The sequence below is a fragment of the Capra hircus genome, chromosome 2 (assembly GCF_001704415.2).
Source record: "Capra hircus breed San Clemente chromosome 2, ASM170441v1, whole genome shotgun sequence".
Taxonomy (NCBI): domain Eukaryota; kingdom Metazoa; phylum Chordata; class Mammalia; order Artiodactyla; family Bovidae; genus Capra; species Capra hircus.
Genome location: NC_030809.1, coordinates 131,474,516 through 131,546,419, shown reverse-complemented (window position 1 = coordinate 131,546,419; position 71,904 = coordinate 131,474,516). Strand labels below are relative to the sequence as shown.

The 71,904-nt window shown below is 42.0% G+C and overlaps 1 protein-coding gene across 3 annotated transcripts; it reads left to right on the top strand.

Moving 5' to 3' along the window:
• IWS1 (IWS1, SUPT6H interacting protein) lies at positions 23,744-70,910 on the top strand. Of its 3 annotated transcripts, XM_018065837.1 has the most exons (15): positions 23,744-24,071; positions 26,043-26,158; positions 44,153-45,302; positions 46,318-46,507; positions 47,061-47,118; positions 52,424-52,521; positions 53,908-54,058; positions 55,912-55,994; positions 56,999-57,128; positions 58,023-58,140; positions 60,172-60,283; positions 61,108-61,164; positions 65,424-65,535; positions 66,035-66,192; positions 70,543-70,629. In XM_018065837.1, exons 1-14 carry the CDS (start codon positions 24,038-24,040, stop codon positions 66,161-66,163), a joined length of 2,538 nt encoding a protein of 845 aa, XP_017921326.1. In that variant the 5' UTR covers positions 23,744-24,037; the 3' UTR covers positions 66,164-66,192; positions 70,543-70,629. The 3 variants fall into 3 exon arrangements, with proteins under 3 accessions (XP_017921326.1, XP_017921327.1, XP_017921322.1); XM_018065838.1 differs by lacking the exon at positions 66,035-66,192 and having other exon boundaries at positions 46,321-46,507; positions 70,543-70,910; XM_018065833.1 differs by lacking the exon at positions 66,035-66,192 and having other exon boundaries at positions 23,745-24,071; positions 70,543-70,910.

Sequence of the window (71,904 nt, the reverse complement as noted above, 5' to 3'; positions counted from 1 at the left end):
TATTCATTCCATAAAGAATTCACAAAATGTTTGCTGAATGATGGATGGAGGGATGGATGGATGGGTAGATGTATGGATAAATGTGTGGGTGAGTGGATGGATGGATGGACGGGTGAATGGATGTATGGATAGATGTGTGAGTGGGTGGGTAGATGGATGGATGGGTGGGTGGATGGACGTGTGAGTGGATGGGTGGGTGGGTGGATGGGTAGGTGAGTGGGTGGGTGGATGGATGGGTGGGTGGGTGGATGGATGGTTGGGTGGGTGGATGGATGGGTAGATGAGTGGGTGGGTGGATGGATGGGTGGGTGGGTGGATGGATGGTTGGGTGGGTGGATGGATGGGTAGATGAGTGGGTGGGTGGGTGGATGGATGGATGGGTGGGTGGATGGATGGGTGGGTGGGTGGATGGGTAGATGAGTGGGTGGGTGGATGGATGGATGGGTGGGTGGATGGATGGGTGGGTGGGTGGATGGGTAGATGAGTGGGTGGGTGGATGGATGGATGGGTGGATGGATGGTTGGGTGGGTGGATGGATGGGTAGATGAGTGGGTGGGTGGGTGGATGGATGGATGGGTGGGTGGATGGATGGGTGGGTGGGTGGATGGGTAGATGAGTGGGTGGGTGGGTGGGTGGATGGATGGATGGGTGGATGCATGGGTGGGTGGGTGGATGGATGGGTAGATGAGTGGGTGGGTGGATGAGTAGCTACCAGGAGGATGGAAGCAGCCTGGCACCCATCCCAGGAAGGCAGGTAAGGGGTTGCCTACGAGGTGAAGCCCAGGAGTATTTGCAAGTCCCTGCCCCTTTGAAGTGAGATGTTTCTTCTTAGCTCAGGCCCCCTTGTCCTGCTCTGAGGCTGGTCAGTATGAGAATGTGGGGATCAGTGTCTGGCACTGGACCCAGAGTCTGCCTAATCTTAAGAATCAGAATGGAGATGACTATAACTTGAGGGTAGAAGGATAAGCTGCTGGTTCCCAAAGACCTCCTCAGAGCTTTTGGAAGTCTAAAGCCACACCATTCACACGCATTTCTGGGGGCATCACTGAAGTGGAGTGTCTGTAGCGGGAGTGGTAAGAAATGCTAAAAGGTGAGTGGGAAGGTAGATCTGGGGAGAAAATCAAAGTGCTGCAGGGACCAGAAAGGACCAGAGACTGTGTGCTAGGTGGTGTGGGCGGCATATTTCAGGAGATTGGGGTCTAAAAGGCAAAACCCAAATGGAGACTCTGGTCTATGAGCTGCCAGTCCAGAAGGAGCCCTCTCCTGGAGGACTAAAAAGCATTTCCCAAGGCAGGGATGTGAGCATTTGGGGGCAGAAAGGATTGGGTAACAGGATGAGAACCCTGGAAGGTATGCTATGCCACCAGCTAACTGCCTACTCTCCACTCCGCCCCACCAACCCCGAGCCTGAGGCCCCTAGCATGGAATCCATCACTCCAAGGAAAACAGAGCCTGCATGGGGTGGTGAAGGCAGAAAGGGCCACTGCTCTGGAAGTCAGAACCATCCAGCAGGTGATAAGGAGTCTGCGCTGGACCACCCTGTCCAGACGTCAGGAAAGTCAAACATTGGCAGTTTCATACAGTTCCATCTACATACATATTGATATGTGGCTATGTAATAAAAGCTAGCTATATTTTATACAATTATGCCATTTTTGCCATGGACTTCCCAGGTGGCTCAGTAGTAGAGTCCACCTGCAATGCAGGAGACGCAGGCAGCTTGGGTTCAGTCCCTGGATCGGGAAGATCCCCTGGAGGGGGAAATGGCCACCCACTCCAGTATCCTTGCCTGGAGAATCCCATGGACAGAGGAGCCTGGCGGGCTACAGTCCATGGCGTCGCAAAGAGTCAGACACGGCTGAGCATGAGCACAAGACTGCCATTTTTGTTTTAAAATATAAGATGTATTTTGGGGAGATACGTCCTTTTTAGAGGTAATTATGTTAAGCCATTGACAGTGGTTTTTCCTGGAAGGGGAATCGGGATAGGGAGCAGAGAGAGATGGGCTTTTCCATATCCAGAGATCGCTTTTATTATTTATTTCACTGTTCACAGGATTGTCCATGGGCCTGAAATCAGTTCCACCCCTTTCCCACAGTGATGACTACCTGCAAAGATCAGCCACCAAGCTCAGTGACAGAAGGGCATGGAGGAGCTGATGGCAGGACACCAGGAATACCTGTGACTGGCCACCCAGGAGGTGTACGGAGGTGCCTCGACCTGGAGATACGATACTCCTGGGTCCTTGTTAGGGCCCTTTCTCTTCTGCACAGGTAGCCCGGGGTGAGGATATAAAGTTTCAGGCCTCTTTCCCATCTTCCTCTAGTGGGCACAGGGGCTGGCCACCCCCACTGCCAAAGCCCTTGCAGTGTGAGACAATGCAGGAACTGGCTCCCCCAGGGCCTGGGTCCTGTGCCCTCCCAGGAAGTCAGAGATGGCAGGCTGACTCTGGTGAAGAGTTGCTCCCAGTGGAATCTCTCTTCCCAGCAGGGCTCTGCTCCCACTCTTGAGGGCCAATGCACTTGTAGGGAACTCGCCAAGCCTGCCAGTCCTCTACAAAGTCATGAGTAAGTGAATTAAACCACGTTTATCCCATCCCTTCTCACACCTGGGTTCAGGTGCTTTCTGGTTCCCTGCAGGCATAGGTGAAGTCCCTGCCTCTCCAGCCTCATCTCCAGCCCACTCTTCAGATCTGGCTTAAGAGTCCCCTTGCAGATAGTTAAGGGCTTTGGGAAGGTCATGTACATACTGCTATATTTAAAATGGCTAACCAACAAAAACCTATTGTATAGCGCAAGGAACTCTGCTCAAGGTGCCAGTTCTGTGCCTGGCTGGCAGGTAGTCTGGATGGTAGGGAGGTTTGGGGGGGTGAATGGATACATGTATATGTATGACTGAGTCCCTTCACCGTTTGCCTGAAACTATCACACTATTGTTAATTGACTATACCCCAAAACAAAATATTTTTGGTGTTAAAATAAAAATAATATTTAAAAAATAAGAGAGTCCCCTTGCAGCCTCCCTGACGCTGTGCTCAGCCACCCTAACTATTTATTATCTGTCCCTCTCTGGTCCCAGAAGACCCTGGCCAGCCCTCAGGAAGGGCATTCACCACCCTGAATTGAAACCCATCATTTATACCTGTCCAGAGAACATTTCTTTTCTTGAGATTCACTTTGGCAAGGTGCTGTCAGCCTGCCTGGAGAGATCTTAGCAGGGATGGCCCTTGAGAAGCCCTCCTGAATTTACTTTTTTTTTTTTTTGCCAATAGCATTTCCTTATTTGATATCCCCTTCCTGGTATCCCATCAGTGCTTCTTCTGAGAAATGGTCTTGTTCTTAATTTGAGGACGTTATTATTCTTGTCACTGCTTGTATTTTATTTTTGATCATCTGCCAGAAAACCCAGAATACCTTTGGTAGCTTTGTCTAGCAAATAGATGGGAACTTTTTATGAAACTTTTTCCAGCTGCATCATATTTACCTTAATTTTCCTTCATCTTGGTTTCTCATTTCAATTTTGATTCCTCTGTATTACAGGTATCTCTGTAAGCTATCTCAAAAGGCTCTTGTTTCCCTTTAGAATAAGGCAGGAGATGGATGAGAGAGAAGCTGACAGATACATCCACATGTATGCGCCAGTACCCCTCTGTGCCGTGGCCCCTCTCTGTACCCCCTCAGCACTCCATCCCTGGCCCCCAAAACAGAGTAGAGGCTCATAATATACTTACTTAGAGTTTTTAAATAGTAGTTCATTAGTTTAATCAGTATAGTAATGCGGCAAGGTAAGAGATATGGTTCCATCTGACAGTTGAAGAAACTGAGGCCTCAGGTACCACCCATGGTCAGTGGCCAAGTCAGGATTTGAACCCACGCTTGTTTGACTCTGTTTGTTTATTACACTTCACCTCTCTGCCAAGTCTGACATGCTCTGCTCTCTAGACCTGTGAGGTCCCATATGGTGGCCACTAGCCACCTGTGGTGCAGTGGTAAAGAATCTGTCTGCCAATGCAGAAGATGCAAGAGACGCGGGTTCTACCCCTAGGTTGAGAAGATCCCCTAGCATAGGAAATGGCAACCCACTCCAGTCTTCTTGCCTGGAGAGTCTCATGGACAGAGGAGCCTGGCTGGTACAGTGCATGGGATTGCAAAGAGTCAGACACTTTGAGCACAGCACAGCACACAGCCACATATGGCCATGGAAATTTAAATCAGTCTTAGTTAAAATTAAAAATTCCTCCTGCATGCTGGCTGCACTTTCAGGGCTCTGTAGCCCCGTGTGGCCAGCAGCTACTGTATTAGTACAGAAGAGAATGCATTCTCAGCACGGAAAGAGCATTTCCTGCCGCCTCCTTACACCTGCACTAGGGTCCTGCCAGGAGCCAGCAGTGCCCAGGCTGGACTTGTACTTTCTTTCCTCTGCATCTTTAGGGTGTTCTTTTCTCGGCCTGGGCATCCTAGCCCTCCAGCAGCAGCATCAAGCCATCCTTGCCTTCGCAGCCTGCTTCAATCCCTCCCCTTCCCCACCCGTCCTCGGCCCCAGACACCTCCACCTCTGACTCCCTGATGCCTGAGGTCTGTGCCCCCACGTGGGTGACTTTTCTTTGGCACAGCCTCACCTCACTCACCCAGCAGTGCAGAAAGGAGGTGCACGCTGCTTGATTGATTGAGGGGGAAGACAAGAGAGTGTGACGTGAAAATCTACTAGAAAACGTGACTTTGTCGCAACCTCTATTCCTGCCGCTCATGACCCCACTCCCCCATACAGCTCGCTGCCCAGGGCCCCCTCTCCTCCAGGCCGCGGGTGGGTGCAGGGGCCTGAGAAACTGTGAGCGGGTCCAACCTGTGCCCTCACGGCGCTCATATCCAGTGGCTTTGGGCGAAGGATTTTACCCTCCTTCATCTCAATGTCCTCTCTTGTGAAAAACGTCCTGTAATTCCTGCCGTTCTTCCCTGGAGGGCTTGTCACGGGGACTGAGAATGTAGAAGCCAGGGCCTTCATATGACATGAAAAGCACTCACTCACGAGAATGTAGCTGGGAAACTGGGAGATGTTCACCGCTGCCTGCTGTGCCACCCTTACATCGAGCTGTAACTCCCACCCCCAGCCGTTCTGAAGTGGGGGTGCAGCCAGGCCCAAGGCCCACGCGGACAGCTCCCCTGGGAGAAGGCAGCGGCGCCAGCGCTCAGCTCCCAGTGGGTTCAGAGAGACAGGGGCGCCACTGAACTGAGTGGCTCTAAACAAAGGTTCCCTGGGGGCTTGCGCCCCAGGCTGATAGCTGCACACAGAGTTTCGGTTTTCTTCTAAATAAAACCCTGAATGGAGTTCAGGTTGGAACAACGTGTAAGCCCAGAGTCAAAGAGTGGAGACTGAGGGGAAGGCCTGGCTGTGGGGTTCCCCCTGGCTGAGGGGAAGGCCTGGGGAGGCTCAGGACGGGCCCCACCCCAGCCTGTGTCTGTGTCAGGTTCCCTCCCGGGAGAACTGGGGACGGTGCCCAGCACCCTGACAGCTCGAGGGAGAGCCGGGGAGTGTTCCTCCTCTCAGAACGCCCTCCCGCCGCAGCCCAGCACCCCAGCCAGGGGAGGCTTTGAGGCCCGGCAGGCAGGGTCCTGCCTCACGCTGGGGCCCAAGCTGTTCAGAGGTGACGAACACGCTTGTCCACAATTGTCCAAGAAGGTAGGTGGTAACTCAGGTCAGCCCGGGCCTGGGCGTCAAGTCCCCCTTTGCTTCTTCCTGTGGGCACTTCATCTCTCCTGGACCTCAGTGTCCTCGTCCACGAAACAGAGGCAATAACACCCCAAGTGCGGGGAAACGAGCATATGACACGGCTGACATTGCCAGGTGCCCGGGCCTCGGGGCCGAGGCTTCACCCCTCCTGAGGCCCCCCTGAGGCCCCCCTTCTGGGGGAAGGCGGCCCCGCACTGCTGCCCCCTCTGCTCTTGCGCCTGCCTTCCTGGAGCAGAGGCCCAGCACACCCCCTCCTCCTGCTCGGGCCCCAGCAGCCCTGCGGCTGCTGGGATGGCTTTCTGGGCTGGAGTTCCAGGCTCCTGAAAGGGCTCTCGCGCTCCCGCCTCATCATCTTGTTCCCTGCAGTGCTTTCCCAAGGCTGTGACTCCCAACCCACCCCTGCCCAAAGACCCTCCTCCCACCCTCCCAGCTGGCAGAACATAGGCTCGGGGCAACCAGCCCACAGAGAAGGCCTCGGAAGTGCCCTTACCTTGTCAGGGTAGGGGTCTTGTAGTTTGCCTTCCCCTCCACCCAGGCCGTCTGAAAGGAGCCGGGCAGAAGGCAGTGCCAGGGCTCTGGGTGTGTCGGAGCGCACGAAAGGGTAGGAAGAGGCGGAAGGGCCCCAAGAGGAAATGGCTGAGTCCTCTGGGCCCACATAATTTATGACAGGACTTTGTCCTTGAGCTCCAGGCACACCCACTCCCACAGGGCTCCTGTGGCCCCAGCTAGCAGAGCCTCGGAGCAGGCCAATCTTTAACCCTGGCCTCTTGGTCAGAGAGTCTCCATGGGCAATGAGAGCTTGATTCTGTGCACCTGTTGCTACAGCCAGCCAGATCCCCTGGTGCCCAGCCATCCAGGGAGCTGAGCATCTTTCCAGGGATCACGGGAACGCCAAGGCTGCTTATGCAGGAATTCTACTCCCAAACCCCCTGTCTTAGTTGGGAGCACACACAGGAGAGGCCAGGGAGCCTTGCACCAGAGCTAAAGGCCACTGGGGCACCTAGATTCCCAGTACGGTCTCTGGGAGCAGAGGGGGTTGACTGGGGCTGGGACTTGAATAAAGGGGGGTTTTTGTGATGAGGCAAATACAGATCCTTCAGAAGGAAAGAGCCCGCAGCAGTGCACCCTGGGAGAGGCCAGGTTGGAGGGGACAGGCAGTCCCTGGAAGCGACAGTGAGGCCTTTGAAGGTGGATGGAAAATAAGTCCACGGGAGATGCCTGCTGACTGCAACATTTTGCCTGGGCGAGGAGAGGCCTTGGGGGTACTCCTCAGTGACCCAGCAGGAGCCCATCGGGTTCCCTCCCTTTCCCAGGACTTGGCAGGCAGAGGTGTAGGAACTAGCTGTCATATTTATCTGTTTATTTGGCTGCACTCAATCTTAGCTGTGGCACGTGGGATCCTTAGTTACAGCATGTGGGGTTTTTCGTTCTGGCATGCTAACTCTCAGTTGTGGCATATGGGATCCCTTGACCAGGGATGGAATCCGGGCCCCCTGCATTGGGAGCGCTGAGTCTTAGCCACTGGACCACCAACGAAGTCCCTATCATCTTCTAAACAGGACTGAGGCCACAGCAAGGTGACAACCCTGACCTTGAGCCTCTTTGAGAGATGGGAGCCAAATGCTGGTGGAAGGGAAAAGGATAAAGCTGAAGAGCCATGGGGGAGAGATCGCGTGGCCCTGGAGAGAGGCAGCGGCCACTGCTGTCTGAGCTTTCTGTGGGCCCTGCTGCGGGCTCCGCAGAAGCCCAGCTTCCTGCTGCTACACACTCCATTGTTGAGACAGCTGGAAGGAGTTTCTGTTCCTCGCGACCAACCAGCCCAGGACAAAGTTTCAGTCTCTCAGTCATGTCTGACGCTTTGCAGCCCCATGGGCTGAGGCATGCCAGGCTTCCCTGTTCTTCACCATCTTCTGGAGCTTGCTCAAACCCATGTCCATTGAGTCGGTGACGCCAGAGGTAGGAAAGTGAATTGGGAGGTGACTTAGAAAGGGCCAATTGGAGGAAGCACGGGCTCTGAGGCATCCAGTCAACTTCCTACCCACTCCCCAAAAGTGCTGTGCTCAAGTTCTGTCTGGCTCCAGATAGCTTCCTGGCCCCTAAAACCTCATCCAGTTTCTGGGTCAACACTTGCTTTGGGATGGTTTCACATGGCAGGTGGCTTTTCTGGTTTAGAAAAGAAACATTTCACTCCCAAAGGATGGGTTCTGCTAATCCTGGCAGCTCCTGGAAATGATGAACCCCCTATTTTGGGGCTCCTGAGACCAGACTGGGTCCTTTGTGGCCCTCATTCCACTGTCCTCTTCCAAAAAAATAGTGGGACAGAATATTTTTGTAGAACAAAATGATTCAGAAGACTTTTTTATTCCAGAGCCTGTCTTAAAATTTGATAGAAACACATTTTGGATACTTACAGACTTGTCTCCTGCTTTTTTTTTTTTTTAATAGTTTGACATTAAATCATAGGTATTTTCTTACACTATAGCAAATATTAACCATGAGTCTTCAAGTCAGCATAGTCAAAGACAAATATTGTATGATACCGCTTATACGTGGAATCTTAAAAAATGGTACAAATGAACCTATTTACAGAACAGAAATAGAGTCGCAGATTCAGAAAACAAAGTTATTAAGGGACAAATGAAAGTCAAAGTGTTAGTCGCTCAGTATTCGCTGTTTGTGACCCCGTGGACTGTAGCCCGCAAGGCTCCTCTGTCCATGGGATTCTCCAGGCGAGAATACTGGAGCGCGTTGTCATCCCCTTCTGCAAAGGATCTTCCCAGCCCAGGGATCAAACCCAGGTCTCCTGCACTGCAGGCTGATTGCTCACTGCCTGAGCCCCCAGGCAAAGGGAGGGGGCGTTAAGTTGGGAGATTGGAATTGACGGGCTCCATGGGTGCTAAGTCGCTTCAGTCATGTTCAACTCTTTTTGACCCTATGGTCTGTAGCGTGCCAGGCTCCCCTGTCCATGGGATTTCCCAGGCAAAAATACCAGAGTGGGTGGCCATTTTTGTCTCCAGGGGAACTTCCCCACCCAGGGATCACACTCACATCTCCTGCGTTGGCAGGTGGACTCTTCACCACTGAGCCACCTGGGAAGCCCCACTTCGCTGTATAGAAGAAACAATTACAGCATCTTACATTAACTACACTCCAATAAAAATTGATTTTTAAAAAAGGCAGCATGGTCCATGCTACAAGCGCGCCATCATTTGTGCAGCCATCATCCCTGGATGGACGAGGGGTGGCAGTCAGTCCATCACCACCACCCGCAACACTGCAGTGTACAAACCTGTGCTCGCAGCTGTGTTTGCAATATGTCATTACAGGGAAATTCCAAAAGGGAACTTACTGAAACAGGGGGCCTGAATGCTTAGTCACTAACCTTTCTCAAGCAGCACATCAAGTTGTCCCTCCCAGCAGACAGTGTCCAGGAAACTTCAAGGACCTGGCCTGACTGCTGTGTCAGCTGGTAGAGCCCAAAGGGAACTCCTGAGGGACAGTCCTCTGAGAGCCTCAGGTTTTCTGTTGCTGAGGGTACCCCAAGTCCTGGGAATCAAGGAAAGAGTCTGGGAACTCAGCCTGCCGCAGCCAACCTAAGAACTCTTATCATCACACATGTGGCCAGACTTGACTGTCCCACAGCCTAATGTTACTTCTACAATTCTCCTCAAGATGCAGAGTCTGCTAACCTTTAAAAATATGTTTCTGACTTGAACCAAAAGGCCTCCATGAGACAACCTGTGTTCCATTCCATTCTGTCCAAAGGTCAAGCCCACTGTAGTATCTGCAGAGCAACTAAAACAGAGCACAGTGAGCGTTGCTTTTTTTTTTTTTAATAAACTCTTTATTTTGTATTGGGGCACAGCTGATTAACAATCTTGTAATAGTTTTAGGTGAACAGTGAAGAGATTCAGCCATATGTATACATGTATCCAAACTCCCCTACCATCCACCTGTCATGTAACTCTGAGCAGATATGAGAGTTCCATGTACAGAGAGTATTTGATTTCAGCTCTGCCAAACCCATCATAGAGAGACCTGAAGCAGCTTGTTTCCCAGTGGCCCCGATATTCCCATCCAGCCTACCGAAGCTGAAGTTATCCATTAACACTATAAAATAGCACAGCTGTAAGCACAGACCTCCGTGACTGAGTTTCTGTTTACAGAGTTTTACATTTCTCTGTCTCAAAGAAAATGAGCATTTAATAACTGCTTTCAATGTAATGGGTTCATTGCACATGCCACTCATTCAACTTTCATCAAAATCCTACAGATTAGAGGTGCTCATCTGACTCTTTTCACAGTAAGGAAATTAAAACCAAAGAAGTTAAAAAACTTGCTTAAGTCACGTGGCTAAAAGTGGTGGCGGCAAGATTTGAATGGAGGTCTGCCTGCCTCCACGGCCAGGGCACACTGCGCTATATTACCCCTCACCAACCTCCAAACAAACCTGGACTCCCTCAAGTTTGAATCAGACATCCATTTTCAGAGATTTTCAGGGAAGGTGCTTCTCCAATTTGCTCATCCTAGCACAGGATCCAAAGAGAATTTCTCCTTTAACTTCTGTGATCACCAACGTCCTAGGACAAAATTATCTGGGAAGAAACCAGGCCTAAATGCTTCCCTGGAAACAGCTGTGTGAAGTATAGCAAACATTCTCTCTGTGTGGTCCAGACTTTCTTGACTTTGGCATTATTGACACTTCGAGCTACATTATTCTTTATGGGTGTGTTGGGAGGAGCTGTCCTGGGCACTGTAGCATTTTTTTTTAGCAGCATCCCTGGCCTCTACTCACTATGTGCTCTCCCCCAGGGGTGTAATTAATTGCTTCCAAGTATTTCCAGATGTCTCCTAGAGGGAAAAATCAGCTCCCGTTGAGAACCAATACATGGCTCAAAGGTTTGAGTACAATTAAGGCTGGGAGAAAGAGGAGGCCAGCAAGGGCTAGATGGAATGGCTTGGGAAGAAGTGATGCTGAAACTGGCCTCCTTGAGTGGCAAAAAGATCCAGCTCAGAAGATATGGGAGGTAGCAGGAAGAGGCTGGTGCTCCCTAGAGGACCTTTGTTCTGACACACCAAGAAAATGCCTTTATCGACAGAGAAGTCTTAGAGTGGCATCCTCCCTGGATCAGCACCATCACTAGACTGGGCAAAGCTTGGAACCCAAGTCCTGATGGGCTGGGGGTGGGTGGGGGGTGTCCACTACCCCTATCCAGGAGGAATGACTCATTCTGATTGGGCTTTATCATAACCCATCTGAAGGACCCACACAGAGGTTTGTCCAAAGGTTGGGGTTAGGGTTAGGCAACCGCAGGGGCACAATTGTGTTATAACCTGCTCTAAGGCCCACACTTGCCCGGCTTTAAGACCAAAGAAAGAGCTCAGAGTCAGCGACAGTGGTATCAATGGTTTAATGGATGACAGAGTCAGAGCGAGGTCCTTGAGCGACAGATGTGGCTAACAGCAGGCAGGACACGACAGCCAGTTATAGGGTGAAATTGACATCGGTTTGACTTATTAGTTACCAGGGAAACCAGCAGAGGGACACACCCCTCATTGCCTCTTTGATAAGAGCAATCACTAGCCAGGGCCTGTGGCGAATATGTGGGAAGGTCAGTCCTGTGAGTAGGATGTAGGTGAAGAAGACCCTGGTCCAGCAGGGGTGTACAGAGAGCAAGGAAACAGTCGTCTTGAGTAACCCGACCACAAGGGCACAAAATATGTCACTCTGGAAAGCCGTGGCAGTCCAGTGAATAAATCTCGGTCTTGGGCCCTGGCACTTTAAGTCCAGTTACTGGTCATAAACAGGGGGACCTCTGCCCCATGACCAGAGTCAATAGCCTCCCAGTGACTAATATGATTGCCCTGGGAAGTTGAAGTGGTGGAAGGAACAGCAAAACCTGATTACATGGCAACTCAATAAACCAGTTAAATGATGCTGATGATGGTGATCGTGATAATGATGATAACAGTTTGTCCAGCTCTTGGAAATGGTTAAGGGTGAAAGGTCCATTGTTAAAAGCTTTATTTCTAAACAAAAAAAAAGAAGAAGAAGAAGAAGCATTAGGATGGATTTCTTACCACTGACTGGAACGCTCTGTGTACACCAAGGTTAGTTTCTTTTCCTCCTGGTTCCACAGCCGCAATACTCTTTTCGGCCTCACTCATGATTAGGATCAACCACGGAATGAGGGTAAGTAATATGCTTCACTTCCCAGCCTGCCCCATTTAAACCTGCTGCACTAGCCTGCGCAGTCTCTCTTCTGCTCTCTGTTGGTGGCATGCGGAATATCCAAGAGTGGATTCTGAGGCCCTAAATGGTGGTGGAGCCACAATAAGGAAAAACCTTGGGGTCCTGAATGACTCTGGGGTGCAGAGTTCCACCACTGAGCCCAGTACCCATTTACAAGGACAAGAAATAAATTTTTCATTTCAAGTCACTGAAATTTGTTGTTGTTATAACAGTTAATCTACCATCTTTAAAACATGATCCTTCTGCCATCCAAATCTGCCTTTGTCTTTCAAACACCAGCGCAAGCACTCCTCCCAGGAACTTGGCCCTGATTGCCACTCTAGCCTTGCCCCCCTTTTCATTTCTAAGGCACTCATTACACACATCACATAGCTTACCTGTTGGCATGTATTTTTTTCAGAGTAGGACTTCCTGATGGATGGTAAGTTTCTCAAGGCAAGAATCATATGTTACAGGTTTTTTGTATCTTCACAATTCCTAATAAACACAATGATAATAATTAATATATATATTATGCCCCAGGAGTCATTATTTATACATAAACACATTTCATAACAACTCTATGAGATGAATATTGCTATTATTCCCAGCTTATAGATGATGTTTAAGCACAGAGAGGTTAAGCAATTTGTCCAAGGTCATCATAAGTTAGACGGTAACAGAGCTAGGATTCACACCTAGAAACCTGAGTACTGAGTGAGGGTCCAATAATTATACCATCTTAACCATAATTGTTAAAGGACTGTTAGCTTGTATGTCCAGTTAAATTGCACCCTGCTTGGACAGGGAACATTGGTATTGATCTCATTTGTTCTTATATCTGAAGCTGGCCAGGTGCAGAGGAACTGTCACCCCCCACCACTGCAGGCCAGCTGAAAGCCAGCTGTGTGGGCAGGGCAGGATTTGCTCTTATGCCGTCTGTATTTACCACCCGGAGCCCTGGAAAAGGTGTCAAATAATTCAGGATAACTCACTGCTGCTTTAAACTAGTTTTGGGAAAAAAACAAGTAACCTTTTTTCCTGCATAGTCCCAAAAGCAGAGATTACAACTTTTAGCAACTTCTCCTAAATCTTTTTTAAATATAATTAACTTTCCAGCTTTGTATCTCCTGTTAAACTCTGACTATTAGAGCCAAATGGAAGTCTAGGGTCTCGAGGCAGCCCATTATGGAATTGCATTTGGAGATAGGACCTTTAAAGAAGTAATAATTAAGGGTGTGTGTGTGTGTGTGTGTGCGCACACACTCAGTTGTGTCCAACTTTTTGCAGCCCCATGGACTGAGACTGCCAGGTTCCTCTGTCCATGGAATTTTCCAGGCAAGAATACTAGTAATTAAGGTTAAACAAGGTCATTAGGGTAGAGCCTTACCTGGTCCAATCTGACTGATGTCCTTAGGAGATTGAGACAGAGATGAAGAGGGACAAGGGAGTGACAGGGGAAAGGCAGCTGCCCACAAGCCAGGGAGAGAATCCTTAGGAGGAACCAGCCCTGCTGGCACATTGATCTTGAACTTCCCACTTCCAAAACTGTGATAGAATAAACCCCTGTCGTTTACACTGCCCTATCTGTGGTATCGTGCAGCACCCCTGTCAGACTAATATACCAAGTGATCAAGTTTATCGTTTCCTGTGATACATCATACTCACAGGCTGTGATGAGAACAGTATTTCATCTCCGTGGTATTCTTCCCTCAAACCCACAATCCCAGTCTAATCATGAGAAAAACATCAGACAACCCAAACTGAAGGACATTCTGCAAAGTATTTTTCCAGGATGCCTCAAAACTGTCAAGATGATGAAAAGCAAGAGAAGTTTGAGAAGCTGCCATAGACCAGTGGAGACTAAGGCGACTCTGCAATACTATATCCCGGTGGGGGTCCCAGGACAAAGGCAGGACCGCAGCAGAAATACTGCTGAAATCTAAAGAAAGTCTTCGTGTGCTGTTTAGTTGCTGAGTCATGTCCAACTCTTTAGCAACCCCATGGGCAGTAGCCTGCCAGGCTCCTCTGTCCATGAAATTTCTCGCTAGAGTTTAGTTAAGAATGTGTATCAGTGTTGGTTTCTGGCTTTTGAGAAAAGTAATGACACATGGTAATGTAGGTTCTTGATATTAGGGGAAACTGGATGAGGGATATTTGGAAATTAAACCTCTTGGCAAATTTTCTGTAAATCTAAAATTATTCCAAAATCTAAAATGACAGAGTCCATTTGAGTTTCTGCTTTCAGCTCTTTGGTATCCATACCTAGGAGTAGATTTGTTGGGTCATATGGTAATCCTATGTTTAACTTTTTGAGGAATGGCCAAGCTTTTTCACAGTGGAGGCACAAGTCCCACTAGCAACTGTACCAAGATTTCAATTCCACCATATCCTCACCAGCACTTGTTAGTTTCCACTATTTTGATTACAGCCATTTTAGTTGGTGTGACATGGTGTCCCACTGTGGTTTTGATTTGCATTTTTCTAATGATGCTGAGCGTCTTTTCATGTGCTTGTCGGCTACTTGTATACCTTCGGAGTAATGTCTATTAAAGTCATTTGCCTGTTTTTAAATTGGGCTGTTTGTCCTCTTGTTAGTGAACTGCAGGAGTTCTTCATATGTCCTAAATATTAAGCAATTATCAGCTATATGATTTACAAAAATGTTCTGTTCCATGGATTATCTTTTCACTCTCTCGGTAGTGCTCCTTTGAGGTACAGATGTTTTTCATTTTATGAAGCTCACTTTATCACTGTTGTTACCTATGCCTTTGGTGTCATATTTAAGAAACTACCACTAAATCTAAGGTCATGTAGATTTGCTTGTATGTTGACTTCTAAAAGTTTTATAGCTTTAGCTGTTCCATCTAGATCTGTGATCCATTTCGAATTAATTCTTGAATATGGTGTTAAGACAACGGTCTAGTTTTTTTGATATGTTGATGTCCAGTTTTCTGTCACCATTTGCTGAAGGGACTGTTCTTTCTCCACTGAATGGTCTTGGCATCCTAGTCAAGATCAGTTGACTGTATATGTGAGGATTTATTTCTGGATTCTCACTTCTATTCAATTGGTCTATATGTCTGTCCTTATGCCAATACCAAACTGCTTTGATTAATGAAGGTTTGTAGTAAAATTTGAAAGTGAAAGTCTCCCAACTTTGTTCTTATTCAAAGTTGTTTTGACTCTTCAGGATTTCCTTGTGATTGCATATGAATTTTAGGACAGGTTTTTCCATTTCTGAAAAAAAAAAGTACTATTGGGGTTATGATAGGGATTGTATTGAATCTGTAGATCATTTGGGGGTAGTATTACCACTATAAGTCTTCCAATCCATGTACATGAGATATCTTTTTATTTATATATTCTTTGTTTTTAGAAATGTTTTGTATTTTCAGTGCACAAGTCTTTCACTTCTTTGGTTAACTTTATTCCTAAGTGTTTAATTCTTTTTGACGCTCTGATAAATAGAATTGCTTTCTTAATTTCTTTTCAGATTGTTCATTACTAGTGCATAAAAAAAAAAAACACTAATCTTTGTGTGCTGATTTTGTATGGCAACTTTGGTCTGCATAGAAGTATTATTCACCGTAGCCAAAAGGTGGCAAATATGCAAGTATTCATCAAGAGAAGAATGGATAAACAAAGTATATCTGTGCTTTGTATATATGGATAAATATGTATATCCATATATATGTACAATAATTTAACCCTTAAAAATGAAGTTCTGACACATTCTATAACATGGATGAACCCTGAAAATATGCTAAGTGAAATAAACCAGTTACAAAAGGGCAGACATTGTATGCAATATAAAGAATAGGCAAATTCATTGAGAAAAGATTAGAAGTTATCAGGGGCTGTGAGGAAGGCAAAATGAGGAGCTACTGTTTAATGGGTGCAGCGTTTCTGTTTGGGATGATGAAAATTTTTTGAAATAGTGGTGATGGCTATATAACATTATAAATATAATGAATTGTACACTTAAAATGGCAAGTTTTATTATGTTATATATATTTTACCAATATTACAAAAATGGCTTAAAAAAAGACTGCTCAGTTCACTTGGCCCAACCATGATTTCATAGCTGACCCGCTTTACGACATACTGACGGTCTCGGCTCCCACACTTCCAAGGAGGTGGTGCTCAGCACAAACCAAAACCAAAGCGAACTAAAACAAAACAAAAAAAAGAGTCATTTTGTAACTTAAAAAAAATTCTTTTAAGTTGATTAAGTCTTTATTTATTTATTTTGATGGCATGGCATGTGGAATTTCCCAGCCAGGGGTCCAACCCGTGGCTTCTACATTGGGAGAGCACAGTCTTAACCATTGGACCATCAGGGACGTCCTTCCTTTTGTAACTTGCATAATTATTCAGCCACATACATGATTGTGTGTTGAAGAGGCTGTCCTCCGGACAGAGCACACATCTATACAAAGATGGTTTCTATACAAAGCAAGACCAGAATCCATGAAGATATCTCTGCCTGATCATTGGGCCAAGAGACGGGGCCCAAGCATAACAAATTGGTCTGGTTAGCTTCCACATCATGATCAACTGGAGACTGGCACTTCTGATTTTCAGGTTATGAGTAGTAAGCCCATTAGTGGGGTGTGAAGTTAATTTGATATGCTAACCTAAAACAATCCATTATTTTAGCAGCAAAATAGGTGTATTCAGGAACAGCAAAGAATTGCAGTTCATGACATGCAATCTATGGTGAACTGCAGGTATATCCAGAGAACAAAAGAGAGGACCATTTTCTTTATAGAAGAGGGGGCATTGGGAGAGGCTGTTAAACAGAGTCCACTGAATGAAACTTCTAGTTTGAAGTGTAGCGGCTTTTCATTGCCTAAGTTGTGATGGCTTCTCATTGGCTGATGGTTGCCAGCCCAGGAAAAATTTTTCCTAGCTCCTGCTGGGTAGTAGAGCAGTAATCTTCTTCCTGTTGGAGATGTAAAGATACTTCTCTCTCTGTTGGGTCTGTAACTGATATGAGCAGTAGAGCATTAGAGCTCCCCTTTCTGACCTACTGACTCCATTGAGGCTTCTGCTTATCCATTTCACAGGTATTATATGACAAAATCAGAACTGAGTAGAAGTTAGCATGTGGAACTAGAGTAAGTGTTTTATGCTGTTAACAACCTTAGAAGCTTATTTGCACCATTTCCCCTTGTCCTCCCTTCCCCCAACAGAAAACCAATGTTTTGTTATACAATCTCAGATTTTAAAAACATAGTTAAAAGCATCAACAAATATATGTACTCTTCCCCTTTTCACAATAGCATACTCTGTTCTGCGCTTTGCCTTTTTTCACAGTTCAGAAATCTTTTTATGTATCAATACATAAGAGAGTTTCTTTGCTTTTCACTATAGCTATATAACATTCCATTGTTCAGATGTATCATAATATTGTGATCATTTCTGATTAGATATTTAGGTAATTTCCAGCATTTTTTAATTAGTGCTGCAATAAGTTAATTTTGTAGATACATCATTTGTACATAGCCAAGTGCATTTGTAGGATACATTTTCTGAAGTTCAATTACTAGGCTAAAGAGTATATGCATTTGTAATTTTTATAAATATTCCAGCTTACTTTCCGGCAAGTAGTAAGAAAGGAAGGGCTGCTGTAATATAGTCCCGCCAGTACCCTGGGAGAGGGCCTCTTCCTCCACGGCCTCACCAGTGGAATGCTCTCAGATTTTTGCAATCTGAAGTGAAAAATAATATCTCAGTATAATTTTAATTTGCTTTGATCTTGTTTTAGGATATCTTTTATGAATTTTAGAGCCCTTAATATTTTCTCTTTTGTGAATTGTCATATCTTTTGTCCATTTTTCTACTGGTTTATTGGTCTTTTTCTATTGAGTTATTGATTTCTGGGGTTTCTATAGTCATTAAGGAGATTAACCTTTTGTTCTATAAACTTTTTAAAGATTTTTTTTAACGTGGACCATTTTTTTCTTAGTTTCATTTTTTTTTATTGAAGTATAGCTGATTTACAGTGTTGTACCAATCTCTACTGTAGAGCAAAGTGACTCAGTTATATACATGTAGACATTCTTATTTTAATATTTTTTTTCCATTATGGTTTATCACAAGATCCTGAATATAGTTCCCGGTGCTACACTGTAGGGCCTTATTTATCACAAGACATTTAAATTCAACAGCCTGAGGCCTGGCTTTGCCCCGGTCCTTACTCAGGACAAGTGGAAACGTTAAACATCATCCTTAGTGATAGATCTGTTGTTGTTTGCAACCGAGTGAATTGTACTGCACTGTTCTGTTAGTAATAGAGCAGAACAGTACTGAAGACCTGAGCCAGGAAGTTCCCTTTTATCAAATGACACAAAGCCCACCCTCTGGTTTAAAAGTTCCAGGTAACAAAATGGAAAATAAATTCATATTTAAAATGTAGCCCACCAGGCTCCTCTGTCCATGGGATTTCCCAGGTAAGAATATTGGAGTGCGTTGCCATTTTCTTCTCCAGGGTCATGTGGACCATTTTTAAAGTCTTTATTGAATTTGTTACAATATTGCTTTTGTTTCATGTTTTGGTTTTTTGGCCAAGAGGCATGTGGGATCTTAGCTGCATGACCAGGGATGGAACTTTACCTAGAAAGTGAAGTCTTAATCATTTCTCTTAACCACATAGAGAAGGCTCTATGATAGTTGAATAAAAAATTTTTAAATTCCTAGTCATTTATCTTTTGGTTTTGTTAATGGTGTGTTGTTTCTGCCATGCATATGTTTTTACAGTTGTTTTACTATTACATTTAATTTTTTGTGTGTAGTCAAAATTTTCAGACTCTGGCTTTTGGCTTTTCAATCTTTGTCTGAAAGTTTTTTTCCCTCCATTTTTACTAGGGAATTCTTAGGTGGGGTTTTGGTTGTTCACACAAAGTTTTGCCATTTATAGTATTCTATGACTATTTTGTCAATTTCATATATTCTGGCCATCCTTCCATGTGAGGGCTAAAGATTCAATTAAATTGTATTAGTGGCGGTGCGGTGTGCCATGGTATTGACGTTTAATGATTCATTATCCACTACTCATGGGCTTTCAAGTGGGTCCAACTTTTCAGTATTCTAACGATGTGGCAGGACAAATCTTGCATGTGTCTTGGTGAGTGGTGAGTCTGCCACGTGCGAACACTGCACAGAGCTGGAAAGCAGGCTTAGAACACGCTTGTTTCATTTGTTTCTTCACCTGCAGGGACCCCTAGTGGCTCAAGCACAAGAAGGCAGGTCAGACTTGGAGACGGCTTTTCTCACAGGGAATAAAATAATAATGAAACAGAGAATAATGAAAACAGTGGTCACTCACCTAGAGCCAGACATTCTGGAATGTGAAGTCAGCTGGTCCTTAGGAAGCATTACTATGAACAAAGCTAGTGGAGGTGATAGAATTCCAGCTGAGCTATTTCAAATCCTAAAAGATGATGCTGTTTAAATACAGTATGTCAGCAAATTTGGAAAACTCAGCAGGGGCCACAGGACTGGAAAAGGTCAGTTTTCATTCCAATCTCAAAGAAAGGCAATGCCAAAGAATGCTCAAACTATCGCACAATTGTGCTCATTCCACATCCTAGCAAGGTAATGTCGTTTAAAATCCTTTCAGCTAGGCTTCAGCAGAATGTGAACTAAGAATTTCCAGATGTAGAAGCTGGATTTAGAAAAGGTGGAAGAATCAGTGATCAAATTACCTACATTCACTGGATAATAGAGAAAGTAAGGGAATTTCAAAAAAGATCTGTTTCACTGACTATGCTTAAGGCTTTGACTGTGTGGATCACAACAAACAGTGGAAAATTCTAAAAGAGACGGACATACCGAATCACCTTATCTGTTTCCTGAGAAATCTGTATGCAGGTCAAGAAGCAATAGTTAGAACCGGACATGGAACAATGGACTGGTTCAAAATGGAGTACGTCAAGGCTGTATATTGTCACCTGGTTCATTTAACTTCTACGCAGAATATGCCATTAAGATACCAAGTTGGATGAATCACAAGCTGGAATCAAGATTGCCAGGAGAAATATCAACAACCTCAGATATGCAGATGATACCACTCTAATGGCAGAAACTGAAGAGAAGCTAAAGAGCTTCTTGATGAGGGTGAAAGAGGAGAATGAAAAAGCTGGCTTAAAAACGTAATACCCAAAAAACTAAGATCATGGCATCCAGTCCCACCACTTCATGGCAAATAAAAGGGGGGAAAGTGAAAACAATGACAGATCTTATTTTCTCGGGCTCCAAAATCACTGTGGACAGTGACTGCAGCCATGAAATTAAAAGACACTTGCTCCTTGGAAGGAAAGCTATGACAAACCTAGACAGTTTATTATAAAGCACTTTGCCAGCAAATGTCCATATAGTCAAAGCTATAGTTTTTCCAGTAGCTATATGTAGATGTGAGAGTTGGACCATAAAGAAGGCTGAGTGTCAAAGAGTTGATGCTTTCAAGTTGTGGCACTGGAGAAGACTCTTGAGAGTCTCTTGGACAGCAAGGAGCTCAAACCAGTCAACCCTAAAGGAAATCAACCCTGAATATTCATGGGAAGGGTTGATGTTGAAACTCCAATACTTTGGCCACCTTACGGGAAGAGTGGACTCATTGGGAAAGACCCTGATGCTGGGAAAGACTGAGGGCAGGAGGAAAAGGGGGCAACAGAAAATGAGATGGTTGGATAGCATCACTGACTTAATGGAGATGAGTTGGAGCAAACTCCGGGAGATGGTGAAGGACAGAGAAAGCTGGCATGCTGCAGTCCATGGGGTTGCAAAGAGTCAGACATGACTTGGCAACTGAACAACAACAACAAGGGGCCTTGAAATCTTCCGATTCAACTCCCTCATCTAACACAATAAGCTCAGAGCTTGACACAGAACCCAGATTTCTGACCCCCGAGTCTGAAGTTCTGCCAGTGCCAGGCTGCTCCTGAAATCGTATGACTTTTCACTCCCAGAAATATTCAGCAGGTTGCAGTGTCTCAAAAGGCTGGGAGGATGGTTCTTTCATGGTTATCAGTCAAGGGAAACAGAGTTCAGGTCTGCCATAAGCTCATTTCTCCCATGCCTCTCATGTCCCTTCTCTATCTTTAGTATCCTTAGGGGGAAAAAACAGCCTCCCTTCCGAGTGGCCTCTCTACCACCAGCTGTGCTGGGACTGGAACGAGGAGCGGAGAGAGACGGTGGTCTTCAAAATGCAAGGCAGACAAGACTCAGAAAGTGAATCTGTTCTGCTCCAAGATCTGTCCTTTGGAGGCTCTGAAAGACAGCCACCTGGTGGAAAGGGGCTCTGGAAAACTCTCCTGGAGCTGTGTTTGCATTTGCAAGCACAATGCTTTAACTAAGACTTATGCTTATTTCAAAAAGCCTGTCCTATCTCACTAAGTTAATGGCTTCTTGAGTACAAAACAAAGACCTGACACTTCCTTACAGCCTTTGGCTCTCTGCACATTATGCTGTGTTCAGTCTGCTTCTATTTCTCCATTCTCTAAAGCATCAGGACAGTTAGAATTTTTATGTTAAAATTGAGTCATTATCCTTTTGTAATTGCATTGTTTAACCCAATTACTTTCATAGCTGTTGGTTGTGTATGTTTGGTGAAACTACAAGATCTTTATTGACACGATTTGCAGCGTGTTCTCTTCCTGGATTTCTGCCCTATTCACTCACCTTATTACACAGGTACAGCCTCTTAGAAGAGAGGTTGATCTCTTTGGAAGAGAGATGGATCCTGAGCCCTCTTCTACTAAATGGAAGGAAATGAATTTTTTAATTTTCTGCCTTTGGTTCCAGGCACTGTTAATTCCTTGCTCTTGATTCTCACAATAGCTTAATAAGATGTCATTCCTACAGCTGAAGGGGTAGACTGGGATTTCAAAGCTGTTTTCCACTGTATCTGGAGGGGAAAGACTGCCTATGAACTCTCTTGCAAGAAAATGGTAATTTCTAGAGAAACCACCCCTCTCTCTTCCTTTCCATGTCCTTTTCTGGAGCCTAGAACTGGGTTCTGCTGGAGTATTCTGACTGCCTAGCAATGGTTCCAGGATTATCAAAGCTGGGATGTGGCTTCACTAATGACATTCTGAGAATTCATAGCATAGCTAACATCATAAAATTCATAAATCTGAACTCCAAGGTAGAATGTGGACTTTTCAGGGCACCACATGGGTCCTTACATCAGGCTAGGAATGCCTAGAAATCCAATCCAAGATGTATGCTTTACCAACTAACAAACGGAAGGCCTTATTTCTGCAAGTCTACACCTCCTGTGGAATATTTCCTATACTTCCTCCAATCTAAAGGCAGTAATATTGTCCTCTCTGTTTAAGACAAAAAATAAGCAAGAAAATGGACTTTATTCAGGGTATTGCAATAGGGAGAGTATACCAGATATGAAGATCAGAGTATCTAGTACAGGGGAGATGCTGTTGTCTGAGACTTTCCTAGACAGGACTATGTGATGATTTATAGTTGTGATTGATTTGCAATCAGAAGCTTCAATCAGTAGTGAGAACAGAAAAATGCTTATTCCTGCATCTAGTTATTTTAGGGCTTCCCTGGTAGCTCAGCTGGAAAACAATCTGCATGCAATTCAGGAGACCTCTGTTCAATTCCTGGGTCACGAAGTTCCCCTGGAGAAGGGATAGGCTATCCACTCCAGTATTCTTGGGTTTCCCTGGTAGCTGAGACGGTAAAGAATCCGCTAGCAGACCTGGGTTCCATCCCTAGGCTGGGAATATCCCCTAGAGGAGGGCATGGCAACCCATTCCAGTATTCTTGTCTGGAGAATTCCCATGGACAGAGGAGCCTGGCGGGCTACAGTCCATGGAGTCTCAAAGAGTCAGACACGCCTGCGTGACTAAGCACATCACAGCACTAGTTTTAGAGGGGCAAAGACACGAACAGAAAGTTGCAAGATCTGAGCATGTTCAGAAGAAAGGGGAAAGGTCTTCTGCCTTGTCATGAGTAAACTAGGGGGTCATCTCTAATTCTTACAGTTCAGTTCAGTTCATTTCAATCGCTCAGTCTTGTCCGACTCTTTGCTGGTGGCTCAGACGGTAAAGTCTTACAGGTCTCATGAAAAAGAGTGGAGAATAACTTTTACTTGAGAGATAGGAAGAAGGATGGTTCTTTACAGTCAGCTTTCTGACAGGTCAGATAGTTTCTCAACCATTGTTGTTTCTCACAAGCATGTAGTGCTCAAGTGAAGTTCAACATTGTCACTTTAGCAAGATTTCTTCCGGGAACCCTTCTGGAAGCAAAAACCTGTACTTCCCAGTGTAAACCAAATGGTTTCTTAAGATGGAAATTAAGTCGTAATTTTTAAAAAGAAAGGAAGAAAAATGCCTTGAAAAGAGGCTCTTTTGATCAGGCCACTTAGAAACACATCATAGCTCGCTAGGCTTCGAACTACAAGTCCCAGAGGGAAATGCGCCACTTCCCCGTACTAAGGGCGGGAATCAAGGGCCTCGCTGCATGATGGGAATGATAGTTAATTTCCGTATGATGGAAAATTTAATTTTAGTGAGTCTTCATTTTTCGGAACAATAGTCCAGAAGGTACTCAAACAAAGCGCGGGCGGAGAACCCATAAAGTAACACTATCATCTCCATGGGGAACAGACCACGTTCCTCAAAGGAGACGACTGTAATTGCTGTCGCGGCTCCCGCTCAATTTTCCCACTAGTCTCCTTTCCGGCCATGCCGTGCGTCATTACCGTTGAGTCTTCTCATTGGCCAGATGACATGAGACAGCGCCTGCGCACTGCACTCTTTTGAGGGTCGTGGGCAAACGCCATTTTGGCCCAGAGGTGCTTCTGGGAAGTAGATTACCGACCCGCGCGCCTTGGTCGCCAGCAGGGTACGGCCTTTTCTGCTGGCGTTTGTAGGTCCAAGTGTGCGCGTCTGCCGCCGTTGCTGCCTTACTCTCCGCAGTCTCCCAAACCTCCAGTTGGGCGGGAGCCTCTGAGCACCGGACCGCGCTATCGGTGGTCACAGCGCCGGCAAGGAAGTGACGGGGGCGGCGCGGGGCCCAGACACTCCCCGCCGAGAGCCGCCTGCCATGGACTCGGAGTATTACAGCGGCGACCAGTCAGGTGAGGCAGGGACGTAGGGGACAGGGCTGGGGGGCGGTGCGATTACTCGACCGGGCTGGGCCACGCACTCCCGCAGGGAAGAGAAGGAGGCCCCAGAGACGTTCTCCCGGGACTGGGTCTGGTGTTGACTGAGGCGTAGCGAGGAGAGCTGGCAGCCCGGCTGCGGACCCAGAAGTTAGAACCTTGGAGAGGGAATTCTGGACGGAAAGCCGTCTTCCAGATCGGCGAAAGATGATGCTGAAATGGGAGCCACTTCTATATATCAAATGCTTACTGTATGCAAAGTACTAGGAATGGCCTCTCCTGATGGGGAGTTTCTTTGAGGGGTTGAGAGTGATTTTCGAGAATCCCGGGGAGCTAGCTGTTCAGTGGGGGTGCAGGATCTTACCTGGACTTTTCACTTGGAGTTCAAACTGGTTTGACTACGCCTGCAAACTGGTGTCTCCCATTAAAGAAAACATCGGAGTTGAGTTGTATACGTATTTTAGAATAAGGTGTGTACCTCTGGGGCTTACTAGTGATTTTTGTGCCTTTCCTTCACCTTGAGATCTTTCCTCTTTCTCATCCCTTAAGTGCTTGCTTTTCCTGTTTATAAACACGGGACCCCACTTTGTTAACACAGTGCTGGGCACCGGGGAACCAAAGACGAATAAGGCAGAACCTCATGGGGAATAAAAACATACTTTTGTTTTTCTATTGTGTTCTAGTTCCAGTGAGTATTCTCTGTCAGAAGTGCTTAAATCAATTTCTAAGCATTAACTACCTTCTTTTCTGTTTTGCGTTCGCATCGATTCTAGTATATGACGACGAATAGTGGACTGCAAACACGCTTCCAAACATTCTGCTGTTTGGCTTTAAACGTTTTCCTGATGTTTTCAAAATAGTTGTCAGTTCACTTGTGTGTTTAAATTTAGCATGCTGAAAGATATGAAAAGTTAGCAATTCCCCGACTTTTTCTTTTTTTAGCCGTTTTTGATGTTTATCCCTGTATTCCTAACTTATGCTATCTTGTTGCATCATTTTTAGGCATTCTGTAATTATTTCCTATTATGCTAGGACAGGGTTTTAACCTCTTCTGCCCCTCCCCACCCCAATTCTGACCGTTGAAGCATAACTTTTCATTACACTTCCAATTTTTTTTATTATGACCTTATAATAAAAAGGTTAAGTAAATGTATATTCAGTACTGCTTACCTAAGTAGAATAGTTCATTAATATGATAGTGATTTCATTCTTAAACTTTTGTTTTTTGGTTTTCCTGTAGTTGGCTGATTCATATTTTAAATTTTATTTTTATTAAACTTTTAACCAAGGCTTCCTGTATCCTCCAACAGCTCTGAATTCCTCTCAGTACAATTTTACTTTGTATTTTTAAAGTATTGGCTAAAGATAGGTAGCGATTTGTTTTATAATAGTATAGTAATATATGCTTTTGCTTCAAGGAGTTTACACTATTTCTGGAATGGAATTCTGTATGCTCTTCATTCATAAACAAATACTATACCAGGTAGTGTTCTCCACTCCAGGGATTCATCAGTGAACTAGAATCTCTGCTCTTTTGGCACTTTTATTCAAGTGAGGAAAGAATCACGTTAAACAAAATTAACTTGGAAACTCATGTAGTCCGTTAGTAGGTGGTAAGTGCGTGCTGTGGAGAAAATAGACTTCGTTATTTTAACAAAGTTGAAAGTGCACACTGTTATTTAGAATTTGTTGACTTGATTCTTGGTGGCATTTCTTAAGCTTCACATTCCTTTAATGATATGTTTTCACTGCCACGTGTCAACAGTACAGGTTATGGCTGTTAGTATTTATGTATGTATTGTTCTTGTTCACAAATTAGCATTATTAGTTATGCTTCATCAGTGATAACCTTTGCTCTTACATTATTCTTGACTCATTGTGTTCATTTCAGTTGAGGATGTCATCCATCTTACTCCTTAAGTGGGTTTTTGTTTTATTTTTAAGCAGATGATGGTGGCGCTACCCCAGTACAGGATGAACGGGATTCAGGGTCAGACGTTGAGGATGATGTAAATGAGCAGCACTCTGGATCAGACACTGGAAGTGTAGAACGTCATTCAGAGGTATTCGCTAAACAACATCTTTGGGGAGGCTTTTCCCTTGCTTATTCTATGAGACTTGTTTTATTTAGGAGATGTAGAGACCCTGTCATGGGGTCTAGGCTGCAAACCCTTCAAAAATAATAGAGAACTGCTTTAAAAATAAATAGGGATAGTCTGATTACTTATGAAATCATAGGGAGTAAGTACTGATTGAGTCTCATTTTGGATATTAGGCAGTCTCAACTGCGCTTATTGATTCAGAAAATAGGTCAGATGTTTGATATTTGACTACACTTCTTCATTCCCAGAATGATGTCTTAATGCGGCAGTGAGGATTTGCAGTCTGAAGAAATACCAATTGAAACAAAGTTATGGGGATTATCACCTGTTACCTTTGTGTCATTTTAATTTGCTTGCCTGGTTATACAGTCTTGTATTGCACAATGTTAACAAAATAAAATTGAGGCTTTAAAAAAAATTCAGCTATAAGTTTTTAATAAAACACAAATTGAAGTGTAGGAATGATAAAGATGGCCAATATGTCATATATTTTGCTTAACTACACATGCACAGAAAATTGCCCAATTTTAGGTTATTACATGCAACAGTAGATGCAGTTGTTAGAGACTGTATTACTGACTCTGTCCTTTGATATGTCTCTAGTTTAGCCATATATCCAACAAATACTTACTGAGCAGCTGCTATGTGTCAGGCTCTTTTGACATATCAGTGACTTAATGAGGTTCCACTGCCATGAAAATCCTTCTCTTGGACTTGTTTTCCAGTAGCAGAAGAAAGACATTAAACAGTATACTTTAAAAAAAGAAAATTGTATAGTTTGTTAGAAGATGGTAACTGCTGTGAAGAAAGAGGAAAGAAAGAATGGAGTGAAGGGTGCCGGGATGGAGGGCAGGCTTTAGTGTTGAATAGGGAGGTACGTGTAGGCCTTATTAAGAAAGTGACGTTTGAATCAAGATTTGAAAGGAGGTGAAGGAGTAGCTACGTGGCTCTGTAGCGAATGACCATTCCCAACAGAGACCTAAGGTGGGAGCCATTGTGGCTACAGTAGAACAAATACGGGCAGATGAGATCAGAAGTGGGAGGAGGGCTTACCTTTTAGTTATTTGGGTGTCATTTTGGTTTTTTGTATACTATTAGGCATTTAGACTAAATTCTAATTAATACGTAACTGATAGATAGAAATTACTTGATAATGTTACCATTGTTATAGTATATTTAGCGTGTAACGTCTTAATTTCCCATTTTGGAAAACAGCACCAGGAGATTGACTCATGGCGTCATGCTTCAGTTATAAGTGTGTTATAAATGTAGTGTTGACTTTCTTCTTTTCAACTACTTTTTTTTTAATGAGATAGATTCTAAGTAAATAAATGTGCATGTTGTAAATTTAGAGATTATATGAAAGTTTTTAAAAGAAATTAAAGTCAGCGTATTCCTGTCACAGAAATGACTATTAACTTTTTAATATTATTTCTCCTGCATTTTTATTCTTATATAGAATGTATATATATGTTTTAAGTTATTTCAAATATATATATATGTCTGTATAACATTTTTATCTCTTCACTTAAGATTTTAAATATTCCCCATGTCATTAAAGATTCTCGCTAAGTGTAATTTTTAATGGCTGCTTAATATTTCATAACATGGATGAACTATTACTTATTCAAGTTTCCTAATTGTTGATATTTAGACTGTCTAGCAATTGTCAGTGAAGTCTGCCATGAACATACTTTTGTGCTTTTCATAGATTTTCCCCTCCAGAAGGGTTATCCTAATTATTAGTAGTTTTGAGTGGCAGTTGTACCCTTGAAAAACTGCAGTTACATTATATGGAGCAGCGCAGATTATAGCCCCATAATTTGAAAGATGTGTATTAGTTTCCTCTTCCTGCCATAACAACCGGATACAAATTTAGTGGCTAAAAATAACCCCAGAGATTTGTTTCTTAAAATTCCAGAGGTTGGAAGTCCAAAGTGGATCTCACTGGGTTAAAATAGGTTGTCACTGGGGCTGTGTTCTTTCTCTAAGGGAGAATCTGCTTCCTTGCCTTCTTCAGCTCTACGGGACACTTGCACTGGTTGGCATATGGCTTCTTCCATCTTTAAAGCTAGAGCTGTAGCATCTTCAGATCTCTCAGACCTTTGCTTACTTCCTCATATGTCTGTTTCTCCGACTTTCCTCCCTCCCCTGCATAAGTGAAGTGAAGTCGCTCAGTCATGTCCGACTCTTTGCAACCCCGTGGACTATAGTCTACCACACTCCTCCGTCCATGGCATTTTCCAGGCAAGGGTGCTGGAGTGGGTTGCCATTTCCTTCTCCAGAGGACTTTCCTGACCCAGGGATTGAACCCAGGTCTCCCACATTGTAGGCAGACGCTTTAACCTCTGAGCCACCAGGGAAGTCTGCATAAGGACCCCTGCATAGGGATAATTATTAATATATTGGGCCTACTCAGGGAATCCAGGATAATCTCCCTATCCTTAATTATATCTGTTCATTGCTTTTGCATATTTACACGTTCTATGGTCATCTTTTGTGGGGCATTATTTTGCCTGGTGCAAGATGGTACTCACAACTTGATTTTCCAAATAATGTTTTTCCCATTTGGGTTTTGGAGTTCTACAGGCCAGGTTTTGTCTGTTTTCTAGTTCATTTTACCTGTAGTACTCACTCTGCATGTGTTTCCATAGATCTCTAAGGAAAGTGTTGAAAAAGATCAAGATAATATTTTAAAACTTAAAGTTAATACAATCAATATGATGAAAAAAATAGCAAAATCTTAAAGTCAGGATTAGCAACAGTGCTTTAGTGGTCCATATTAGAGCCTGAAGCAAAGAAAAAATAAGTAATACATATCCCAGTGTTTAAACTTTGATACTTTGTTCATCATGGATTTTTTTTATATGTCAAATTTGACCTTTAAAAATAACACCTTGTTTTTTTTACAGAGCTTTAAGATAAACTTATCACTTCATGGCAGATAGATGGGGAAACAGTGGAAACAGTGTCAGACTTTATTTTTGGGGGCTCCAAAATCACTGCAGATGGTGATTGCAGCCATGAGATTAAAAGACGCTTACTCCTTGGAAGGAAAGTTATGACCAACCTAGATAGCATATTCAAAAGCAGAGACATTACTTTGCCAACAAAGGTCCGTCTAGTCAAGGCTATGGTTTTTCCAGTGGACATGTATGGATGTGAGAGCTGGACTGTGAAGAAAGCTGAGCACCGAAGAATTGATGCTTTTGAACTGTGGTGTTGGAGAAGACTCTTGAGAGTCCCTTGGACTGCAAGGAGATCAGCCCTGGGATTTCTTTGGAAGGAATGATGCTAAAGCTGAAACTCCAGTACTCTGGCCACCTCATGTGAAGTGTTGGCTCATTGGAAAAGACTCTGATGCTGGGAGGGATTGGGGGCAGGAGGATAAGGGGATGATAGAGGGTGAGATGGCTGGATGGCATCACCAACTCAATGGGCATGAGCCTGAGTGAACTCTGGGAGTTGGTGATGGACAGGGAGGCCTGGCGTGCTGTGATTCATGGGGTCACAAAGAGTCGGACACGACTGAGCAACTGAACTGAACTAATGTATCATACAATTCACTTCCTTAAAGTGTGCAATTCAGTGATCTTTAGTATATTCACAGCAGCACAACCATCAACATAGTCTTTTTTAGAATATTTTAATCACATCAAAAGGAAACCCTTTAGCTGTTACCTCTTTCCCACTCCCACCCCCCAGTTAGTCAGTCAGTTCAGTTGCTCGGTCATGTCTGACTCTTTGTGACCCCGTGAACTGCAGCACGCCAGGCCTCCCTGTCCATCACCAACTCCCAGAGTTTACTCAAACCCATGTCCATTGAGTCGATGATGTCAGCCAGCCATCTCATCCTCTGTCACCCCCTTCTCCTCCTGCCTTCAATCTTTCCCAGTGAAAGGGTCTTTTCCAGTGAGTCAGTTTGCATCAGGTGGTGAAAGTATTGGAGTTTCAGCTTCAACATCAGTCCTTCCAATGAACGTTCAGGACTGATTTCCTTTATGATGGACTGGTTGGATCTCCTTGCAGTCCAAGGGACTCTCAAGAGTTTTCTTCAACACCACAGTTCAGAAACATCAATTGTTTGGCGCTCAGCTTTCTTCACCATCCAACTCTCACATCCATACATGACCACTGGAAAAACCATAGCCTTAACTATACAGACCTTAGTCGGCAAAGTAATATCTCTGCTTTTGAATATACTATCTAGGTTGGTCATAACTTTTCTTCCAAGGAGTAAGCGTCTTTTTATTTCATGGCTGCAGTCACCATCTGCAGTGATTTTGGAGCCCAAGAAAATAAAGTCTGCCACTGTTACACTTTCTCCATCTATTTGCCATGAAGTGATGGAACCAGATGCCATGATCTTAGTTTTCTGAATGTTGAGCTTTAAGCCAACTTTTTCACTCTCTCACTTTCATCAAGAGGCTCTTTAGTTCTTCACTTTCTGCCATAAGGGTGGTGTCTTCTGCATATCTGAGGTTATTGGTATTTCCCCCAGCAACCTTGATTCCAGCTTGTGCTCCCACCCCCCAGCCCCTCCTTATTTTCGACATTTCATTTGAATAGAATTATTATGACCGGCTTCTTTCACTTAGTGCTTTCAGTGTTTATCCAAGTTGTAGCATGTGTTAGTATTTCTTTCTGTTTTGTGATCAGTAGTATTCTGTTCTTCGGATAAACCACGTTTTGTTTATCCATTTGTCAGTTAATGGACATTTAAATTGTTTCCGCTGTTTTTTTTTTCATAGTTGGTGCATCAGTTGACATTCCTACCAACAGTGCCGTGGTGTCCCTTTCCTCCACCTCTTTGCCGACACTTGTTATTTCTTGTCTTTTTGATGAGAGCCATTCTGACAGGTGTGAGGTGATACGACTGATACTGTGGTTTCAGTGTGCATTTCCCTGATGATGAGTGATCTTTTCATGTGTCTGTTGGCCATCTGTATGTCTTCTTTGGAAAAATAGCTATTTCCATCCTCTGCACATTTTGTTTCGGGGTTATTTGTTTTCTTAATGTGTTGTGTGAATTCTTTGTGTATGTTGGATATTAACCCCTTAACAGATACGTTTTTTGCAAATATTTATCCCATTAAGTAGGCAGCTTTTTTTGTTTTGTTGATAGTTTCTTTTGATGTGCAAAAGCTTCTTAGTTCAATATAGTTCCATTTGTTTATTTTAGTTTTTGTTTCCCTTCCCTGAGGAGATGTGTCTAAAAAAATATTGCTAGGATTGGCATCGGAAGTGCACTGCATATGTTTTCTTCTAGCTTTATGGATTTTAGGTTTTACATTTAAGTTTCTAACCCATTTTTAGCATATTACTGTATATGGTGTGAAAGGAATCCAGTTTGATTCTTTTGCATGTAGCTGTTCAGTTTCCTCAGCACCATTCACTGAAGAGACTGTGCTTTCTCATTGCATGTTCTTGACCCCTTTGTTGTAGGTCACTAGACCGTAGGTGCTCCGGCTAATTTCTGGGCTCTGTTCTGCTGTGTCGATCTGTGTGTCTGTTTTTTATGGCAGTACCATACTGCTCTGACTGCCGCAGCGTTATAGCAGCTCAGGGCACGTGATGTCTCCAGCTTTGTTCTTTCTCAGGGTTTTGGCTCTTCAGGTTCTTTTGTGGTTTATTTTAGGATTATTTTTTCCTAGTTATGTTTAAAATGCCATTGCAGTTTTGAAAGGGGTTGGATTGAACCTATAGCTTGCTTTGGGTAATATGGTCATTTTAGCAACATCAAGTTTTCCAATCCATGAGCATGGATTAGCTTTCTTTTTATTTGTGTCCTCAGTTTCTTTCATCAGTGTCATAGTTTTCAGTGTACTCTCCTTGTTGGTTGAATTTATTCCTAGATTTTTCATTCTTTTTGATGCAGTTATAAATGGGATTCCTTTCTTAAATTTTTTTGTTTTATAGTTCATTTTTAGTGTAAAGAAATGCAACAGATTTTTTTGTATGTTGATTTGTACCCTGCACCTTTACCAAATTCCCTGATTAGTTCTCGCAGTTTTCTGGTGAGTCATTAGGGTTTTCTTTATATATTATGTCATCTGCAAATAATGACCCTGTTGCGTCTTTCTGTTTTGGATGCCTTTTCTTTCTTTTCCTTGCCCAGTTACTAAGACTTCCAATACAGTGTTATATGAAAGTGGTGAGGGATGGCATTTGTGTCTTTTCCTGATCTTAGAGGAGAAGCTTACAGCTTTGCACCATTGAGTGTAATGTTGGCTGTGGGCTTGTCACATGGTCTTTATTATGCTGAGATACATTCTCTCTTTACCCAGTTTGTTGAGAGCTTTTGTCCTTAATCGACGTAAAATTTTGTCTGCTTTTTTTTTTTTTTTTTTTGCACCCATTGAGATGATCATGGATATTGAGCCATCCTTGCATCCATGGAATAAATTCCATTTGATCATAGTGTATGATTGTTTTAATGTCTTGCTGAATTTAGTTTGCTAATAATTTTTTGAGAATTTTTGCATCTATGTTCATCAGGGGTATCGGCTTGTAATGTTCTTTTCTGGGTCCTTGTCTGGTTTTGGTATCAGGGTAATGCTGGTTTCATAAAATGATTCTGGAAATGTTCCCTCCTCTTCGGTTGGCACCATTTGAGAAGGACTGGTATTAAGTCCTCTCGGTGTTTGGTAGAATTCACCAGGGAAGCCGTCTGGTCCTGATCTTTGCCATGGTGGGAAGCTTTTCATTACTGACTCAGTCCCTTTATGGCAATCCATCTGTTTAGAGTTTCTGTTTCTTCTCGATTCAGTCTTGGTTTGAATGTTTCTAGGAATTTGTTTCTTATAGACTGCCCAATTTCTTGGCATGCAGGTTTTAGTTTCTATGACCCCTTGTATTTGTGTGGTGTCAGTTTGTGATGTTGACACCTTTTCCTTCCTTTATGGTTTAACTTCTTTCCATCCTCTTCCCCCCACCCTTGGTAAGTCTGGCTAAAAGTTTGCCTATGTTTTGTCTTTTTAAAAAGCGATTCTTAATTTTATTGATCTTTCTGTTTTTTTAGTCTCTCTTTCGTTTATTTTTGCTCATCCTTTGTTACTTCTTCTGAAAGCTTTGGGCTTAGTTCATTCTCTTTTTCCCATCCGTTGAGATATTAAGTTGTTGTTTAAGATATTTTTTTTTCTTACTGTGGGCATCCGTTGCGACCTTGCTTCTTAGAACTACTTGACTGTTTTCCATAAGTTTGGGCATATGGTATTTCCATTTTCATTTGTCTCAAAAGTATTTTTTTGAATTCTACTTTGACTCATTGGTTGTTCAGTAACATGATGTTTGATCTGCATATATTTGTGAAATTTTCTGTTTTCTTCTCATAATTGATTTCTACTTTCATACCATTGTGGTCAGAAAAGATGTTTGGCATGATTTCAGTGTTCTTGAATTTATTAGGACTTCTTTTGTGGCCTAACATCTGATCTGTACTGGAGTTTGTTCTATGGACACTTGAGAAAAATGTGTGCTCTGCTCCTGTTGAGTGAAGCAGTCTGTAAATGTCTCTTCAGTCCATTCGGTCTAACGTGGTTTAAGCCCAGTACTTCCTTATTGGTTTTCTGTCTGTTCTGTCCACTGTTGAAAGTGAGAGGTTGAAGTTCCCTACAATTATTGCATTGATACCTTATTTCTTCTTTCAGGTCTATTAATATTTAGGTGCTCTGATTTGGGTGCATAAATATTTACAAATGTTAAATTCTCTCGTTGGAGTAACTCTTTTATCATTATATAATGATTTCCTTTGTATCTTGTAGTTTTTGCTAAAACTCTATTTTCTTATTATAAATATAGCTAATATAGCTACCTTCGCTTTCATTTGGTTTCCATTTGCGTGGAATATCTTTTTCCATCCCTTTTTTCCCTCAGCCTGCGTGTGTCCTAAAAGCTGAAGTGTCTCTTGTAGACAGCACATAGCTCAGTTTGTTTTTTCCCCATCCATTCAGCCACTCTGTCTTTTGGTTGGAGAATTGACTCGATTTACCTTTAAAGTAAATATTGATAGTTAGGGGCTTATTACTGCAATTTTGTTCACTGTTTTCTTACTGTTTTGCCATTCCTTTTTTCTTTCTCCTGCTCTCTTCCTTTGTGGTTTGATGATTTTTTGTAGCAGTATGCTAAGATTACTTACACCTTTTTGCTTTGTGGCTTACCATGAGGCTTATGTAAAATGTCTTCTACCAGTCTCTTTTAAGCTGATAACTTCAAGTACATGCTAAAGTTATTCCTTAATGTAATACAGCTTTGTTCCCGTCCACCTTCTTTATACTGTCATTGGGAAGTGTTAAGTGTTAGTCTCTCAGTTGTGCCCGACAGTTTGCAATCCCATGGACTGCAGCCCACCACGCTCCTGTGTCCGTGAGATTTCCAGGCAAAAATACTGGAGTGGGTTGCCATGTGGTTGTCATTGGGAAATGCAGGTTCAGCAATACAATATATACATACTTATGCCCTGTTGTTTCAGTCAGTTACATCAACAAAGGGAAACATACGGGTTTTATAATCACAGAGGTACCTTTGCTGGTGGTTATTGTTTTCTTCGTGTAGACTCACTGAGGCCACTTGCTTTCAGCCTGAGGAACTTCATTTAGCAGTCTTGTGTGGTAGGTCTGCTAGACAGATTCCTCTTTTGGTCATCTGGGAAAGTTTTCTTTTTTTGTTGTTAACTTTTTTTTTGAAGAAAGGAAGAAAGTGAAGTCGCTCAGTCGTGTCCGACTGTTTGCAACCCCGTGAACTGTAGCCTACCAGGCTCCTCCGTCTATGGGATTCTCCAGGCGAGGATACTGGAGTGGATTGCCATCTCCTTTACTCAGTTTTTCTTTGAGCTCTTTGAGTATGTTATCCCACTGCTTTCTGGCCTCCATTGTCTCCATTGAGGAGTCAGTTGTTAATCTTATTGTGTTGTTATAAAGTGATCAAATTTCTGTTTCTGTATATATTGTGTATTTGATACGATATTGTCATCATGCCTTTATTTCTTTAAGCATGTTTACAGATGGCCACTTTGAAGTCTTTTTTGATAAATCTGGTATCTGCTTGCTGTCACAGGCAGTTTCTGTTGTCTGCTTTTTTCCTGGTTATGGGTCAACTTTCCAGTTTCTTTGCATACCTTTTCATTTATTGTTGGAAACTGGATGTTTTGAATTGTTTAATGACTGGCTGGATTATCTTAGTGACTTCTGTTTCCTCACCCACAGCCTTGAATCTCTGATGTTGCATCCTCAGATGTGCAGTTTGGGACATGCTGACTGTCACCTGGGATGAGAGTCGTATTAATAGGGCTCTTTTTTTCCTCTTTCTGTCACCGTCATCAGCTGTTAAAACTCCGCAAATGGCTCTGTTTTTTTCAGCATTGCCCTGTGGCATAAATTGCTCAGCAAGTTAGTCTGGCTCCTTCCAGCTATATTATTACCTGCTTATCTCCTGCAAACTAGCTGGCCTATAGTTTATCTTTATTTTGAATCTCCTCCTAAGTGCATTTCACCACAACTTCCAGTGAAAGTGCCTTAGTCTGAACTTCCCCAAGCTTGGCTACAGATGAAGTTGGTTTCTTTGGGGAAAAGTTAGAAGCTATCTGGTTTACTGCCTGCTTTTTATTATTTATGTGTATATTTGGCTATGCTGGGTCTTTGTCTCTGCATGCAGGCTTTCTCTAGTTGGGGCAAGTGGGGGCTACTCTCTAGTTGCAGTGGATGGACTTCGCATTGTGGTGGCTTTCATCTCGTTGCAGAGCACGGGGTCTAGGCACACAGGCTCAGTAGTTGTGTACGGGCTTAGTTGCCCCACAGCATGTGGAATCTTCCCAGACCAGGAATCAAACCTGTGTCCCCCAGCATTGGTGGGCTGATTCTTAACCCCTGGACCACCAGAGAAATCCTACTGCCTGCTTTTTCCCCAAGCAAAATCTCTGAGCCAGGGATCTGGAGTTTGGGGAGGGAAAGGGCGATGGCAGGTTTCTCTCTGAGTGACATCCCAGTTCCAGAAGCTGAGCTCATAGTGTGGGGTGGGAATTCGATAGCAGCCTGAAGTGCTCCTGGCTTTCCTCTCTTGGCTTGGAACCACGGTGCACAAATTCGGGCAAAGGCGATGAGGGCTCCAGCATCCTCAGTGTGCTCTGCCCCCAGTAGAGCCTTCTTACTGTGATTGGGAGCCACCAGTTTCAACTGCACTTGCTGGGAACTTACCTACAGCAACAGGTAGCTGGAGGCAGAATGAAAAACACTGACATCATGCTTCTCCTGGGAAGAGAGCCCACCCTCGGGAGCTAGAGGAAGAGAGTACCCTGGTTTTGACTGCAGCAGCCTGGAGTAGAATCATTTTCCTGCTGATCTCTGAGGGTGGAAGTAAGGAGTAGTATTGGTTCGAATGCCAGCTATTTTTGCCTTTCTTACCAAATTTTTGTAGACCTTCTTGGATAGATGCTTCTTTATTTGCTGTTTGTCTTTAGTACCATTTCCAGAGGCTTTGAATGGTTGTTTTAATTTTTTAAATTTACATTTAAAGGTGTGTCTTTTTATTTCCTCTCAAATTTTCTTCTTTTGGCCACATCCCATGGCATACAGGATATTAGTTCCCTGCCCAGGGATCAAACCCTCACCTACTGCAGTGGAAGTGCTGAGTCTTAACCCCAGGGAAGTCCCTGAATAGCTGTTTTTAAATACTTCTAACAGATTTCACTGTAGAGTGCGTCAGCAGAGCATACCAGAAGTTTTCACTTTGCTTCGTTTTTCTCTCTCTTTACTAGTCGGTTGAAGCTGTGTTTCCCACTTCACGTTCCAGAAGGAGCCAGGAATGCTTTACTCGTTACTCTGTTAACACAGTCTCTACTGGGCCCTTTGGCTCCCTCATCTCATTGGTTCTCCTGCCTGTGTGTGGCTGTGGCCTCCCTGCACGGAGAGCCGCCCAGTGCTGAACAGATGATTCTGAGTAAGCCAGCTGTTGGCATTTAGAGGCAGTCCTTTATGTTGCGGGACATTCAGTATCTTGGTTCCAAAGCATTAAATAAAATGGTAGTAACATATCCTCTCCAGTCATTGCTAACCAGGGGGCCTTTGCATTCACAAACGTCCCCTTAGGGGAGGACTCAGAACACCCTCAGGTTGAGAACACTGAAATGGACAAATGAGGCAAAGAAAACATAAGATAGGAAGCAATAAGTATCCAACAAAATGAAAACTAGTAATTAAAATAGAAAGAGAACATTTCTGAGAATGGCAGTGCAGCCATTACAGTTGTTTCCAAAAAAATATTTTGCGAAACGGGAGAATTCAGTGTGTTACTTGAAAGATACCAGCCATTAAATTGTGATTCTAGATCCTTATTTACTGTTTTAAAGTAAATTCACACAGAGAAGAGATTGGGAGGAAATCTCTTGTAAATAATGGTGATCTTTGGGTTGTGTTGTTGAAGGCAATTTCAATATACTTTTCTGTGTTTGCACATTAATATTTGAAATCAAAGGAAAATAACTAGAATAACTGTCCCATCATTTTATATAGTTACTTATTTTAATTAGCATGCATCAGATAACTAAATATATTTTTATATCACATAAAGGGCACATACAAAGGACTGTAGGAGGGTGGGAGGGTAGGCTAAGTAGACTCTGAGGAATGACTGACATTACCAGATAGAGAAGCCAGTTAGAGGTGGTGGTGATAATTCTAGCTGGAGAGAACCACTGGTTCAAAGGCCTAGAACTGAGAAGGACTTGTGTTTCAGGAGTGAGTATTGTGGCTGGAAAGTAGGTTTACTCCTAGGTGTTTTATTATTTTTGATGCAGTGGTAAATAGAATCACTGCTTGAGGTTTCTCTTTCTGATCTTTCATTCTTGTGTATAGAAAGGCAACAGATTTTCTGAGTATTAATTTTGTAACCTGCAAATTTAGCACATTCACTGATGAGTTCATGTAGTTTTCTGGTAGCATCTTTAGAATCTTCATGTCATCTGCAAACAGTGACAGTTTAACTTCTTTGGAAACACAATTTTTAAATAAAGCAATTTGAGCATGAATGCAACCTAGTTATAACTAGTTGCCAGTTCTAATTTCTGTTGTTTTATTTGAATATTCTCTTGAGCAGCATGAAATTAGTTGTGGATTGTGATCAGCTGGTTTTTGTTCCACAGAAAATATATGGAAAGTAATGTGCATTTTAGAATCCACTTTATAGGTTTTATCTGCATAGAAAAGTAATGTTCCCCTCTTGAGGATCTCACAGGAAAAAATAGTGTATGGGGCTATTCAGAAAGAGGTTGTTTGGAAATAGCGCCTGGCTTCTCCTTTTTTGCTAACTGTAGGCAGAGGCTAGTGGGCACAAGTATCCTTCTTTGGTTGAAGTTGGTGACAGCCCCATTAGCCCCAGCTTTACTTTGAATTGAGAAGAGATAGCAGTCTGCAGTCATTTGGGTCTTTCCACAGAAAGGTTGTGCTACTATAAGGAAAGCAATCCTATGAGGAGTACATTGAAGCCTGTAGAAGATTCTTTTTAGACATTGCTCTCCTTGTTTACCCTATTTGTTAGCACTTCTTTCAATTCCATTTATGTCCTTTCTTTGTGTTAGGTTTCAGCCTTTGTCTCTGAGTCTACCAAATTAATGAGAAAAACATTTTGCTTTGGTTCTTTTTTGTTAAGCATTATCTTGTGGGGTTTGTTTTATTTGTATACTAAAGGTAAAAGGTAGGTTTGGGGTTACTTTTCTTAAATGGTCTCTTATCTTAAGGTCTTTTTTTCACTCATATTATGAAGATAAATGTAAAAAAACCACCTTTTAGTGAGGCAGGTGCACAGGATGCTCTGGTGACATGAAAGGAGGAATGACTGACCAGCTCAGCCTGCACAGATGACGTGTTTGAGCTCTGTCTCCAGGGGTGAATGTCTTATAATTAATAATTGGTTATGGATGATTCAGTTCAGTTCTGTCGCTCAGTCGTGTCCGACTCTTTGCGACCCCATGAATCGCAGCACTCCAGGCCTCCCTGTCCATCACCAACTCCCAGAGTTCACTCAGACTCACGTCCGTCGAGTCAGTGATGCCATCCAGCCATCTCATCCTCTGTCGTCCCCTTCTCCTCCTGCCCCCAATCCCTCCCAGCATCAGAGTCTTTTCCAATGAGTCAACTCTGCACATGAGGTGGCCAGAGTACTGAAGTTTCAGCTTTAGCATCATTCCTTCCAAAGAAATCCCAGGGCTGATCTTCTTTAGGATGGACTGGTTGGATCTCCTTGCAGTCCAAGGGAGTCTCAAGAGTCTTCTCCAACACCACAGTTCAAAAGCACCAATTCTTTGGCACTCAGCCTTCTTCACAGTCCAACTCTCACATCCATACACCATAGCAACATACATTGAGTGCTCACAGGCACATGCGTTTGGCCCTCTGAGTAGACCGACCTCTAAGTTGTAAATCCTATTTCTGACTCTGTCAGATTGAGGACTTTGGGAAATTAGGATAATTTCCCTAAAATTTACAGTAGAAGATGAGCCACGAGCCTAGATGGCCTAGACCTTATAGACCCTTAAGTCCACATTGTGAACTGCCATATTATATTGCACAGAATCCATTCTACCTAAAGAGAAGGATGAAAGAGGCTTAAGGAAGGGGGTATTTTTGCCTCGTGTTGAGATATGAAAAGGACAAGGTGAGGTGAAAACATGGAGTAATGTAGTGAAGTCTGTAGTTCCATGTGTCTGCAGTAAAATTTTCATGTGCAGTTAGAGTCACTTGGATTAGATGTCAAAATGCAGATTCTTTGACCCCTTCCCCAGATTTACTATCTAAATACCTGGAGATGAGAAGCACAAAAATCTGTGTTTTCACCAAAGCTTCCCAGGTGATTCTTCATGCAAGAGTTTGGGAACTGCTGGTGCAGTGCCTGGAGCTGATGCTGGCAAAAGGGCAGAAGTGAGTCTGGAGAGGTAGATGGGAGTTGCGTCATCATTACAAACTTTTTATTTTGATTTATTTGTTTGTTTGTTTGTTTTTGGCTGTGCTGGGTCTTCATTGCTACGTAGACTTTTCTCTAGTGGCGGCCAGCAGGGGCTACTTTCTAGTTGGAGTGTGCGGGCTTCTTATTGCACTGACTTCTCTTGTGGAGCACGGGCTCTAGGGGGTGCGGGCTTCAGTAATTGTGGCTCCCAGGCTTTAGAGCAGAGACGCAGTAGTTGTACACAGGCTTAGTTGCTCTGAGGCATGTGGAATCCTCCCAGACCAGGGATCAAACCTGTGTCTCGTGCATTGGCAGGCAGATTTTTTACCACTGAGTCACCAGGGAAGTCCCATCATTATAAACTCCTAAACTTTGTGTAGACGTTTCCTAGTACCCAGCAGAAGTGTTTTTGTTTTTGACTGATTCTAAGATCAGCCAGCTTTTGACAAAAAACACTCAGGAATATATCTTTATTTTATTATGTGTATGATTGCTGTAAAGCTGGAGTTTCACAAAGTCAAAAGCCTTGCAGCCCTTCAGGAGCTACACTAGATTAACAGCATTGTGTAATAAAAACTGGATTTCTCAGATCCTTCCTTATGCTCTTACAGTGATTATGTATTCTCAAAGCTCCATGATGAGGATTTAAAGTTTATCTTCTTGAACTAAGATCCAGTGAAATATGTTTTGGAAAATGTTCCTGTAAATACTTCCTCATGGAATTTACTATGTGACTTGGTGTTGAATGTTTTACCAATTTATGATGAAGGGTTGTTTTGTAAGTTCAACTGTTTTGAGTTTAATTCTTTTAATTAATAAGGAGGAAACAGTTTTCCCCAGTTTTTTTTGGTTATTTACAAGGACTTCTATTTGACATTCTTATACTTCTTTGACATTTACAAATTGATACTTGCTTTATATCATTTTAATTAATTATTTTTAATTTAGGATGTTAGTTATCTCTGCATATTGTGGCACTGGTCGTAAGGAATCTGTTACATTTGCTGAGATGAACAACCAATTCATCAACCAATTCATTCATTATGGGTAACTACTGTAGTCTAAATGATTTTAAGAGCGGGATATGAGGCATTATAGACATGTCTAAAGCCTCTAAGGACTGTTAGAGAGCTCAGTTTCTCTGAGAGTTAAAATTGGGGATGCTTTTATATTAAGAAATAGTGTTTAAATGGCGCGTGTGTGCACTGAGTTGCTCAGTCGTGTCGACTCTTTGTCGACTCTTTGTGACCCTTTGGACTGTAGCCCATCAGGCTCCTCTGTCAGTGGGATTCTCCAGGCAAGAATACTGTAGTAGGTTGTCATTTCCTATTCCAGGGGATCTTCCAGACCCAGGGATTGAAGCTGCATCTCTCTATCTCCTGCATTGGCAGGCAGATTCTTTACCACTGTGCCACCTGGGAATCCCATTGTTTATTTGTTGATATCAAATATGACTTTTAAAAAGCACTGTTTTTAAGTTTACAATTTAAACTAATTGCTGAAACCATCTAAAGTTTTTTTTAACATCGTTTTGATAACTTCTAAGTTTTACCATATAATTTCTAATATACTCTTTTCCCAAGTCTTACAATGTATTCACCAAAGTACATTGTCTGACTTGATTCTGTCCATCAGTACTTTCTTACCACAGTGATTTCCCACTTTTCCTCCATTGTGCCACACCTGATGGGTAGATACCTAAGTTCTTATAAGTCTCCTCAAAAATTGGTGAGAATTCATGTTTCACAGTCGTTATTGCATGTCCTGTCCTTGGTCGGGAAGTCCAGGGTAAAGTGTAGCAGATGGGTCTTGGAATGACTGCTCAGTTCATGGCGTCTTTTCTTTCTTTGGGAGTCTTTCTGTCTTCTTTCTTTCTCCCAGCGCTGCGCCTCTGATTTGGCTATAACCCATTGGACATCCTCTATTGCCATGACGTGTTAGATCGTGTCTTCTGGGAACTTAAAATTGAGGTCGAACGCACCAGAATTTATCAATGGTGAGAGCTAAGTCTCTAGTGAAAGGTCCTTGAGTTTCCTTTCTGAGCTCTCTGAACTGCCCTGGTTCCTACCCTTCTAGAGCCTTTAACCATTCATCCCGCTATGATTCTGGAAAGATTGTTCTGGAGTTAGCCTGAAATGATTTGTGTTGTTTGCAGCTGAAATAAATTGAGTCATAAGAACATGTTGTTAGAGTTATGTCATGAATATGTTATTGAAAGCATTCCAAAGGCGATTAACAGTTTTCCCTTTTGCCTCCTGCTTTAGTTACCTCTGCTGGTACCTGTATGTTTTGCCTTCCACCCTCAATAATGTAGTTAACTTCTTAACTCTGTCATCACCAATTAATTAAATACCTGTTGTCTGCACACCTTTTATGGCTTAGTTTCATATAAATCACTTCCTGGCTTTTAGAATATCACCTTCATGATAGTGTATGTTATACTATTGCTACGATACATGTGGCCAGCTCACTAGATAATATTTCCTTAAGGTCAGGCACTGAGACATGTTCAGCCTGATTCTTAGCACCTTGTATATAGTAGACTTGAAGCAAATACTCGTTGAGTTAATTATTCCTCACTTTAAATTATTAACATTTAATTCTTATTATTCATTCAACGAATTCTTACTGTGATTTTGTGTATACTAGACACCCTTCTGTGCTCTGAAGCAGAGTGTGCCTTCTCAGTGAAGACAGCAGGCCAAAAAATGCCTTTTTAGGCGTCACATTCTAGATAGTTAATTTTTTCATCTATATTCTTTTAAAACATAAAAAATTAAATTACGAAATACAGCCAAAAGTAAGCTTCTAGCAATATATGGAGTACTATATCTTGTACAGTATGAAAAAATTCTGTTATTTCTCCTATCCTAATTTAATAGATAAATGCCAGTTTTATGTCTTTGGAACTCTACTGTCAAGATGGCAGTGAAATACAGAGGGAGAAAAGCCCTCAAATTTTTATGTTATAAGCTTATTTTATAAGCCTTTTATCTTGTCAATGAATTGTCTTACTACTTAATTATTTCATCGCATGATATGGTGGGCTTATACTTTGTTTCTTTGCTGCTTGAGGATTGATCTGTGCTAAAGTAAGTCCAGGTAATGTTCGTCATATAAAGAAAAATACTGGCTAAACTCAAACACAGAAGTGCTTTACATTTTTAAGCCAGAATATTAATTACCGTATTACTGAGAGTTCAAATACTAGAAGGGAAAAAATTCCCCACATTCTAGTTGTTAGTATTTTGATATGTTTAATTTTATATGTTTTTCTCTGCATTTTAAAAAAGCACAGCTATAATATACTTGTATTACCTTTGTACCCTAGAGTTTTCAGATTACTTCATGTGATGTTATATGATTCCCTAAAACTTAAATTTTTGTGCCAGGGTTACTTGGATGTATGACCAAGACTGCTCTAAACCTCAGTTTTCTTATGAAAAACACTGTTGTGAGGAGTAAACCAGCAGGAGAAAACCTAACACTTGATATTTGGCTCTGTGAACTGCTTGCTCCCCATTTGTTCAGATTCACTTGGGAGAATGTGCTTTAGGTACAGTTTGGCCCTTTAAGTAAAGTTTTATAATTCTTTTCTTTAAAATAGCTTTAACCTCATAAAACCAAAGACTGTTCCTTTTTAAAAAAGAACTTGGGTATATGTTTGCATGTATTTATTTAAAGAATTTATCTAGGAGCTAGAATTATATGAGAAAGTTAAGGTTTATTTTTTTTGTTGCTGTTTTTTAATCTAGCTTTTCAAAATATAACTGTGCTATAGAGTAGGTATGCTTTACAGATTTCATGAAGTCATATTGTCTTTCCTCATTTTGATATCTAAACTGTATTAGCCATTTCACAGATCAGTGGGCCTCTTTTAAAGTGGGGTGTTTCTATATATGTATACTACAAGAATTCAAGTAGGTATACTCCTACATTTTTTAAAAAGTAGCTGAAAAGTTTAACATTTTTACTACCAAACTCTTTTTTACTTTTCTAATTTTTTCTCCCTTAATTTTTCAGAATGACCCTAGTGATCGAGAAGATAGCCTCAACAAAAGACATCAGGTGACAGACTCTGACAATGATGAGCCCTCAAATCTTAACGCCAGTGACTCTGAAAGTGAGGAACTCCAGAGACAAAAGGACAGTGACTCTGAATCTGAAGAGCATGCAGAGCCTCCTGCCAGTGATTCTGAAAATGAAGACGTCAATCACCATGGGAGTGACTCCGAAAGTGAGGAGACCAGGAAATTACCTGCGAGTGACTCTGAAAATGAGGAACTGCTTAATGGGCATGCAAGTGACTCAGAAAATGAAGATGTTAGGAAGCCTCCTGCCAGTGATTCAGAAGTTGAAGAGCTCCCCAAAAGTCCTGCCAGTGACTCGGAAACAGAAGGTGCTCCAAAACCTCAAGTCAGTGACTCAGAGAGTGAGGAACCTCCGAGGCACCAAGCCAGTGACTCTGAAAATGAAGAGCTCCCTAAACCTCGAATTAGTGATTCTGAAAGTGAGGAGCTTCCCAAGCCTCGGATCAGTGACTCAGAAAGTGAGGAGCCTCAGAGGACTCAGGCCAGTGACTCTGAAAACGAGGAGCTTCCCAAACCCCGAATCAGTGACTCAGAAAGTGAGGACCCACCAAGACACCAAGCCAGCGACTCGGAAAATGAAGAGCTTCCCAAACCCCGTATCAGTGACTCAGAAAGTGAGGATCCCCCACGGCACCAAGCCAGTGACTCGGAAAATGAGGAGCTTCCCAAACCCCGGATAAGTGATTCGGAAAGTGAGGACCCCCCAAGGAACCAGGCCAGTGATTCTGAAAATGAGGAGCTTCCCAAACCCCAAGTCAGTGACTCTGAGAGTGAGGAGCCTCAGAAGGGACCTGCCAGTGATTCAGAAACTGAGAATGCCTCCAGACACAAACAGAAACCAGAGTCTGATGAGGACAGTGATGGGGAGAATAAGGGAGAGGATACGGAAGTGCAGAAAGACTCCCTTCCTGCAGATGCCGGTGTAGACAGGAAGCGGTTCAACAGTTCTGACAGCGAGGAGGAGGAACCTAAAAGGGCCAAAATTGACAGTGATGAGGATGAAGAAAAAGAAGGGGAGGAGGAGAAAGTAGCAAAACGAAAAGCTGCTGTGCTTTCTGATAGTGATGATGAAGAGAAAGCATGTAAGGAATTATTTTGGGCGGTTTATCAATAGTTTTACTTATTGTCTAAACTTAAACTATGAAGCATAGTTCTGGCTTATGCGATCTTAGTTCCCCAACTAGGGATTGAACTCAGGCCCTTGGCAATGAGAGTGCAGCATCTTAACCACTGGACACCAGGAAATTCCCTCATTGGCAAGTCTTAATGTTAAATTTCCTTTGAATTATTTTAGCAGTATTTGTTAAGTTCTGACTGCTTCAGGTTGATAAGATAGACTGCATGACAATGGCAATATGGAAGATTTACATGAAAATTCTTTGTTTGTTTGTGTTTTACTAGAAAGGGTAATGTTCAAGGAAACATGTTTACATGGAAACTCAGCTGTGTCCAGAGTTAGCGGTGGGTCTCTGACAGCTAATGCACTGCGTCCCACCCATACAGTGACTGAGCTCCCACGGGTGCCTGTCTTCATTTGTTAAACATCACTGAGTGCCGGGAAGTTTGTGAGGCACTCTTATCTAGAGACTCAGTGTCTCCACAGACTATTCCAATCTTTACTACTTGATTACTTTTTTATGAAATATCTTCTTTGGAAAAGACATTCCCCAATAACCTGATAGTTATTAAAAGGAGAAGGGAAAAGAGCAACATACGTGCAGTTTGAAATTCCAGATTGAGCAGTGATGGATAATTGAGAAACGGGGATTCCACAAAAGAATATCCAAGCCTTAAGAGTTCTGCTAATACTAGGCAGCATGGAAGAGATTCTAGTCTTATTTTCTTCATTCCCCCAAAGGAAAGGTAGCTATTGATGCCCACTTTATTTTGGGGAAAAACTTCATCTTTTGGCCTCTTTTTCCTAACATCTTCTTAATTGTGAGATGACTCGGGTGAATCTTTTAAGTTTTTTTTATTCTAAACTGTGTTATAAGACCTTTGATTTTTGCCGCATACTGCCATCTTAGAGCACCTGTTGTACTTACTAACACAGTAACCATGGTGAATAAGACTAATGATGGTTTTCTTTTTCAACAGCAGCAAAGAAGAGTCGTGTTGTCTCTGATGCAGATGACTCTGACAGTGATGTTATATCGGACAAATCAGGCAAAAGAGAGAAGACAATAGCATCTGACAGTGACGACGAAGCGGGGAAAGAACTGTCTGATAAGAAAAACGAAGAGAAGGACCTGTTTGGGAGTGACAGTGAGTCAGGGAATGAAGAAGAGTAAGTGGCAGTGTAACCTGAGCTTCCCCGGGTTCATGTACGGTGGTAGAGGGGAGTTTGTCTTTCAAGTTATTTAAGCTTACATTAAAATTCTGTGTTGAAGCGTAATATAGTATGCCCTGCCTAATTGCATGGCTGTGGGAGATGTAGGGTTTTAATTCTTCAGCTGCTGCTGCATACTACAGCGTGAGTGACTCTCAAAAACACTGTCTAAAAAGTGAAGAAAGCATAAGGGACGTGTTACCTAATTCCACTCACGTGAAGTGCAACAACAGGCAAAACTAACGTGATGGTAGGTGGAATGGCGGTTGCCTCCGGGATATTTATATATTTGACTCATTAGAAAAGGCCACAAAGGAACTTTCTGGGAGACGGAGTTGTTCTATTAAGTAATGGTTACATAAATGTGTGCCTTTGTCAAAACCCATCGAAGTGGACACATGAGACCCACATGTTTCACTATATGTAAATTATACCCTAGTAGAAAAAGATTTCATGATTCCTATGCAAATGAGAAGAAAACAAATGAAAATTGTTTATATTTCTTTTCTAGAAATCTTATTGCAGACATATTTGGAGAATCTGGTGATGAGGAGGAGGAAGAATTTACAGTAAGTATAAGATGGAAATATTTCCTTTTTGTTTATATTTTTTGTTTGTTTGTTTTTATGGCAGTGGTTCTCTATTAAGGGATTCCAGTAAGTAAGAATAAACAACTGTGATGTATCCAGCAGAATAATCTAGAAAAAAGGTATTCAGAAAGTGAAATGAAAGGGCCTGCAAAGGCATAAAAGGAATATAACAGGCAAAATTGTACGAAGGGCAGGAAGGAACACATTAAAGTGCAATGAAAGGCACTTTACAGTGCTAAAGAGAAAGAGTCACAATAGTTACGGAACTTCTCATTATAGCAATGGCAGGCAGTGTAATTTGTCCATCTGCTAAGGACAGCTACAAAAGCTAGACGAAATGTTTCAGAAAGTTGCTCATCATCATAAAATGAGATAAAACCCAGCAAAAGGTAGAAACCTAAAGAGGTAAGCTCAGCATTTAGAATTGCTTTCTCTGGGCTATTCATCTAGTCAGCCTGAGAGGGTAAGTTTATTTTCAGCTGCCTCAAGGCTCAAGAGACAAATCTTCGAGGTCAGGGCCTGTTGAGGTTAGGTAACCCTGAAAACACCATGCTCTGGATTGAGACTCCTAAGATTAAGGGTGAACTGGAAGTTAAAATAGCCTTTGCTCAGATTTTAGGTTACCTTTGAGTCATCTAGCAGCATGGAGAACCTCAGTCTCAGAAGTTTGATTACTGTGGTTAGCCCATTGGCTCTCAGGAACCTGATATATTCAGACAGAAATCCTTTCAGGACAGGGACTTCCCTGGCAGTCCAGTGATTAAGATTGTGCTTCCACCACACGAGGCTTGGATTTTATCCCTGGTCAGGGAACTAAGATCCCATGTGCCAAAACGTTAAAAAAAAAAAAAAACTTTCAGGATAAAGTTAACATAATCATAGACCTCAAATTATTTCTGTAGTTTTTCAAATACATAATACGCACTTAACAATTTTAAAAGAAAACAGTAGTAACAACAGATGGTAGAAATAGACCTAAGGGCTCTAGATACAGAAATTTTAGATAGTACCTGTGTTCAGCAAGGTAAAAGATTAAAAGGTTTCTTAGAGCAAATAGTTGTGTGTGTGTTTATTTTTTTAAATATTTGGAAAAGAACCAAGTAGAAATTCTGGGGACTTTCCTGGCAGTCCACTCACTGGTTAAGTGTTCACCTTGCAGTGCAGGGGATGAGGGTGTGATCCCTTTCCAGGGAACTGGGATCCCGTGTGCCGCAGAGCAGCTAAAGCCAGTGGGCCGCGGCTGCTGAGCCCGTGCGCTCTGGAGGCCATACACCACTGCTGGCTGGAAGGAGAGTCGCACGTGGTGCAGCAAGGATCCCGTGACCCACACTGGGACGGTTAAATACCAGTGATGGTTAAACCACCACAACCAGGGTGGTTAAAGACATTAATTAGTTTTTTTAAAAAACTCTGAAACTGTGAAACTACAGTAACTGAAATTTAAAACTTGGTGAATGAGTTTAACAACAGAGTAGACATATTTGACAAGAAAATGGGTGAATTGGAAGGTAAGTTAGAAGGAACTATGTAGAATGAAATACTGAGATATTAGTGTAGAAAATGTAAAAACCATAATGAGAAGGTTTAACGGTAAATTGGAATCCTCGAAGGAGAAATGAAAAATATACGTATATCAGAAGCAGTATTTAAAGAAACAATTCATAAATCATAGAGTCTAGAAATTCTGCAGATTACAAGTAGGATAAATACAAACCAATCTGCCCCTAAATACATCACAGCAAAATTGCAGGAAAGTCTTGAAAGCAGCCAAAGGGTAATAAACAAGTACATTCAGAGAGGAGTGGGTGCCATGCCCTTCTCCAGGGATCTTCCCAACCCAGGGATTGAACCCAGGTTTTCTGCATTGCAGGCGGATTCTCTACTGTCTGAGCCCCCAGGGAAGCCCTCAGAGAGCGAGTTATTTTAATAGCTGACTTGTCAGCAGAAGTAATAGAATCCAGGAACTAAAACTTAGAGTTCTTTTGTATTCTACAGAAATGAAGATTCCCTTCTTATTTCATCTTATCAAAATGCCAACTGAAAGAAGTGGTAAAGGCAGAAAGAATATCTCAGGCAGAAAGTCAGGGATGCAGGAAGGAAAAACGGGAACAGAGGCATGTGGCTGAGTCTAAATGGGTAGTGGTCATGCAAGCCAGAGTCACATTTGTAAGGTTTAAAATGTGTTTAAAACTAAACCATGATGGCAGTAACAAATTGGGCATTTACATGAAATTGAAATGTTCACGGGTCTTTGCAGAGGTATGTAAAAATACACTAGTAGTCTGGTAAGTCGGGATGCACATTGTAATCTCTAAAAATACTATTGAAATGTGTAACTTACAACCTAATAGAAAGGAAAAAGGAAATAATAAAAGCTAGTCAATCCAAAAGAAGGCAAGAAAGAGAAAAATAAAGGAAATACAGAACAGAGGGACAGTTAGAAAGTAGTACATGGTAAGATAACAGGTAACAAACCTTGGTAATATCACACTGAAATGTATTAAGTGCTCCAGTTAAAGAACAAGTTTAAAGAGACTAGATTTTTTAAATGAGCATATATATACTCATTTCAAAATTTATCCAAAACAGAAGATAAAGAAACGTTGAAAATAAAAGAATGGAAAAGAATACTGTCTCTGACACTAACCACAAGAAAGCTGATGTAACTGTACGAATATCAAAGAGGTAGACTTTCAGGCAAAACCCATTGTTCAAGATAAAGAGGGTCACTTTATACTGGGAAAAGGTTTTAAATTGTACCTAGCCATGTACTTAGTAACACGGCTTTAAATACTCATAATATATACAAAGCAAAAATCAACAGAACTGCAAAGAGAATGCACAGTTCTGTAAGTGAAATGTAAACAATAGAACCATCAGACCAAAAAATACCACCAAAGATAGGAAAGAGTCTCTTTTTTTTGTTTTCAATTTAAAATTTTTGTTGGACCTGGACCTGGACCTTCGTTACTGCGTTGCGCTTCCTCTGGTTGCGGAGAGCAGGAGCTACTCCAGTTGTGGTCTGCGGGCTTCCCGCTGCGGTGGCGTCTCTTGTTGGGGAGCGCTGGCTCTGGGCACGCAGGCTTCAGTAACTGCAGCGTTCAGGCTCAGTAGCCGTGGTGCATGGGCTCCGTGGCTCTGTGGCCTGTGGAGTCTTCCCAGACCAGGGACTGACCCCACGCCCCCTGCATTGGCAGGCGGGTGCCTGTCTGCTGCACCACCAGGGAAGTCCGAGAAGTTTCTCTTTCTATGTAATCCAGATACAGAAACCCTTTGGAGATTATAAAAGATGAAAATATCTTCTATTCAGTGGTTTGCCTTTTCACTTTCTTAATGTTGAGTCTTTAATGAGCAAAAGCTTTTTAGTGTAAATCCACTTTACCAATCTTTTGCTTTATGTTGAAAGTGTTTCAAATTGTAGGAAAATTTTGCCTATTCCCAGGGTTATAAAAACATTCTTGTGAGTAATTCTTTAGAATCCTGTGTATCTTTTCATTAAATTTATAATGTCTGTCTAGAATGAGTTTCTATGTGCAGTATGTGGGCTTTCCCGTGGCTCAGCGGTAAAGAATCTGCCTGCCGATGCAGGAGACACAAGTTAGATCCCTGGTTCGGGAAGATCCCCTGAAGAAGGAACTGGCAACCCACTCCAGTATTTTTGCCTGGAAAAAATCCCATGGGCAGAGGAGCCTTGTGGGCTGCAGTCCGTGGAGTTGTAAGAGTCAGACGTGACTCAGTGAATAAAAAACAAGTTCAATATGTATGAGATAGTCAGGATTTCTGCCCCCCACCCCCTAGTTGACCCAGACTATTCTTTTCCACTACTCTGTAGTGACATCTTTGTCATAAATCAAGTGTGTATATATATCTTCTAGTCTTTTTTTGAATTATCTTTTCTGTTCTGTTGGTCTATCCTTGTACTGTTAATGCATAACTCTGGATATTTGGTTTTTTATGTCCTTTAAGTTTGTTTTTCTCAAAGATTGCCTTGACTGTTCCTGGTTCTTTGCATTTCCAAATAAAATTTAAACCTCTGCCAAACATAGAAACTATAGACAGCATTTTCTGAATGCAATGAAATTAAAAGTCGGAAACAAAATTAGCAAATAAAACACCCTTGCCATCCAGAGAAAATTAAAACTTGTTAAACAGTTCTTATGTTGAAAAAGAAGTCAGTACTTTCATTACTAAAGCAAGAGAGAATGAAAGTAGATGAATTTAGAGTATAGTTCAAGATGGTAGAAAAATAGCAAATCCAAAGAAAATAGAAAAGAATTCACTCAGTGAGTGCCAGAGATTGTTTGGACATTGCCCTCATGGGCCTTATACAACATTAAGCCACATTTACAAGGACAAGATATATTGTTCTAGTGTGGAGAATGGACATCAGCTGATAGGTTCAGTTCAGTGAGAAAAACAGCATCCTAGGGAAAGCATTGGGAAGGCCTTTCTAAGTATAACATGAAAGTTACAAGCTATGAAGAAAATACTGGCCATTTAAGTTAAAAAATTGTGCCTGGAAAACATGACCATAAACAAAATCAAACTGTATTTGCAAAACTGTACAGGTGTGAGGATTGTGCTGTTCCTGTCACGTAACAAGGGCTGATTTCATTTTTAAAGAGATTTTCTGTACCAGTAAGACAAAGATCCAGTGGGAAAATGGCCACTGGATATTGAGAGTTCACAGAGAAATAATAACAGATAGCTTTGAAACCTGAAAAATGCCCAGCCTTACTCATAATAAGTGGATGCAGAGAAAACTACAGGGATGTCTTTTGTTTTTCTCAGTGCAGAGATTGCTAATGTCAGTGCTTGATAACCTGCTATAGTCCTGAGAAGGTGAGGAAACGGGTTCACTTGTGCTTTGCTGGAAGGAGAGTTAATGGTATAACCAATTTGCAGACAGTTTGCAGATATTTCTCAAGAGTTCAACTACACATATCTAAATGTCAATAGGGAAATATTTAAATTATGGCTGCAATTGTTTGATGAAATCAAACAAAGGTAGTTTGTACCAGTATCAGTTTGACTCCAGATTCTTTTGTTAGATGTGAAATGTACAAAACAGCATACCGTACTCGGTGTATAATGAAAGAACGTAGTGAGTGAAAGTGCTTCTGTAAGCATAAGCGTGTCTGGAAGGAAACAAAACCAGTACCACTAATGGCTAGAGGGGAAGGGAGCTTTTTTGCTATATATCTTTTGGTATCCAAGAGCAAGCAGTTCCACGGAAGAGTCTGTAATGAGGTTGTGATAACTGACTGACTTACCCTGCATTTAGGGTTTTAACCAAGAAGATTTGGAAGAAGAAAAAAGTGAAACACAGGTAAAAGAAGCCGAAGATTCAGATTCTGATGATAACATAAAGAGAGGAAAACAGTAAGTTTGTTTTATTTTTTTTTTAATGGACTTTGTTAAAGAGAACTTTAAAATGAGATGAAGACTAACGAACTTTGTTTTTCTTATTTTGGTTCCTGATTAAGTGTAGGAAAGAATCTTCCATTTTTGTTCTCCCATCTACTTCTCTATATACGGTTGCTATCTTAAAATTATTTGCACTTGTTATTTTTCTTCCATTTGCCCTGTGCTTAGCTATCTTTGTGGAGCTATTTGGTTGTCAGGCTTTTTAAATTCACATCTCAGCTTACTTTTCAGTCTAAAAAGTAGCCCAATAAAAGTTCATTGAGAAGGAGAAAGCTGATTTAGGAGTCCCGGAGGGGAAGGTTTTAGATACAGAATACTGCTTGATTGTAGTTCACATACTTTCGTTGAGATGATAGTAATCTGTACAGAAAAATCTGGTGTCTTGAAAGGTGCCAAACATAGAAAGATTTACTAGTTACTGTTAGGGTTATAAAGATGATACTGTAAATAATAGTTTCCTTCTTAATTCCTAGTGACATGCAAGAATTAAGCTGAGTTTCCAATACCTTTGGAAATTAAATTATATAAACCATATCATCTTATTTACTTGGTAGAGCATATTTGCTTCCTTCTTAAGTGTAAAGATTCAGGTGAACTCTTAAGATGACTTTTTGAGGCTCTTAGCAGATTTGTCGGAGAAGGCAATGGCACCCCACTCCAGTACTCTTGCTTGGAAAGTCCCACGGATGGAGGAGCCTGGTAGGCTGCAATCTGTGGGGTCGCGAAGAGTCGGACACGACTGAGCGACTTCACTTTCACTTTTCACTTTTCATCCATTGCAGAAGGAAATGGCAACCCACTCCAGTGTTCTTGCCTGGAGAATCCCAGGGATGGGGGAGCCTGGTGGGCCCCCGTCTGTGGGGTTGCACAGAGTCGGACACGGCTGAAGCGACTTAGCAGCAGCAGATTTGTACATTTCCATCTTTATCTCAGTCATACTATGTTTTGAGAGAAGTACATATTATGTACTTCTTGTTATTAAGAAACAGCAGTTTTTTCCCTAGTTATTCCTATGTAAGACAGAAGTGTTTAGATGATTGAACACCACGCTTTCCCTCCCCGCAAAAGGCAGTGCAGTTAAAACTGAACCATGGAATGACAGGTAAAACTCGAGATGTGAAATGTGTTTCATGTGTAACAGTTGGGATAGCAGAAAAATTGAGAATAAAATTTATGATCACTTATTGTGTTCTGTTAAAAACAATTTTAAAAGTACTTGTACTTAAAAAAGTAGCACTTAATTGAGTTAGAATTTTAAAAATTGGTGGTTCTTAACTCATAAAAGAAGATGTGTATTTAAAAGAGAATTTATATTTTCCTTGCTTTTGTGTTACTGCTTAGCATGGACTTTCTGTCAGACTTTGAGATGATGTTACAGCGGAAAAAGAGCATGAGTGGCAAGCGCAGACGCAACCGTGATGGTGGCACTTTTATTAGCGATGCTGATGATGTCGTGAGTGCCATGATTGTCAAGATGAATGAAGCTGCTGAGGTGGGTCACTTCCGGCTTCATCCTTCTTCCTCCCATAAATGATTATATAGCCTGTTTTGTTTTTTTGGCCACACCTTGTGGCTTGCAGGATCTGAGTTCCCAACCAGAGATTGGACTCATGTCCTTGGCAGTGAAAGCACCAAGTCCAAGCCACTTGACCACCAGGGAATTCCTGCCCTTTTTTTTTAAAAAAAAAAAAGCTTAATTCTTGCTTAATTTACATTAAAGATACTTAATTTTTTTTATGATAAGTATTTAATGTTCTAAATGTTAAACATGGAAATTTGTAGTATGTTTTAGGGGGGAAAAATGAAGACTTGAATATTTAGTAAAATGAGCCTTTTTAGCTGAATTGGTTTGCCTTTTTCATAATATTTTGCTATTTTATTTATTTGGCCACACAGTATGTAATTCCTCAACCAGGGTTCAAAACTGGCACCCTCTGCATTGGAAGTATGGCATGTTAATATCTGGACTGCCAGGGAAGTCCCTGGTTTGCTGTTTTTATGGAGGAATGATTTTGCTCTCAGGTTTGGCTAGTTTACCACAAAGTGATGTTTCTTCACATACAAAAAAATTATAAACTTATGCCTAATAGGTTTTAGACTCATGTGCCATGCTTTTGCCTCTGATTAAGAGATTACATTTAATTCATTGCATTTTAAAATTGTGCTCAAATGTAAAAATTGGCCAAATACAATGATTAAAAACAAGTCCTGCTCTTTTAGAGGCACTTGCTGAGGTATTTTGCTATGTGTATAGGACTTGTTCCAGAATAATTCAAGGGTGAAGGGGAAAGCAGCTAGAGAGATCAGTAAGCAAGATTGGCCATGTGTGTGTAATTGTTGAAATGTGTGTGTCAGGAGTGTGTCATTTTGTTTTCTGTGTTTGTGGAATTTAAATTTTCCACAATTAAAAAAGCAGAGGAAATTCCTTGGTGGTCCAGTGGTTAAGACACCAAGATTTTGTTGCCAAGGGCCTGGGTTTCAATCCCTGTTCTGGAAACTTAAGATTCCTGCGAGCCTTGCAGTACGACCAAAAAAAAAAAGTAGGAAAAAAATACCCAAATATCAAAGACTAAAAGTTTTTAATAATATATTCTTTTTGTTACAAACCGCATAGCTAGAATATTATTCTTGATGATAAACTAAATTTTTCCATGTATAATTTTACATTGAATGAACTCTGAAAACCTGACATTTGTGTCAGTATTTTAAATTAAAATTGTTACTCTCAATTTGTAGTTGTTAAAACTAATCATTCTAACAATTTTGTGGGGTTTGGCGCTACAAAATGCCTATATTGTATGTAGTTCTTTCTTGTAGGAAAACCTCTAGTGTCTCAGAGAAATTGCCACTTTGTTATATTTAAAGCTTAGAATTATAGTGTTAATAATTTGCTATTAGTGATTGTTCTCTGACAAATATGGCATATTAACACATACATATGGAATCTAGAAAGATGGTACTGATGAATCTATCTGCAGGGCAGCAGCTGAGACAGAGCACGGGCTCATGGGCATGGAGGGAAGGAGAGGGTGGGACGAATCGAGAGAGCAGCATTAAAACATAGACATCACCATGTGCAAGATGAGACAGCCAGTAGGAATCTGCCGTATTGCTCAGGGGGCTCAAATCCAGTGCTGTGTGACAGCCTGGAGAGACAGGATAGGGTGGGAGGAGGGAGGGGACACATGCATATCTGTGGCTGATTGATGTTCATATATGGCAGAAACCAACACAATGTTGTGAAGTAGTTTTCCTTCAATTAAAAATAAATTTTTAAAAAAAGTTTAAAAAAAAGCCATTGCTTTCTTTTTACTTTTTTTTAGAAAAATCTTTTTCTTCCTATAGGAAGACAGACAGTTGAATAATCAAAAAAAACCAGCACTGAAAAAATTAACATTATTACCTACTGTGGTCATGCACCTTAAGAAGTAAGTGTTCTGTTTTCTTTAAAAAGTGCTTTCCTTTTAATGGAATGATATTCAAGCTATGTACTGGTGTTCTAGAGACATTAAAGAATGATCGCTTTCTATCAGTTTACAGAAAAATAGTAATGAATAGAATTTCCTCAATTATTACGTTCTCATAGATTTTTCTTAAACTTTTATGCCTGATAAAAACGGAACAAATAGCAAGCTGACGTTAATGAAAGAAAACTTGGAAACTACTAATTTTTTTCTTTATACACTATAAATTGGGTCTCTTTTCCCAGTATGATTGAGAGCAGAGCAAATCCTGGAAGACTACTTGGAGGATGTATTGAACAAGACTCCTGCGACCTGTTATGTCATGAATTTTATCTTTGTATTAGTATACCAATGAGCCAAACACATGGTCTAGGACTTTATACTAGAAAATTGCTACCTCTGTGCCAACAGAGAAAATTATCTGTGCCAGACTTCATATATATAATACCATGTTCTCTGTTAACATAATTGATCCGGTACATAAAATGGAATTTGAATAGTAATCAGTATTTCATTGTGATTTTTTTTCTGCTGGGAGAGTGGTGGTATTCTGCCTGCAAAGAATAGCATAATTCTGGGTTCTCTATTACTTGAAACAGTTTGAGGATCACTATTCTCCTAGGTTCAACATAAGTTTTTTAGGTGTGATGGTTGAAGCTCATTATGCTTGCTGTCTGCGCCACTCATACCAACATTAGCCTACCCTCGTGTAAGTTGGTGTGTTTTGGGGGCGGTGGCGGGTTACCATTAACAAACCATCTTTCTTTGCATATCATGTCTGTTTCTTGAAAACAGGAACTTAATTTCATAGAGCTGTTGAAATCTATGAACACGTGCTCAGTAAAAAAAATGCCTTATTTTTTAAGCAGTTTTTTGAAACATCACTAAATACATAAGAAAATCAAAGGAAGCTACAGTAGAACCAGCGTTCATAGCCTTGACCTTTTCCATTATTGTTATTGTTTTAGGCAGGACCTTAAAGAAACATTTATTGACAGTGGTGTGATGTCCGCCATCAAAGAATGGCTCTCCCCTCTACCAGATAGGAGCTTGCCAGCACTGAAGATTCGAGAAGAGCTGCTGAGGATTCTGCAAGAGGTGAGAGGCAGATACTCTGACTTGTTTGCTCTGGATTAATTATTTGACATGGCTTGTATTATCATAACCTCTGCATTTTACTGTGTATTTTTGCATTCTGTCTGCCATAGCCTATCAGAAGAGTTGTATTTGGTATGTTTATTAGGAGCATACCAAGTAAAATGAACTTAAAAGGAAGGCCTTTTAAAACTTCTTGTGACTGTGGTATTGAAGAAAAAAGATCTTGCGGTAGATCTTTTAGATTCTCTGGTTTATCTGAGAAGAGTAGTATGGTAGTTGGTGTGTTTTAGGGAGGCACTTGACGTAGAAAGAGCAACAACTTCAGCCTCAGATGTGCCTTTAAATCTTGGTCTGGGCCACCTTATGTGGCTGTGACACCTTGGGCAAGCTGCTTAACTTCTGAAGGAATCCTGAGGAACCTGCTATGTGCTAGGTGTTTTTTAAACGTATAGGTTCATTTATTCCTCACAGCAAACCTGCAGGATAGGTGTATTATCTCCATTTTACAGATAAGGAAATTAAGACTCAGAGAAGTTAAATGACTTGTCCAAGGTCACAAAACTAGCAAGTGGCTGTGGGTCCAGACGTAGGTCTGTTTGGTTCAGAGACCTGAGAGGACCCTTGCTTTGTTAAACTGCCAGCCTCTGAGGCGCTTAGTTTACACTTTCTCACACTGTTAAGTTTTGCTTCGACTCAGTGGTAGTACTGAACTCTGAACTCCTTATGGGAACACAGAGTATCTTTGTGTTCAATGACTATAGATACTGAAAATAGAACTTTTTTGTCGTTTGTTCTGTTGTGAATGAACCAGGTGTTGCAGGCCCGCTAGAGTAGATTGACAGGACTCCCAGCTTCTTAATGATTAATATGTGTGTATGTGTTTATGTTCCCCAGCTACCTAGTGTGAGCCAGGAGACCCTGAAGCATAGTGGGATTGGACGAGCAGTGATGTATCTCTATAAACACCCCAAGGAATCAAGGTCTAACAAGGACATGGCAGGGAAATTAATCAGTATGTACATTTTGCCTTTTGTTTCTTGTGTTCATGTTTATAGAGAGACGTGTGTATATATGTATATAGAAACTAACTCTATTTTCACTAGTAGTCTTTTAAAATGAGTCTATGAAACGAAGTAGAAAAATTTTTGATATCTTCTTAGAGATACCAAGCTTCTTGTCCTTAGACTTAAAATGCTTCTCAGTATATTTAAGGATGCTATCCCAGTGTATAACAAATAAAATCATGCGTTTTCTAATTATGGATCAAGAACATGTAGAGAGGGAGATTAGAATATAGGCCCTAGAGTCAGTCCTACCTGGGTTCCCATTTACCACCTGCCTTACTGCATATCCTTGGGCTAGTGATTTAAGCTCTAAATCACGTTTCCTCCTCTGTAAAACAGAGAACTGTGTGTTTAACTTAGGTTGTCGTAAAGATTAAACAAGATACATATAAAGCATGGTGCCTAGAATACAGTAAATCCTCAAGAAATGTTAGCTGCTGCTGCTGCTGTTGTTACTTTTTTATAACGATCTCCAAAGCCTTTTGTGTGTTGTTACTTAATGATACCAGAGAAATCCCGAGAAGTCTTAACTGAAATTCATCTAATCAGTTGCTGTATTGAACACCATGTGTATCTTCATCCCCCTCCTTAATTCTTCCTATGTTTTGTGTTGGAAAGATTTTTAAACTTTAAGACTAGATTGAAGTAGTAACTACTTTTATATCTGAATTGGAAAAGGAATTGGCAATCGACTCCAGTACTCTGGCCTGAAAAATTCCATGGATGGAGGACCCTGGTGGGCTACAGTCCATGGGATCACAAAGAGTTGAACAGGACTGAGCGACTTCACTTTCACTTTGACTTTACATCTGAATGCAGTAGTTACTTGCCTATTGCTATTTTAAGATTATCAAAAACTTTTAGAAGAAATTTAATTTTTTAAATAAACTGGAGGAGTATTACATCTTGTTACTAACCTGCAGTTTACTGCCTATTAAATAATAAGCTTTTGATGCTTTGATGCAGTGGTTTTCAACCTTCTTTTTGCCCAAGGCAGAGGGAAGCAGGCTGTTCCTACTGATACCCATGATGTACTACAAGTGATTCGGAATCCAGAGATAGGGAAGGCATGTCAGTTTTTAAAGAGATAGAGACCCCCGAGACTCCTTGCTTCCTTCTTAGTCTGATGACACCTGTGTTGTGTCTGTAAAGGTCCGTTATTGTTTTGATAGTGTGTACCAGGGGAACCAGATCAGACAGCAGGAGGTGAGCACCTGGCGAGCAAACAAAGCTTCATTTGTGTTGACAGCTGCTCCCTCTCACTTGCATTACCGCCTGAGCGCTACATGTCCGTGGAGAAATTGTCTTTCACAAAACTGACCCCTGGTACCAAAAAGACTGGAGACCGCGAGCATGTGGAGCGGGTAGCCATTCCCTCCTCCAGGGGGCCTTCCTGACCCAGCGATGGAGCCTAGGTCTCCTGCATTGCAGGCGGGTCCCTTGCCCTCTGAGCCACCGGGGAAGCACACAGAATGCAGCAGTAAGCGCAAAGCATCGAGTGGCACCTCTGGCCTTTTGCTGGCTAAACAGCGTGCATGTAGAGCGTCGTCGTGTGTGCACTTGCGTTAACAGCTTTCTTAGACTAGGTGAGTACAGGCCTGACGTCTGTACTATCAAAAGGTAATTTTTAAAGATTTAAACCACTTTGACAACTAAGTAGTAAAGGAGCTTGATTTTGGTTAGAATAAGAACATAGAGAATTTCAAGATTTTCTGTTTTCAGTATTTGTAAGCAATGTGATCAACAAGGCTTAATATCCAAAATATACAAATAGTTCATACTACTCAGTATTAAAAACAAAAAAAATCAGAAAATGGGCAGAAGACTTAAATAGACATTTATCCGATAAATGGTTCTGAAATAATGGTGTCTTTAAGGAGAGAATATTCTGAATGCCTAGACTATGACATTCCCATAGGGTGTGATTATTTCAAGAATGCCACTCTGTTGACTAAACAATTAATTTCCCTTTGTTGTAGATGAATGGTCTCGACCTATATTTGGTCTTACCTCAAACTACAAGGGAATGACAAGAGAAGAAAGGGAGCAGAGAGACCTAGAACAGATGCCCCAAAGGCGAAGAATGAACAGGTATGAGGGAACAGGTATGAGTAAGTGAAGCAAATACTATTGCTCTGACAACTCAGGGGTGGTGTTGTTGTTGTTGTTGTTGTTGTTGTTGTTTGGTAAATCAAGATGATTAAGAAACCCATAAGATGTAGGAGTTTGTCTTTCCGCTTGCTATCTCTTGTAGTTCATAATACCATTTAAGTTTAAATGTGGGTAGTGTCTAGTGACTAGACACTAGTCTGGTCTTATTCAAAGCCTCTGTTATTTTATTGCATACTAAACTAGTGAATTAGTTGGAGAAGGCAATGGCACCCTACTCCAGTACCCTTGCCTGGAAAATCCCATGGATGGAGGAGCCTGGTAGGCTGCCGTCTATGGGGTCGCATAGAGTCGGACACAACTGAAGCAACTTAGCAACAGCAGTGTCCAGTGAAGCTTGTCACCTGCTCCCCACCCCCCCCCCCCCCCCCCCGGCTTTCCTGGTTGCATGTGGCCTCTACCTCCGTTTTGGAGGTTGCTTCTGTTGTTGCAGCCACTCACAGGAACAACTTTCTTAGTCCCATTTCCAGATTCTTAGCGGGGGGGGGGGGGTTGGATATTACTGGTTAAATTTGTATCCCTAAACTGGATACAGTTGCATCTAGCAGGATCATTACAGGTGAGTGAAACCTGATGTGCAAATGATGACTGAAATAAATAGCACTTTTATGAGAGTAGGAATTATTTTCTTTGATCGAATATAAAGGACCTAATTGTGATCTGAGTTTGATATTTCACTTTGCTCTTTTCCCCTTAATTGTAAAGTTCTAACAGTCCTAATATCTCATCAATTGCTTTTCTCCCAGCACTGGTGGTCAGACACCCCGAAGAGATCTGGAAAAGGTGCTGACAGGAGAAGAAAAGTAAGATTTTTTGGTATTGATTTTCTTCTTACACGATATTGTGAATGTTCTTCTTGCTGCTTTAAGAAAAATAGCAAATGAAATGATGGTTCAGAGTGGTGGGGGATGATTTTTAGTGTAGCATTTATTGAATAGCCACACTGTATTGGTGCTCTGGAGGCTGCAAGAAGATTGAAAAATAGTTTTGAGTAAAGATTTTGTTGCCACTTGGTATATAATAAATTGTGTTAGGCTCCAGAAATACAGAATCATATTAAAAGTAGTCCCTTCTCTCAAAGTCTTTAGAGGGATCAGAGGCAAAGGGGAGAGCTTAAGCAAAGATGTAGGGTAAGCATTCAAGGCCTATTTTAGGGATGGCTAGTAGCCAAAATCAGATTGATTGTATTCTTTGCAGCCAAAGATGAAGAAGCTCTATGCAGTCAGCAGAAACAATATGGGAGCCACTGTGGCTCAGATCATGAACTCCTTACTGCCAAATTCAGACTTAAATTGAAGAAAGTAGGGAAAACCACTAGATCATTCAGGTGTGACCTAAATCAAATACCTTACGATTATACAGTGGAAGTGACAGATAGATTCAAGGGGTTAGATCTGATAGATGCAGAACTATGGACAGAGGTTTCTGACATTGTACAGGAGGCAGTGATCAAGACCATCCCAAGAAAAAGAAAGGCAAAATGGTTGTCTGAGGAGGCCTTACAAATAGCTGATCAAAGAAGAGAAGCTAAAGGCAAAGGAAAAAAGGAAAGATATACCCATTTGAATGCAGAGTTCCAGAGAATAGCAAGGAGAGATAAGAAACCTTTCCTCAGTGATCAATGCAGAGAAATAGAGGAAAATAATAGAATGGGGAAGACTAGAGAAAATTAGAGATATTAAGAGAACCTTTCATACAAAGATGGGCACAATAAAGGACAGAAATGGTATGGACCTAACAGAAGCAGAAGATATTAAGAAGAAGTGGCAGGAATGCACAGAAGAACTATACAAAAAAGATCTTCATGACCCAGATAATCACGATGGTGTGATCACTCACCTAGAGCCAGACATCCTGGAATGTGAAGTCAAGTGGGCCTTAGGAAGCATCACTATGAACAGAGCTAGTGGAGGTGATGGAATTCCAGTTGAGCTATTTCAAATCCTAAAAGATGTGTCTATGAAAGTGCTATACTCAATATGCCAGCAAGTTTAGAAAACTCAGCAGTGGCCACAGGACTGGAAAAGGTCAATTTTCATTCCAATCCCAAAGAAAGACAATGCTAAAGAGTGTTCAGACTACTACACAATTGCACTCATCTCACATACTAGCAAAGTAATGCTCAAAATTTTCCAAGCCAGGCTTCAACAGTAGGTGAACTGTGAACTTCCAGATGTTCAAGCTGGATTTAGAAAAGGCAGAGGAACCAGAAATCAAATTGCCAGCATCCGCTGGATCATGGAAAAAGCAAGAGAGTTCCAGAAAAACATCTACTTCTGCTTCATTGACTATGCCAAAGCCTTTGATTGTGTGGGTCACACCAAACTGGAAAATTGTTCAAGAGATGAGAATACCAGACCACCTGACCTGCCTTCTGAGAAATCTGTATGCAGGTCAGGAAACAACAGTTAGAACTGGACATGGAACAACAGACTGGTTCCAAATAGGGAAAGGAGTACATCAAGGCTATATATTGTCACCCTGCTCATTTAACTTATATGCAGAGTACATCATGTGAAATGCTGGGCTGGATGAAGCACAAGCTGGAATCAAGATCACTGGGAGAAGTATCATTAACCTCAGATACGCAGATGACACCACCCTTATGGCAGAAAGTGAAGAACTAAAGAGCCTCTTGATGAAAGTGAAAGAGGAGAGTGAAAAAGTTGGCTTAAAGCTGAACATTCAGAAAATGAAGATGATGGCATCTGGTCCCATCACTTCATGGCAAACAGATGGGGACACCATGGAAACAGAGAGAGACTTTATTTTCTTAGGCTCCAAAATCACTGCAGATGGTGACTGCAGCCATGAAATTAAAAGACACTTTCTCCTTGGAAGAAAAGCTGTGACCAACCTAGACAGCATATTAAAAAACAGAGACATTACTTTGCCAACAAAGGTCCCTCTAAAAATCCATGGTTTTTCTAGTAGTCATGAATGGATGTGAGAGTTGGACTATAAAGAAAGGTGAGCACCAAAGAATTGATGCTTTTGAACTGTGGTGTTGGAGAAGACTCTTGAGAGTCCTTTGGACTGCAGGGATATCCAACCAGTCAATCCTAAAGGAGATCAGTCCTGGGTGTTCATTGAAAGGCCTGATGCTGAAGCTGAAACTCCAATACTTTGGCCACCTGATGCGAAGGACTGACTCATTTGAAAAGACCCTGATGCTGGGAGAGAAAGTTTTCTGAGCATGGATGTGAAATTAACTTTGACTTGGAATGCACTGCTGGTGGCATGCTGTGAGATGGGTTGCAGGGCAGAAGAGCTGAAGGTCGTGATACAGATGAACTGAAACTGTAATGGACAAGCAGAGAGTTGAGGATTTGCAGGTGCAAAACTGCCAGGAGTTGGTGACTTGGTGGGCAAAGAGCTGGCTAGAGTTGAAGATACCAACCAGAATTTTAAACTTAACTGAGATGATGGTGTTACCCTTCAGTAGGGTGGAGAAAAGTTGATGTGAAGTCATAGGTGAGTTTTTTCTTGAACGTATTAAATAGAAGGTGAATGAGATAGTCCTGTAAATATCCTGGGTCTAGAGCTGGAGTTTCAGCTAGAGACATTGATAGTTATCTCCCTAGAAAAGATTGTTGAATCATGAAATTAACAGAGTATAATGGTTGTCCAGTGGTTAGGACTGGGTGCTTTCACCGCAGTGGCCCAGGTTCAGTCCCTGGTTGAGGAACTAAGATCTCGCAAGCTGCACAGTACAACAAAACAAAAAAACCCAATAAATGCATTAAAAAATAAACTGAATGCTTTGAAAAGGGGTGTAGCCACTGAAGGCCAGTGAGGAGCTGTGATCCTACACATTGGAAGAGAACCTAGAGAAGGACAAGGCTGCCCTGGAGGGGGCTGTGGTGGAGAGTAGACTTCAGAGGGGCTGTGCAGTGAATGCTGGCAATTACGCAGCACCCACATCTCAAAAGGAAAACAGGAAATGAGTTGGAGGGAGCCCGTGTCATTTCCTTGTGGATAGGTCTGCTGCCAGTGGCTTCAGGGGGAAAGTAAGAGCTGTGGGAAATTTTCTAGTCAGTTGATCTATTCACATATGTGAAAGTTCTAGAAGCTTGATATTCAAGAATAGAGCAAACCGTCCAAGGGAAGAGAAGCAGTTGAGAATCTTTTAGCCTTCTCTTCCACCCCCCACCCCAACATCCACACATACCCAATCTCCATATACCAGTGGAGATAGGTACCTAAAAGTTGAGTGACTCAAATTCCCAGACACTGAATAGACTTCACTTTTGAAGGATGGCAGTCTTTAGCATGGTGGTTCTTCAGTTTGCATGTGAAAGTTACTGTATGTGACACCATTAAATGCCGGCAAGGATGCAGAGAAACTGGACCACTCATCCACTGCTGCAGGTAAAATGGTACAGCCACTCTGGAAGATGGCGTGGTGGTTTCTTATGAAGAAACACATACACGGAGATTAATGAGTGCGAGCAAAACTGGGGAAAATGAAAACAAAAATTGATGAGTGACAACAACATCAGTATCCTGCTTGTGATAGTGTGCTGTAGTGATTTGCATGTTGTTTTTTGAGAGACACTGGATCTCTCTGTATTAATTCTTAAAATTGCATGTGAATCTATATCTCAAGTTTTTTTTTTTTACAAAACAGGAAACAGACCAAAAGATTACTATATGAGTTGCATATGCACAACCATGTAAACTGCTTTATGGGCATACTCAGTTTGGGAGGTCATTTTACCTGCCTGACTTCTCATCTCACAAGTGAACACAAGCGACTCCATTAGACCAGAGAAATTGAGATTGAGAGTCCTCGTGGAGGAGCCAGCCTTAGAAAGGAGAGAGGCACAGTTCCATCTGAAGCTGAGAAGAGGGGATAAGGAGTCCTGCAGAGGAGGCTGGCTTTGTGGGGAAAGTTGCAGTTGATAGAGCAGTGCGAGTGGTGATGGAGCCATCTGAGACAGCAGGGCGTGGATGGGGCGACGTCGGGAGGGCGAGGACGTCTGACACAGGTGTGCAGGTGAGTGCATGGGCCCAGCCAAGGCTGGCTGCATAAGCAGCGTGCTCTTCTTCCCGCTCTCAGGGCTCTTAGACCTGGAGATCCTGGATTCTGCGCCCGGGCAAGGGTCCCCATGCCCTCGAACAAGGATTATGTTGTCAGGCCCAAGTGGAATGTGGAAATGGAATCATCTAGGGTAAGTCATCAGTCCAGGGACCGCAAGGTGGATCTGAAATACAGATTACTGTCTGTCTTTTACTTCATGTTTGAGAACCCTTAAGCAGCTCTTAAGGTTTATCTGATTTGAAGGGAGCTATTTTCTCTTTATCTAGCCAGTTTATCTGGTTGTTATTATTACTGGTTTGGTAATATTTCTGACCATTATTACCGGTGAGCATTACTTCAGACTTAAAGAAGCATTATCAGTTGGGAAGTCTCTTCATGTTAACTCCTTTTGTTTCCACTGAAGCTTGAAGGTAGAGTGTTTGGGTGTAGTCTTCTATATTCTAGAACCCTGAGAAACAGAACTCACCTGCTTTGCAGCCTACCCCTCCCTTCCTGTTGAGCTGCTGTCAGTCAGCCTGCTAGGAGGTGGTGAGGGGAGACACTGTCGCCATCCCTGTAAATACTACTCGCTGGTCCTCATTGCTGCTCAGTAATCTTTGTTTATTCTCCATTCAAACTACTCTTTCTAGCCTGGTATACTTAAAAAGGGCCTAAGCCGATTGGAAAAGCATAAGAGGAGATTTGCAGAGCAGAAGCGGCTCAGCCGAGTGCACCGTGCTGTCAAGTTCAGCATCGAAGGCAACAGGATGCCCCTGTAGCCTGGCCCTGCCAGAGCGTTATCTGGGAGGTATCCCCGAGGAAGCATGCTCTGTGCATGGGCTTGAGCAGCTAGAGTGGAACCAAGTGTGCGTGTGTGCTTTCCTAACCAGAAAAGGCCAGAACCACTTTTAGTCCTGACATAATGACTGTGACAGGTACCTGGTGATTTTCTGGTCATCTTGAATATTTAGAAATTGATAATGAGGTTCCCTTCCTTTATCAGTACCCCAGTACATAATTACCTCACTGATAGATATTTTGGTCTTTCTGCCTGGTACCCTTTTTATTAAAAAGGTTTTTGTCAGGGCCCAGAATCATAGTGGTTGGTCTGCCTTACAGGCATATAAGCTGGTTAGTAACATCTTGGTGGAAGGGAGGTGGCTTCCTGTTGTCAGTGGCTCAGTAACCTGCCTTTGAGGGCTCATTGCGTAAATCCTGACACTGAATATTTAGGAGATAAATTTAATCAATATACATTTGGTCCATGGCCTGAAATGAAGACGACTTTGGAACATTCACAAAGCCAGACCCACTGACCCACTGTGCTCCCAGGTCAGCAGGAGCACTTTGCTGCAGTGAACAGTTGAGAGGCAAGTGTGTTGCCTGCCTTTTGTGCCTCCTCTGTTAGCCCTACTTGGGCAGCTGTTTCCACAGACACTCTCACTTTCCTGCCGGTTCACTTTGCTGTCAAGCTACTGTCAAGTCCAAGCACACAGTCTTATTCATTGAGAATAAAGGGTAGAGGAGCACTGGCTCAGTGCTAAGAATTCTTCATCTCTGCTTCCTTCCCTTTTTCCTCCCCACTACTCCTCTTCTTGGTCACACCTTGTGGCTTGTGGGATCTCAGTTCTCTGACCAGGAATTGAACCCAGGCAGTGAAAACCTGAAGTCCTAACCAGAAGACCACCAGGAGTCTCCTCCTTCCCTTTTCTCCTCTGTCTGTTTCTGTTTCCCTTGATATCCCTCCTTCCCCTCCCCACCACCCCTGTTTGTCTTTACCTTTACTATTCTCACTGTCTCTTCCTTTCTTTTATTCTTCTCTTTCATAATATATTTTCTTCCCCAGCACACTTATTTTAGAAAATCAAGATCTACAATAGGGCAGAGAAAAATGTAATAAAAAGCCATAATGGCCAGTCTCTTTTGGAAGGGCATGTGCCTGTCAGCAATTTGACAGTCTGGATCCCGCCTTCCCTGTAGGTGTTGGGGAGGGGGGAAGAGGTGGCCCAGCCTCCTGCTAGACTGAGACGTGACCAGCATGACGAGAGGGAAGTTCAGAGTTCTCCTTTGTCCAGCATTCCCAAGATCAAAATGGACTGTTACTTATCTTGGCCTGTCTGGCTTATAGAGCTCTGCCCTAAAAATAATAATTAAGGCACGTTTTGGGAGCTGGTCTCGTAGCTAAGTTGGTAAAGGATCTGCCTGCAATGCAAGCAACCTGGGTTCTATTCTTGGGTTGGGAAGATTCCCTGGAGAAGGAAATGGCAACCCACTCCAGTGTTCTTGCCTGGAGAATCCCATGGACAGGGGAGCCTGGCGGGCTACTGTCCGTGGGGTCGCAAGAGTCGGACACGACTGAGCAACTAAACCCCAAGCCAGCACACCCCGTGTCGCACTGCAGTGGTTGCCCTGCACTGTCTCCCTGCTAAGGCCCCTCACATGCCCCTCCCGGCTCCCACACTGCAGACACTGTGAGTGTCACTGGAGAACATGCTTCCTAAGAGGAAGCTGCAGTGAGTTAATGGCTTTCACATGAAACTCTTTTTGTTTTAAGTCTAATTCTTATTTTTGAAATTACATGGGTAAATATACTGTAGAATAAACCCCATTCCCCAAAGTTCTGTTCTTCCTCCATGTAAAGCACCACTGTTAACAATTTTGATGTATTAAATGTATTTTCAGTAATGTTTTAAACTTATTTTTTCCTGCTTACAATTGTAGAAAATTTTGAGATTATAAAAAGAAAAATCACTCACCACTCAAAAGCAATTTGACAAAAATTTTTGTTTCCTGTTGATATTTTAATATAATTAAAATTATATTTATATAATTTTGATCACTTCCTCTCATTAAACCACCTTATATATTTATCATTTGTAATGGCTGCATAAGTCTATCATGTAAAAATATATTAATAATTTGTTCATTATTCTATGGTTTCTGATTTTTCACTTCTAAATAATTTAATAACCTGCACTACATTGTATGTTTATATGCTAATTTATTCCATGGAATGCTTTTAAAATAACATTAAAATGACAAAGCAGTGCATGTTTTTATATAAATCTTTAAATACTAAAAGCACAAATAAACTTAGTGTCACTTATAATCCCACCACACCTTATATTAACATTCTGGGTTATTTCTTTAATCCTTTATATATGTGTGCATAAACATATTATTACTGGTTTGGGGTTTCTTTTGTTGTGGTGGTAGAGTTTTAACTTTTAAGCAAAATTGTGATCATATTCTTTTATAGCTTGTTAGGTTTGTGTTTTACTTAACATGGTAAAAATCCATTTGAGTAAACATTCTTCAGTGACTAAATATTGTATTATAATATGATTGTACCATATTTTTTAAAGCAAACCCATCTTGCTAATCTTTTAGGCTACTTTTGATTTTCACTAATACAGTGGTGCAGTATACAGCTTTACTGTCCTAGGTGGCGTAGGGTTAAGCAATCAAGAGAGAAGTTACTGAATCTGACATGCTAGGCACTCAGTTTTGTGAGTTTTCAGATTTGGGGCAACCAGGCATTTGCCAGCTATGGGTCTTATGATCTATAGCAAGGGGTAGGTCAGCGCAGCCTGGGCGTGTGCCAGTTGCTGAGGTTAGAGGGCTCAAATTGTTACAGAAGGTGCTGGGAGTGGAAAAGAAGTCCAGGCTGATGAGTAGAGCTGCTGGGAGTTGGGCAGTTGGCAGAGATCTGAACAAGTAAGGCTTCCCAGTGTCCACTGACTGCACATACTAAAAATCGGGGCACATTGTCTGAAAGGAAGTCAGATACTTACTTGGGACTGTCCAGAAATCTGGGGTATTGCATAGGGTGATAGCGCTTTCTTGTCTGATAATGAATTTTTACACCCCCTCACAGTACTAGTGCCAAATACCAAAGTTGATGTTAATTTAATATTTGTAATTGGGATGTACATAGAAAATCTAGGATGATATCAATGTAGCTCTTATTCAAGAATGATTTGTTAGAGATCCTTGCTTATATCTGAGGTAGAAGCTGAATCTAAAGGTGAGATAAGCCTAGGAGGGGTTCCCCAACTCAAAAGAACTTCACCACACTCGTACCAGCCCTGAAGTATCTCCTAGTCTCTACCTAATTCTAGCATTCTTTGGATTAAGCTTCACAGGGGATCTCTGAGGAGTAGATATCTGGGGAAAAGAACTAAAAGAACTCATCTCTTTTCAACTACTCAGCATTCATGAAGATTGGGATTGCTGGCATTACTGTACCAAACGAGAAGAGTTTGCCCTGATCCAACATAAATGGCAGACCTTTTCAGCATTTCTTAAAGGTGTCAGTTTCTTGAAAACCACACTTTTTCGAGACATAACAATCTTTTCAAAATATAGAAGAAATTACCTAACAACAAATCTTTAACCATAAAAGGGCAAGTAGAAAGAGAATGCAAGAAGTAGTAAGCCCCTTGGATCAAGAGACTTAATTTACTTTTCTTTTTGTGTCAAACTGATTGCAAAGTAGTTGTAATAGTAGTAGTAGCTGACATTTATTTTGAGCCCTGATTGTGTGCTTGTGTTTGTTATTATTAGCTGATCACTTCTCCCAGCAGTCTTGGAAGTCGTTCAGACAAGGGGCATCATTTGCACAGGGTTATACAACCCTGACTATTTCTAATCTGAAACTAGAGCTCCAGCAAGCACTTAGCAGTTCTGATCTGATTCATTACGCTTAGGGTTTTTTTCGATGACTTTCCTTGCTTTAGAAGATCATAATTTTTTATGCCAGCACTGTTAGAACTTGTGTGTATTAAGAGGTCACCTCCATATTTGGTCTTTGAAAGGGAAAAGCATAAAGTCAGAGTGTAATCAGATGAATTAGGGGGAATGCAGTTTCATTCCTCCCCCGTTTCTCTTCCTAGCAAATTTCTGTGGACTTGAGGCAAAATTTTAAAATACGGCACAGATAACAACAAAATTCTTCTTCTCTGAGAGAGCTTAATATGCATTTCTGACACTGCTGTGTGTACTTGCCCTGTTGTTCCTGAGGTCACCAAAGCTTACTCTGGTTATTCCAGAGCTGGGAACTCTGCAGTCTGCTGACTTTCAGAGAAAAGAAGGTGAACGACAAAACTAAATAGATGTGTTTCAGTAATTTGCTCTTTAATTTTTACCCCACTCTTAGTTTCAGGGGACCTCCAAGAAGGGTATCAGTCGACTGGATAAGCAGATGAGAAAGTTCACAGACATCAGGAAAAAAAGCAGATCTGCACACGCAGTAAAAATCAGCATCGAGGGCAATAAGATGCCCTTGTGACTGCCTGGGAGGTTCCCCGTCGCTACTCTTCAGAAATGCGCAATGGACTCTTTGGAGAAAGATGATATTTTAAAAACTTTTTTAGTGTACCTGTAAATGATGCAGCTTGTATCGAATGTCATAGGATTCGCATTTCTCTCAGTTATATTTAAAACCATTTGTTGTGCACTTTGTACAGAAGAATACTAGTCATACTTCTATAAACTTTACACAATAAAATTCCATTCTGGTTTTGGGGGGCTGTCTCTTCATTGTCTTCAAGGGTGCATTCTCTACCGGGGTGAAAATTGGCTCTTGGTGAGTGAAGGAAAATTGTAACTGTTACAGTGGTTTGACCCTTCAAAGTTCAAGCTTCCAACTCTGGTATGGTTTGTCTGGCCTCCATCCTTGGTTCCTCACTGTGCACTTCTTAAGACCCTTGGGATTTCCTGAGTACGAGGAATGTCTTTGTGTTGCTAATGAGGCGAGTCATGGTAGACCCCTGGATAACTAGGGATGGGGGCTGGTCACCAGAAAGGACCTACCACACAGAGGGTTGGAATTTGGGGCAGGCCCCGTGGTAGATGGGTGGGGACCCTGGAAATTGACCTGACCTAGTTGTAATGCCCCATGTTGTAATCAGTCGTGCCCAAATAATGAAGCCTTAGTTAACGCGGGACACTGAGGCTCAGTGGAGCTTCCTGTGTTCCTCCGTGAACACACTGATTCGCTGCAATGACGATGTGCCTTGATTCCACAAAGGGTGCAGAAGCTATGCCTTTCCTCCCAGACCTTACCTCATCTTCCAAGTGTCTTCATTTGGTTGATCCTTATTTGAATCCTTTATGGTAAAACTAATTATAAGGCTTCTCCGGCGGCTCAGATGGTAAAAGCATCTACCTACAATGCGGGAGACCTGGGGTTCCATCCCTGGGTCGGGAAGATCCCCTGGAGAAGGAAATGGCACCCCCACTCCAGTACTCTAGCCTGGAAAATACCATGGACGGAGGAGCCTGGTGGGCTCCAGTCCATGGGATGGCAGAGAGTCAGACACGACTGAGCAACTTCACCTTCACCTTCAAATTCGTTTTCTCTTTGGGGGAGCAGAGTCCTACAACTTGAGAAAAGATTAAGAAGTGCTATCTAAGAGGAAATAGGGACATAGTTGGAAATCGCTATAACTGCTGATGAGCAGCCAGGCAATTAAGACAGAATAGTATAACGTACAGCTGTATAGTTCTATTTTTGTGA

Excerpts from the sequence above, each read along its gene's own strand:
- IWS1 (XM_018065833.1), top strand. The coding sequence starts at position 24,038 with ATGGACTCGGAGTATTACAGCGGCGACCAGTCAG. Across the intron at positions 26,159-44,152 it reads GTGTAGAACGTCATTCAGAG|AATGACCCTAGTGATCGAGA; the intron begins GTATTCGCTAAA and ends TTAATTTTTCAG. Across the intron at positions 46,508-47,060 it reads GAGTCAGGGAATGAAGAAGA|AAATCTTATTGCAGACATAT; the intron begins GTAAGTGGCAGT and ends TTTCTTTTCTAG.